General features: G+C 43.4%; 4 protein-coding genes across 4 annotated transcripts; 3 read left to right on the top strand and 1 right to left on the bottom strand.

Annotated features, from left to right (window-relative positions):
- Positions 1–2,548: 2,548 nt before the first annotated feature.
- On the bottom strand, positions 2,549–4,038 carry LOC149394949 (coumaroyl-CoA:anthocyanidin 3-O-glucoside-6''-O-coumaroyltransferase 2-like). The gene has a single exon (XM_089614162.1). It carries the CDS (start codon positions 4,036–4,038, stop codon positions 2,683–2,685), a length of 1,356 nt encoding a protein of 451 aa, XP_089470288.1. The 3' UTR covers positions 2,549–2,682.
- Positions 4,039–21,383: 17,345 nt separating this feature from the next.
- Positions 21,384–32,947, top strand: LOC149394948 (uncharacterized). The gene is made up of 5 exons (XM_089614160.1): positions 21,384–22,676; positions 22,782–22,862; positions 30,803–30,879; positions 30,958–31,292; positions 31,998–32,947. Exons 1-5 carry the CDS (start codon positions 21,384–21,386, stop codon positions 32,945–32,947), a joined length of 2,736 nt encoding a protein of 911 aa, XP_089470286.1.
- A 925-nt stretch (positions 32,948–33,872) lies between these two features.
- On the top strand, positions 33,873–35,421 carry LOC149394947 (protein CDI-like). The gene is made up of 2 exons (XM_089615457.1): positions 33,873–34,329; positions 34,828–35,421. Exons 1-2 carry the CDS (start codon positions 34,013–34,015, stop codon positions 35,216–35,218), a joined length of 708 nt encoding a protein of 235 aa, XP_089471583.1. The 5' UTR covers positions 33,873–34,012; the 3' UTR covers positions 35,219–35,421.
- Positions 35,422–53,022: 17,601 nt separating this feature from the next.
- Positions 53,023–54,586, top strand: LOC149394946 (protein FAR-RED IMPAIRED RESPONSE 1-like). The gene is made up of 2 exons (XM_089614159.1): positions 53,023–53,910; positions 54,374–54,586. The coding sequence occupies exons 1-2, from the start codon at positions 53,023–53,025 to the stop codon at positions 54,584–54,586; spliced, it is 1,101 nt and encodes a 366-aa protein (XP_089470285.1).
- Positions 54,587–72,089: the final 17,503 nt, after the last annotated feature.

Genomic DNA, 72,089 nt, shown 5'->3' with positions numbered 1-72,089 from the left:
ACATAGAATATATAAGGAAACCCTAATAAGAAATCAGATCCTACTTATCAAACAAGAATTTTGAACAAGAGTCACACCCAGTTCCGAGAACGAAGCTTTTATGGGGCATCTCTCGTAGAAAACGTTCCCCTCAATCCAAAAGAAATAATCCTTCCAATTTTTCTGGCTGGAAAGGAGACGAGTAACAACTCTAGACTGATCGTCATGGGCCCAAGCATAGTAATAACTGTGTTGCCCCGGAGCCGACTTAAGCGAATAATATTGAGAAAAATCCTCTAAAGTGACGGGGCGATTATAAACTTTCGCCCATAGCACAGCCATCCCCACAAAAATTTTATACACATTGGGGACGAGCTGAGTAGGAGAACATCCCAGGTCGGAGACAAACTGAGATATGAGAGGATGCATCGGCAATCCTCCGATCACATTCAAGATAGCCTTATTAAATGCTATCTTCCCGGCAGGGGGCTGATCAGTCTTCTCATCTTCTAAAGGGGCCGAGATGATGATCCCCTCCGCGATCTCGAATTCCTCCCACAAGTCTTGTATATATTTCTCGGTAACTCGAGAAGTCCAAATCTTGGCTGAAAACTGGCCTTCCTTCCGTTCAAAGACCAAAGCCTCATCTTCTTACTCCGGAAGATCTACCCCAAAAGTCCTCCCGCTCGGACCTGGAGCACCTTGAGAATGTCCCTCTTCTTGGACTTGCGAAAGAGAAGGGCTCATCGTGTCACGAGACTCCGACTCGCTTCCCCTCGAAGAAGCAGACGATGACGATACCTCCATGACCACGGTCTCCCTACACGACAGGAAAGACGAGTCAAAAACCCTTTCTTCGTTATCAACCCCCTCGGACTCAAGACTGGGATACACGCATGATTCATCATAAGCAATTACGGGACGGTCCCATCCGATCTCGGGGACATGATACCAAACGCGACTCTTGAGGAAAGGGAATTTGGACCCATCTGACAGGATAACATTATTGGGGTCAGGCTCCGATCGCCGAACAACACGGGGGTCGTAACTCAGATAGAGATGTGCAAGTCCTCCCATGTCCCTAAGGAAGTTGAGAAACTATGATCCCCAAGGTCCGAAGTGTCCGAATACAAGAAACAATATGAAGAAGAATACAGATCACAGGGTAACAACCATAGACAGGGAAAATATCATATTAATATCAAAGAAATCTTACCCGAAAGGTTGAAGGTCAGAAGATCCGGATAACAGACGAGGAAGATGGGGGCACAATCCGAATAGGCAGGTCAAGCCGAGAACGTGCCGAAAGTAAAATTTAGGAGGAAATGTGAAATGAATCCAAAAACTCGGGAAAAACCTTATATAAAGATAGAGCGAACGGCTTAGATTAAGCTTGCCAAAGAAGCCACTCGAATCTGACCGTCGAAGCAAAGCAACGTAACGATTCAACACAATCAAAACAAAATGACGCCGTACGTCACCTCGAACAAAAAAAGAATGTAGGGTTTGTACTCGGAAGACACCAAGACAAGCAGAGAAGCAAAGATGAACCCGGCCTCTTAAATCGCCGAAATAGTTCCTTACCATTTTTGCTAAAAATACTAAGTAACTGGAGGGCTGCTGTTACGAGATAATTTGGTCAAACACCGAGCAAGGTAGTCGGGCTCCCGAGCAGCATACAAAATCCAGCACCGAACTCAGGTAAAATAGACCTAAGAGTTAACCACTGAAAAGGAACGATCCGTTCATAAGATAAGAACGAAACCTACCGATCAGAACTTCGGAGAGAAGAGAAGACCGTAGGTCAAAGACTAGTCAAACCGAAAGAAAACATGTTTCAACTCCTAATAACGCGCACATCAGCGTAGTAACCGCCCACCACTGTAAGAGTAAGATGGCAGTTACCAAAAACGTGGGACTGATCATCCCACGCTCATAAGAATAACCGTCAAAAACCCACGACCACGTGGTGACGAGAGGGACCCCAGACGCATATAAATATGAGACTCGAAGACAAAGAGAGACACGAGAATTTTAGCCCCTTTTTTGCTTTCTTTTACTTAGAACCCTTTGTTAACATTGCGCTCTTACATTAGATTCGTCAGTGTTAGGAGAAAGTCTCACCTGCGTCATATCGGTACTCGGAGTCCCAGTATTCGGAGTCTGTGTATTTTCGTGAGATATTGTTGTACTAATTTTACAGGTCAACAAATTCTTTTACTGCGATTTCGAAAAATAAATAATCAATTTTACAGTTCTCATTGCCGATAACACTAATCCGTTTAAAAATATTCAATTTTGATTAATGAACCCCACTTGAATAATTACAAAGAAATAAGCCAATAAAAAAAAAGTATAGGATCTTTGTATTCTATTATATCCAACAATAAGTGAGCATTACTGAATCTTCAATAAGTTAGCGGATAATTGTATTTTAGCTTTCGTATTTTATTATATTTTAAGATATATTTTTTAAAATTGCCGCTAAATTAAGAAAAAACCTCTTATACCCACAACTATATATTTGGAGGAGGTAAAGGGTCATAATGAAGTCAAATGTGGTGTTGTGAACTTTTACACCGTAAGATTTGATAAATATAGCCTGGGCGTTTCAAAACATTCCTGGTTATCAAAACACTCGAGGCATGCTCTTGAGTGGATAAAAAAGAAGACTTGAACTGAGTAGTCAAAGCATGGAAATGATTATAAATGGTTGGGTGGATCGAAAGAAGACTGAGATGGGTTGAGACGTTGGTTGAATAAAAGAGTAAAATCCTCCATTTGTTTTGGTGGTAGGACGAGTGAGACCTCAATACCACCTTTGGCATCTCTACTCTCGGCAAGCCACACTGCGTTGATGGCATCGATCTCGACCTCCTCGACCTTGACCGGCCTCCCCCACCCAAAATCCCTTGAGTAGAGGTCCACCTTCGGAGACCCGACCACCATCACATGCCGACCCGACCCGATAATATCGCGCAAGTCCGACATCCACGTCCCGGCCCCACGCAGCATCCCATCGTTGTCCAGATTCTTGATCGAAACCCCAATCGCCGTTGCCGCGGCTACAAACCCCTCTTTTCCCAACAGCTGCGAGGCCGAGAGACGCGCGCAGCCGAATCCTGCGCAGTTTCCCGCGTAATTTGTGGGGACCGGGAAGGGCACTCGCGTAATTCCGCCGGGAAAGTATCCGAAATAGCGCATTTCTTCGTCTTGTAATTCGCTGACGTGGCGATCAAGCTCCGAGCTGACCAGACTCACCCAGAGCAGAGCGCACGTGAGGACGTAGAGATTCAAGTAGAGATCGCCTCGACGCTTGGCCGGTATCCAATTCTTGATTCGTTCCGCTTCCTCCGCGCTCAAGGTAAAGCTTGCTCTCACCATCGGCCCAACCATCTCGTAGTCTTTTACCAGCACGCTCGTCTTCCTCATCTCCCACCACTGATTGAGGAAAAGGGTGTGAAGATCTCGAGAGTCCACGATCACCGTCCGATCGTAACACAAAGACGACGAGAGCGAGAACTTATTGCGGTTTTCGTCGCACAGGTGAGACCAGTACTGCATGAAGTTGTTGAACGTTCTCAAATCGGCAGCCGCGTGGCGGAGCGCGAGCCCGAGGCAGAATCCTCGATCGCCGAAGAGCGTCGCTCGCACCGCCAGCAAGGCGTCCGCGTCCAGACCCGGGACGAGCTTCTTGAGCTCCGCGGCGTCACTGAGGGACCGCGAGTCGAAGTCGAAGCGGGCGTCGGAGCGGGCGACGGAGAAGGAGACGGAATCGTGGGCGGTGCAGACGATCGAGGGTTTGGCCGGGAAAGGAGGGACGTGGAGTTTGGCGGCGAGGTGGTGGAAGAGAGAGAGCGCGGCCGAGAGAGAGTGTTTGAGGCGTTGGATGAGAGCCTCTGTGTCTGAACCCGGAGAGAGTTTGTAGAAGAAGAGAGGGTTTGAAGGAGGGAAGAGAAGCCATGGAATGTCGAAGTATGTGAGAGGGAGTGATTGTGAACATGTCGTACCAGGGTTGCTCTTACTCACTTCACACTCTTCAATGACTTTCACAACCATTTTTTCTCTCTCTTTTTTTCTCTGTTTTTTTTTTTCTACTTTCCACATAAGTAGTAACCAATGTGACGAATCTTAATTATACACACTTTAAACTCCAAAAAGATGCGGGAATCTTGGTCCTCCCCTTAATTAAATTAAATATTGCCACCAACTAATTAAACGAATCTCGTGGACATTATACACGTCTATGCATATAATATTCATTTAGTTACAGCTAAAACTTGTTACAATTAAGATTAATTTAATAAAATCCCTCAAAAAAAAGTTTAATTTAATAAAATAAACAAAGTAGCCCTTAAAAAATATACATGAAAAAGTTACGATACAGGTCAATTTATAATGTATTTCTATTAGTTAAATATGCAAATACATCATGTTTAAGGTACTAAACATGAAAAATGCATGCTAGTCATCTGCTTAATAATTGAAGATTAGCCATCATCCATTAAAAATACACCAAAAAAGATGCTGATTCCTTTAACTGATCTCAAATTAAAATACTAGAATATATATATATATATATATATATATATATATATATATATATATATATTAAATGCATAGGATTTAAAAAACAAAACAAAAACCTAAAACGTACTTAATACTAGACTTTATTTCATTATGTTTTTTTTTTCTTTTTCTCTCTCACTCCAACAGTTAATTGTGGATGAAAAAGTTGACCCCATTTTCTTTGTTATTTTTTTCATTTTCCCGCTTCGACGGTCTATTTTTTCATTAATTTATAACTAAAATCTCTGTTTATAATTGTTTATGACACTTAGTATTACTATTATCAGTAGATGTTTGACGTAATCTGTTTATCTTTTTTTAAGTGACACTATTGACCAAGATTACAAGATACATTATAGTTGTACAAGTGTATGTGACATTATTATCCAATATTACATGAATTAGTACATGAGTATTAAGCTGAAAATGATAAATTTTCCACATGTACGAGAGCATACATTTCTATAGCCCAATGAGTTCGAATCCAAGACCTCTAAGCCTAGATATGTGTGAAATTATCACTAGATTAATCTAGTTACCATATTTGTTTATCTTTTTAATAATCACGTATAACATGTTCTCTCTCTTATATCTCGAAAGTAGTAATTTATGATAAATATATTTGACTTTATTTTCTTTAGTTTTATCATACTCTATTTATTTTATTTTTTCTTTCCTCAGTTCCTAACTAAACTAAAAGTTACCAACAATTTAACTAGGGTACTATACATATATATACAGTAGTCATTTAATTACAATTAAAACTTATTAAAATTAATCATAAACAAAGTCTTTAAAAATATATATAAAATACACATAAAAAAGTTAAAACATAAGTCAATTTATAATGTGTTCCTTTAAATATTCCCAAATAAATTATGTTTAGGTACTTTAACCAAGTGGTCATCATATTGAATCATAATTGTTAATGGTTGAAATAAAAGTTAATAAATGCCAAGTAGCCAAGTAGGCATTTATTAGCCAAACTATGGTTAATATACATGTAGCTAAAAGAGACCATTACTCCATTCAGCAGAATTCAACTTAAAGTCGTATTTAAATTTGATGTTGGATCTGGAAATCTCGTCTAAAAAATCTTAATAATAATAATAATAAGGGCAAACTAGCAACGTAGCCAAATTGAAACGTGGTTTTTGAGATCTAGCCAACGTTTGGTTAATTTTTAAATCTAGCCAATTTTTGAAATTTACGGGTACAAAATAACTGAAATACCCCTAAGTAATTGTAGTGCTTTCTTTTTAAAAGTAGTAGCCAACGTTTGTAGAAGACCAAATTCAAAAGTCAACTGTGGTAGTAAATCTCGGATCCAATTTTGTGCATTTAAAAAGATATCTATTTAAATGCGTATTAAAGGAAATGAAATGAAATCGGCTCTACCTGCACATATGTAAATTTACCATAATTAACAGAAATAAACAGAAATATTCAACAGAATTAATATTCATCCAAAATCAACTGCATCCTGCCATGAAAGCTTCACCATTATCAATCTCTCAACCTTTGACATTTTTGTTGCTCGACTTGTGATCAATTCAGCTCCGTTTCTATTTAAAAAATTTACTAAAATTAACATAAATAAACAGAGATATTCAACAGAATTAATATTCATCCAAAATCAACTGCATCCGGCCATGAAAGCTTCACCATTATCAATCTCTCAACCTTTGACATTTTTGTTGCTCGACTTATGATCAATTCAGCTCCGTTTCTATTTAAAAAATTTACTAAAATTAACATAAATAAACAGAGATATTCAACAGAATTAATATTCATCCAAAATCAACTGCATCCGGCCATGAAAGCTTCACCATTATCAATCTCTCAACCTTTGACATTTCTGTTGCTCGACTTATGATCAATTCAGCTCCGTTTCTATTTAAAAATTTTACTAAAATTAACATAAATAAACAGAGATTAAACCAAAATAAAACAGAAATTAAAGCCACCAGACGCGCGAAGGAGAATGAAGCGTCTAGCACCATGAACGGCGGCGAGCTGGTCCTCTTGGGCGAGAGAGGCACCCGACGCTGCAGATCCGGCCAATCCCCGTGCTCGCAAGCCAGCCTCGACGCTCGCCAAGGCCTCGCCCCCCACCGGCGCGCGGCTAGCGCGTTCGGACGCCCCAGATCCGAGCGGTCCCAGCACGCACAAGCCCGCCTCGACGCTCGCCAAGACCTCGCCCCCCACCGGCGCTATCGGTCCGAGCAATCCCGACGCCAGCGGACCAGATCCGACGCGGTCCGGCGAGGTCGTCATCTGGCGTTGCAGACCCGCGCGACTCAGGTGCCCACGCACCAGATCCAACGCCCGCTGGAGTCCCAGTCGGCACGCGCGACAGCCTGGACGTCGCCATGGAGGGAGGACGCCGGTCGGCTCCTTGGGGCGGCTCCGACGGTGAAGATAAAGGAACTAAAATCTTGTTCGACGGCGGCGAGCATGGGCTTCGTAATCTTCTGGAATTGCAGCATTGTTTTCGAGAGAGAGAGAGAGAGAGAGAGAGAGAGAGAGAGAGAGAATCATAATTGAACGTGTGCAAACGTTGGCTAGTCATTTTGAAATATGAAAGCCAAGAATACCGCTACAAAAATGGAAAGCCAAGAATTTAAGAAATATGAAAGCATTGAACGTGTGCAAACGTGGGCTAGTCATTTTGAATTGAAAGGAAGGCTAATATAGTAAATACAATCATACATAAATATGCCACGTCATCAAAATTGGCTAGATTCGAAAAATAAAGGAAACGTTGGCTAGTTTACAATTGCAACGTTTGATGTGGCTTAGATTGACTAATAATAATAATAATAATAATAATAATAATAATTGTTAGATTCTCTCTGACACATTTATATGTTTGGCAAAACAAATTTACAACAAGTGTTCAAGTTGAAGATTCAAAGAGTCGTTCAAGCGAGTCAGAGTTTTCGGGATACTTGTGTCTAATACCTCTCGCGCGAAAAAAAAGGAATCTAAATATTATGTTTTGTTATGATTTTTATGGACATCAAATCAGATTTGCTAGGAAAATCAGACTTAGTACTAGATTTCGCGAGAGATTAGAAAGTGTATCGTATAAAACTCACCTAGGGTTTAATTGCAAGCACTTAACTTTTCTGTTTGGCTAATTACACGCAGTCATATCTTTGTATTGATCGTCTCTCTACTCTGGAGATCATCATCGACAACGAACTCAAAGAATCTTGCAATAACCTTGTGTATCGTTGTATTAAGTGTATAAGAGTGTGTTTTGGCATTGACGTGCTTATCAATCTTCGAGAGAGGATTGGGTGAAAATAAGAGGGAATCTCAAATCTAAGGGGAGCTTAGGTTGCAAGAAATCCATTGGAGAGTCAAAGACTAATGAGTTTGCGAATGAGAGTTTTTCAAACTTAATATTCATGTACCTTTGACTATTTGAGTTTGTGGATTGCTTTTCACCCCGGACGTATCAGTCCCCTTGAGTAGGTGTTTTATCACCGAACAGGGTTACGAATTTTGTGTGTTCTTTTCTGCTTTTAGTTTAGTGTTTGATTGATTTGTTAATTAATGAATCCTGCTAAAATCAATTAGTTGTTTGACAAGTAGACCCAACAACTTAGTTGAACAACCATCTAACACCACGTTAAGTAATTTCAATTGGTATCAGAGCGGGTCACTCAATTCACTGAATATGATCTGACTTTATTACTAACATGTTTTGTTGTGTTAAGAACATGAAAGACACAGTATAGGTCGACCACCATTCTTGGAAGGTCCGAATCAATGAATATTGAAAGGCGCGAATGAAAGTTTTTCTGAAGGCGGTTGATGATGTAGCCTGGTTGGCAGTTGAAGAAGGATGGACGGCTCTTTCAGTTATCAACGTTGATGAAAAGACAACCACTCTTCTAGAGGATACGTGGTCAGAGAAGCAACACAGAGCAGCTAATGAAAATTCTAACTCTATGAACGCCATATTCTCTACCGTAGATTAGAACATATTCAAGCTGATATCAAACTGTGAGATCGCTAAGGAAGCTTGGAATATTTTGCGAGTGGCTCATGAAGGAACTGGCAAGGTTAGAACTCAACGACTTCGAATGCTTACTACCAGGTCAGAGAACATCATGATGAAAGAAGATGAAACAATTTCTGAATGCAGTGCTAGAATGTATGATATCTCTAATGAATCCTTTACATTGGGATAACCTATTGCTAATGCAAAACTAGTAAGCAAAATCTTGAAAACTCTTCCCCATCGATTTACCATGAAGGCTATGGAAGAAACTCACAGTTTGGAGGAGATGAGGCTTGACGAGTTGATGAGATCCTTGAAAACCTTCGAGATGAATCTCAAAGAGAATGAGCCAGAGAAGAATAACAAGGGTGTGGCCTTGAAAGCAGAAGCTCCCTTTGAGGCAGAAGAAGATCAAGACTTGACAGAACATATAGCTTTACTTGCCAAGAACTTTGGAAAATTCATGAGGAAGGTAAACCGAAGAAGCAAAGATCAAGCGAAAGACTCAACTCCAAACGTACAGAACAAGAGAGGCAACAACTTTAAGTGGAATAACAGATTAGGTGACAACAATCAAGACAATCGTGGAGATAGGTCTAAAGGAATCCAATGCAAAGAATGCAAAGAATTTGGTCATATCCAGGATGAGTGTGCTAATATTATAAAGAAGAATAAGTCTTGTGTTGCCTATTAGAGTTATGAAGATTCTGATAGCAGCAGACATGGTGAAGATACCTCAAATGAACTATCTTTTAATAATGTTAAAAACACATCCCATAAGTTGGTTGAACATCTTCCTGCACTACTACAAATATTATTTTCCGGTGCGGAAGACATTCAGGTGCGACTTTTCGCACCCAAAATTCACACCAAATGAGTCTTTCAGGTGCGACTTGTCACACCCAAAACTCAAACAAGCATATAAAAATTTTCGCTGATTTTTTTAAACTTTGGGTGCGACTTTTCGCACCCAAAAGTCCGTCAAAACTTTTGGGTGCGACTTAGTCGCACCCAATGCTTTATCAAAACTCTTAGGTGCGACTTAGTCGCACCTATAGTCTTAAAACATTTGAGCGGTCAACTTTCCCCCTCTTTTTTGTGAAATACTATTAGGTGCGACTTGTCGCACCCAAAAGTACTATTGGGTGCGACTTTCCGCACCCAAAAGTACAATTGGGTGCGAATTTTCGCACCCAATATCTTAAATTTTATCGCGGGCAAATTTTCCCCCTCTTTTTTTGAAATACTATTAGGTATGACTTTGTCGCACCCAAAGGTACTGACACGGATCATTGGGTGCGAAAATCCGCACCCAAATTCTAGGTCATGATATAAAATAAATCAACCAGAGCCTCTCTCTCTCTCTCCGAGTTCTCTCTTTTCCCATCTTCTCTTCTCTTGTCCGTGCGCGAGCTATGACCCCGAAGAAGCAAGGAGGCCGCGAGTTGGAGCGGAGTGACCGAGCTAAGCCCCCGCCGCCGCCGCCGGACCTCATGTGAGTTTCCTCTTCTTCTCTCTTTTTCTCTCTGTCTGACTCTCTCTCTAACTTTGTCTCCCTCTATTTCTTGTTGTAGGTCTGTAGACCTGGTTCGCCTCTCGCACCCCCGCCGTCGGCTCCGATCCGACCACCGAGCACCGGTCGAGAAGAAATCGCTGACCCCTCGTCCACACGACCCAGCCAACCACCGAGACTCACCACTGGACACGCGTGCGGACCGAGAAGGAAGAGGCCGAGAAGAAATGTGTTTTTGTGTGTATGTGTATGTGTGTGTGTGTGTGTGTGTGGTTCGGAAGCTGTGGAGCCGGTTGCAAGAGGAGCGGTGCGGAGCGGCGACGGAGATCCGATCCCTCTCGAAGAGAAGCACCTAAATGTCGCCATTTTTTTGGTGACTTTTTAGGTGCGGAAAGTCGCACCTAAATGTTGCACACGAAAGTCAAGACTTTTGGGTGCGACTTTTCGCACCCAAGACTTTTAGGTGCGGACTTTCGGGTGCGGAAAAGTCGCACCCAAAGTCGGACCTAATGATATCTTTGGGTGCAAAAATGGACTTTTGGGTGCGAAAAAAGTCGCACACAAAGGTCTTTTTGTACTAGTGCTGATGACTCGAGCAATGATGAAGAAACTGAAGTTACAGAATAGGACATCATCAAGAAGACAAGTAGGTCATAGTCATCGACAACAACAACAAACTAAATTAGAAGGTTGGTAATTTGAAGCTAGAGAATAACACCCTTGAGAAGAAGGTAGATGATCTAATTTTCTAACAAAACTAAGCTCATTGATTCTGTAGCTATGTTGGAGTAGCAAGTGAAAAGTGTCAAGCAAGCCTACTTGGAAGCCTCTAACGAATTGAGCGAACTGGAGAAAAATGTGAAGATGCTGAACTTCGGCACACAATCCTTGCATCTTAGAGAAGAAGTGAAACAACAGAGGGCTTGATTTTCGTGGTTAATCGTCACAGGGTCAGACAAAGTTGTGAAAGCTGGAGAGCACATAAGGAAAGAAGTGTTCAAGAAGATGTTCAAGCAACTTCAACAACATGTCACACTAATGACTAGCAGACAGAAGAAGAAGTGGGTATGTCATTATTGCAATAGAACTAGTCAAATAAGATGCTCCATGAAAGCAAAATAAGTTCAGAGTCTAACTAGACGTATAGCCGCTCTAAGCCGTTTTGTTTCCAAGGCAACAGACCGTTGCCGACCTTTCTTCCAGGACATCAAAGGAGGCGATAACTTTGATTGGAGTGACGAATGCGAGACTGCTCCAAACTCATGATAAGCAGACTATCGGCGGAACAAACCAAAGAACTATCCATGATAAAGGAGGGAGTTTCAAACCACTTCTCTAGATCCGCGTGACGCATCAACCGGCCTTCCCTTGGATTAGACCCCGATGTTCCTTTGACGGTGCTTAGAAGAACCCCCACGCCAGATATGGAACAGGCCCTGTCGATAACAAGATCACTTGGCTTGTCCACCTCAGGACCCACTAGTTCGCTCGCCTCAATCACTGCCTTTCTCGCTCCTGTATTCAAACCAGTAGAGTCAGCCACTAAATAAATGATCGAACCTGTGACACCTAGAAGCGAGTCTTCCACTATCTGAGAATCAATCGCAGCGTTTCGATTTGGGGACAAAAAAACCAACCATGATTGGTGGAAGTCACCAAAGATCCACTCTCACTATATTTCAAATTCTCAACCATGTCCACGTGAAAATAAGAATCTCTAGACGAGAAACAATTGAAATTCTCGTGGTTCTGTTCAAAGACAAAATTGGAGGTATCATCTAGAGTGAGATACTTTAGAAGGGACGAGTTTAAAAACCTAAGGGTGTCAAGCGGGGTTAGGGAACCGACATTTTCGGAAGAAGTGGACCCACCATTTGACTGGTGGTTGAGGTTCATGAATGGTGAAAGGAGAAGCAAAAAAGATGGCAGGAGACAGTGCATCAGCCATAAAAGATAAAAAAAGAAGCTCACAAATACATCGAAAAATTAAAAACGACGCTGAAATAACTCGAGTCCTATTAGGGGTTAATGTTATAGTGTCGGTTTCTACTGATAAAATGACACCCCTAACCCTAAAACAATAAGTAGGATACAATAGTAGCTCATTTTAAAGGCCTACATTTCAAGGATCCATTACAGCTTCTGGGACCCCGACGATCCACTTTGCGCTACGATGTCGAAAAGACTCTCTACGGTCTCTGGGATCCCGAAAAACTACTCCACAGTCTATGGGACCCCAACGAGTTACTCCTTGGTCTCTGAGACCCCGATGATCTACTCTGCGGTCTCTGGGACCCCGAAGAGCGACTCCACAGTCTCTGAGATCCCGACGAGCTACTATCACTACTACAAATTTGGTTTTCTGACGCGCATGACTATCCGGTGCGACTAGTTGCACCTGCATGTCGCATCTAAATGCCTTTCGGGTGCGACTAGTCGCACCTGAATGTCAACCCAAAGTGTACAAAATTTCGCTAAAATTATTTTTGTTTTTGACTATCGGGTGCGACTCGTCGCACCCGATAGTCAAAAAAATTATCCGGTGCGACAAAGTCACACCTGATAGTTTAAAATTTTAAGCGGGCCAATTCTCCCCCTCATTTTTCATTCCGGATTGACGTGGCATTCTGGGTTAAATTTTTTTTTAGATATTATCAGGTGCGACTAGTCGCACCTGATAGGTTACCAGGTGCAAGTAGTCGCATCTAATAGATCTGACGGGTGCGACAAAGTCGCACCTGATAAGTTAGGTTTTCTAAAAAAATAAAATCGTCTGAACTTCGTCTTCCTCATTTCATCACTCCGCCGATTTTAAAAACAAAACTCTCTCTCTCTGGAACTGCACCGCGTCTCTCTCTCTCTCTCTGTGCCACCTCCGCTGTGCTCTGCCCTTTCCACCCCCGCCGCTGCTTCTCTCTCTCTCTCTCTGCCTCATCTGCCTCACCATGAAAAGAGGAAAAAAAAAACAGAGCTTTCGCTCCTCCGCCAAGCCGCGCGCGTGCGACCATTGCCTCTCCTTCATCTTCTCTTCCCCTTCTTGCTTGCGCTCGGCCAGCAGCTCCTCCACCAAGCTGCGCGCGCGCCACCAGCCACAAGTAGAGGATCGGGACCTCCGCCGCGCTCCGCCGCCGCCAGCAGCTCCTCCACCAAACCGGTATTTCTCTCTCTCCCGCTCACTGAATTCGCTCCCTCTCTGCCTCGCTCTCTTTCTTAGTGTTTCTTTCCCTCTCTCACAGCCTCTATCGTCGTCCCGTGCCTCCGGACCTCGCCGTGCGCTCAGCCCCGGCCCCGATGTCGAGTTCATGTCCTCCGAGTCCCAGCCACCGAGCCGTTTTCCCTCCGAACCTCTGCCGACCCTTGTTCCCGCGGCCTTCCAATAGCCGGAACCTGCCCTGTTCGGCCGAGCCCAGTTCCTCTCCGACGCAGGGCCGCTATCCTTGTCTCCGGCGTGACCTTCCTTCTCCGAGAGTCCCGGCCAGGTTAGTATTTTTTTTCTGTTTAAGTATTATTAGTTTATATATTGTATGTAAATATATATTTTATAGATTTTATTGTATATGTGTAATTAGTATATTGTATGTTTAGTTTATATTTGTTAGGTATTAATTTGTATATGGTGTTAAGTAATTTTAATTAGATTAAGTTGATATGTGTTAGGAATTAATTTGTATATATATGTGTAGCTTAATTAGTATTAATTTGATAGTTTACATGTTTAGTAATTTTGTTAAGTTTAATAATTCCATTAGTTTAAGTTAAAAGTTTAAATTGATTGTAACTTAATTAGTATTAATATGATATCTTCAATTGTTTAATAATGTGATTAGTTTAGGTTAAAATTAAGTTTTCATTGTTTTTTGACATGTTTTGATATAGTTTGTGATATAGTATAGGTTAGTGTTTAGTTTAAATTTGTTTTGTTTTAATTAGTTTTGATTTATTGTAATTTATCAATTAGGAATTGTAATTAGTCTAATAATTACATGAATAGGTTGTTTAGTTTAAAATTATTTAATGAAATTGAAATTGTAATTGTAACATGCTACTTTAAAATTGATTAGTAATTGTAATTGATAATGTCACATGTTTAATAATTTGATTAGTTTATGTTAAAACTAAGTTTTATTTGTGTTTTGTGACATGTTTTGATGTTTTGTGACATGTTTAGTATAAAATGAAGTTTAGGTTAAAATTAAGTTAATGAATTTGTGATTAGTTTTAGTTGATTTAACATGAAATGAAATTGTAACTTTAAATAAGAAAAATAGTTTGTGAAATATTTTGATAGTTTGTGATATTTTGTTTATTTGGCCTTTTCATTTATAAAATGTTGTGACCGAACCACGGAGGTTCGGTTTAGGGCTCTAATTTGTAGGATAGTTCTGGATGGTTTCTATATGTTTTTAAATAATTTTGCAGGTTTTTGGTTTGTCAGTATAATAGGGGAAACTCTGCCGAAATTTCGGTAGAGTTTTGAATCAATTAGTCTAAAAACTCCCAACTTATTCAATCCGACTTCAAAATAACATACAATTCATAATCTCTCTTTCATTTTGTTCTCCATCGTCCTTTATCAATAACTCTTCACAACTTTCATTTTTCGCTCTCATTCAGCAAAATGTCCAATCCAAGTAGAGATTGGATCACGGAGAATAATCGGGTGACATTGCAGTACAAAACCGGTGTTAACGAGTTTATTCGCGCTGCAAGAAGATTCCCTAATGAAAATGACAAATATCGCTGTCCTTGCAAACCTTGCAACAACGTGAGATGGCACGACATCGGGGTTGTCAGGAATCATTTGCTGAACAAGGGGTTTACCCCAGGCTACACAAAATGGTATCATCACGGCGAGCTCGAGCGTGTCGTCCTTCCTCATGAAGAAGATTCCATCGGAGGAACAGATCAAAGAGGAATAGGAGGATTGCACGGTGCTGTGGAGGATATCAGGGATCACGAGGATTTCGACGATGCTACGGAGCCGACCCAGAGCGAGGTGCGTATAGAGGAGCAAGTGGAAAACCTTTTCGCCGAGTTGGAAGCGGAATTGTACCCAGGATGCAAAGAGTTTTCTTCTTTGTCCTTCTTGGTTTCGTTGATGCACCTCAAAGTCACGAACCATTGGATGAACAAGTCGTTCATAGAACTCTTGCAGCTCTTGAAGAAGTCTCATCCAGCTGGCAATCGAATTCCGGAGAAGCATTACGAGGCAAAGGCGAAGCTGAAGCGTTTTCGCATGGGATACGAGATGATCGATGCGTGTATTAACGACTGTGTCCTATTTCGAAAAGATCTCGCGGAAGCCGACGTGTGCCCAGTATGCAACGAGAGCAGATGGAAGCCAACTGGGAAAATGATACCGCGAAAGATTTTGCGATATTTTCCCCTGAAAGATAGATTGAAGCGGTTCTACGCGTCTCGACACACGTCGCTTCTGATGCAGTGGCACGAAAGAGATCGTGTTAGGGAAGTTGGTGTTCTACGACATCCTGCGGATGGTACAACGTGGAAAAACCTGGACGAGAGATACCCAGGATTTGCTGCAGAGCCTCGAAACGTGCAGCTTGGACTAGCTGCGGATGGATTCAATCCGTTCGGAGAAATGAGTCTATCGTATAGCATGTGGCCTGTGGTACTAACTGCGTACAACTTACCGCCTTGGTTGTGCATGAAGAAAGAGTACCTGATGCTGACGCTTTTGATCCCGGGGCCTCACTCACCAGGAAAGGACATGGACGTGTTCTTGCAGCCAGTTGTTGAAGAGCTGAAAGAACTGTGGGAGACCGGATTCCGCGTTCAAGATGGCACCAACGATGAAGTGTTTCGATTGCGTGCCGCGCTACTCTGGACGATAAACGATTTTCCGGCTCGATCCTATTTATCGGGATGGAGTGGCCAAGGGTATCTCGCTTGCCCGACGTGCAATCTTGACACGCCATCTTTGAAAGTCAGAAACAGGATCGTCTACTACGACCATCGTCGATTCTTGCGTACGCATCACCGATTGAGAAAAAGCACCGATCACTACAAGGATCGCCACGAGAAACGCAGTAAACCCGAGAAGTTGACTCCGCAAGACATACTCGCTCAGTTGGCTAGTGTGTCTTGCACGACAACTGGCAAACATGCTGGCTCCGTGGACAAAAAACGAAAGCGAGCCGAGTGCGAACTAAATTGGGCCAAGAAAAACATCTTTTACGAGTTGTCGTACTGGTCATTGAAGTAATGTTTTTAATAACAGTGAGCATTTGGATCTCTTGAGCGAATCTGGAGTTCGCGATATTGAAGCGGAGCATAGAAAGAGGTTCAAAATTTGGTTTGAGAAGAAGGTAATAACACAATATCAATGCAATTTTTTGATAAACGCACAAGTGCTAATCAATGCTTTCTTTCGTAACCAGATTTTTGATATGAAAGCTAGTGGTTCTGACGTGTCTGACGAGCTCTATTCGCTTTCTATCGGTTCCCTTCAAGTCGCTTATCAATATCCGAGCTGCTTTGTAAATGGCATGAAGTTCATCACTCGTCGTCGCGATAATCAACGAGTCACTCAAAATAGCGGTGTATGTGTGCTTGTGGATGATTTCACTTACTATGGTCGAATGGAAGATGCCATCGTCGTGAACTATAGGCATAACTGTATGGTTGTATTGTTCAAATGCATTTGGTACGGTGACAAGTATCATGCAAACTAACTAGTGCACAACGATAAGACTACTGGAGAAACGAGTTCTTATACTGCAAAACAGTGGTTTAAAGAGGAGCCATACGTACTCGCGACTCAAGTGAAACAAGTTTTTTACATTGAAGATCTTATTAAAGGCGGCGACTGGGAAATTGTCCAGGAATGCAATCATCGAGGGATTTGGGACATTCCTGAAGTTGACCCCTCCAACTCAGTCTCGATCCCATTGACTATAGAGTTGTCAAACATGGAGCGTTTGAATCATCGACACGAAACAGATGAAGCTGAGTTAGTGACTGTCGTTGACGATGATGAAGAAGACGATGAGGAAAATGAGAGACGGGTCGTTTTTGAGGGAGAAGATGTTGATGTCGATATAGAAGATGATATTAATATTATAGGGAGAAGATGGATACTGTTCTCGGGCAACGTCAAGATTGGTATGTTGGGATAGGTCCCTCGATCCCGAGATCCTCGTATCTCTTGGCTCAGCTCGTCATCAGGTTCTTCATCGAGGCGCGTTCCAGATCCAGTGGTTAGCGAGCTACAAGCAGCGTTGGCCGCACAACAGGTCGCAATGGAAGAGATGAGGCGTGAGCAACAAGCTCAGATGGAGGCATTTCAGCGACAGTTCTTTGCCTACACACAGCAGCATCCGTCTCCCATGCAGACATCCCCCGCAATGCTGCACCCTGGGATGACGCCGCCATCAGCTTCAGTGTCGAATGTTCAGACGCCGCCATCCGCTTCAATGCCGAATGTTCAGACACCGCCATCCGCTTCAATGCCGAATGCTCAGACGCCATATTCGGTAGAATTTCAGCGACATCGTTCGAGCGGCAGCGCACCAGGACGCCAAGGTGCACGAGGAAGATCTGGCAGAAGAAAAGGTCGTGCATTCAAGAATTGGAATCCTCCGAGTGAAAAAGGGAAACAAAAAGAATAGGTTGTAATTTTTTTACTTTACTGAACGTAAATTATCAAATTTTATGAATTTAATATTAGAATTTCTATTAAATTATTTATATAATTATTATATGAATCAACATATATATATATATAATAATTATTCTAATTAATATTATATAATCATTATTATTACAATTATTTAATTAATTTAACAAAAATATATTGATTCTAATAGAATCAATATGTATATGCTGATTCTATTAGAATCAGCATTCTAAAAAAAAACTAAAGATAGTCGCATATGATACTTTCGCGGGAAACGTATCAGATGCGACTGATTGTACTGTAACTCGCCAAAATATTAGGAGGGGAATTAGTATCAGATGCGACTGGTCGCATGTGATACTTTTCCCGCTTTAATATCTTATTTTGGAGTATATTTAGGTGCGACTTTTGGTGCGAGAAGTCGCACCTAATATGTCGCACCTGATAGTGATGACTTTCAGGTGCGACATGTCGCACCTAAAATCATCAAGTGCGGACTTTCAGATGCGACTTTGTCGCATCTAAAGTCGCACCTGATGACACTTTCAGGTGCGACTTTTGTACTTTCAGGTGCGACAAAAGTCGCACCTGATGCTATATTTTGTACTAGTGTATGTAGCCTCTGCAGTCTCCAGGACCTCAATGCATCACAGTTAGGCCGCCGGAACCCCCCACCTTCCTACTCCACTAAAAATCTGGAACCCTAGAAAGAGAGGTCAAGACTGAAGAAAAAATAATACTAAAAGCTCTCAAAGCGATCAGTACACTCAAAATACACAATCGAAAATCGAAGATAAGATAAGGAGGAGTCGAGGCCAACAAATAGAATGGAGAACAAACAAAGAGCCCGATGAGAACAATGAAGAGAAGACAAAGAATCTGACGAAAAGAAAAAAAAAAACCAACCTGAAAGACTCTCAAGATGATAGCAAACCTTCACCATCCTTTCAAAACTCGAGGAAAGGTGACCCCGACAATGCAAGATCGAGACACCTCGCAAGCTTGCACCCTGAAGAAGTGTGTCTCGTGAATATTATTCAATAAGTCGCCTTAACAATTGTTTTATATCAATATAAACCATTGTTCAACTCATATAATCTAAAATTAATACAAAGATTAAATTTAGCATATTCATCTGAAAAAAAAGGAGGAGCCGTGAATGAGAAAAATCAATTGAAAAACTCAAATAACTAATATGTTAGTACAAGCTGGAAAAATTAATCTATCAATACCATTTTTTTTTAATATTTATTAATAATTTCGGATAGTGATTGAGTTGTACACGGCGAAGAGCATTAAGCAATTAGTCGTATTGTCGTAAGCAGCGTTTGATTATTCAAGAATCTTTCACCTAACCCATGTTAATGAAAAGCAATATATCTGGTACTATATATGTATAATATCAAGGATCGGATTTGGAAGATCGATCGCCACACATATACAGTATACTAATCAGATTTGAAAAGATCCCATCTCATAATATAACGGGTCAGTTTTTAAAAGATTGCTCTCAAGTGTATATATAATAAGGTTAATGATGCTATTAGTTACAACTACTTTAGATACAAGTATATACTATATTGCTAGATTCGAAGTTCCAACTTCATAAAACAAAAACAAAGTTCCAACTTTGCTGAATGTGGTTAGTTAACAACCAATGTCTAAAGAGCTAGATTTGAAATCATATATATGATCAACGGGCGTAAATTCACGTTAGTTATGAAATATTCTAGGGATAGTCTAAACAAACTGTAACAACACACGCATCATACTCATTATGATGGTCACATTTACTATTGAACTACATTGTAAAGTGATATCGGACTTCAAGCGTATATTCTCAGGCTGACTCATTAATTTGGGATAAATATATTCTTCAATACTTATGTTTTGAGAGTCTAGGCATAATCAATGAAGAAAAGTATTTACATATAGGAAATTAGACTTTTTTGAAATAGAATTCATGTTCGCTAACCTAATAATTTATTATACATCAGTTAACTGCACTCGCTTTCCTAATAAGATTAACAACACAATCTCGTGTTACGGAATTAATGGCACTTAGGACTTATATTTAATACACCCTTCTTGTCACTAGAAAAACTTGGAGATCGGTATCCATATATTGACTATATAAGTGGATTGGATACACTGAATATATCAAGTAAATATAATTATAATAATATTAAGCGCTCTATTATCTCCAAGTGGGAATTGTTGTGTTGATGTAAATATTAAACTTAATTTGAAGTCAATAACCTATTACGAGAGCGTCTTGCGTTGTATGGGGCGTTACATAAGTTTGGAGTTCAATTTATGCGCGATACCACTTTATAATACAAAGATTTTGACTAGCACCCACTATACATATACTACTCTTAGAAGAAACATAATATTTTGAAGCGATATTTTCGCAATAGAAGTGTCAAGACACTTACAAGTCAGTCACTGTTGTACTTAACTTTGTGTCTTGAAAAAGTAAATATTTTGATATTAGAAGCGATAAAAATGTCGCTTCTAACGTCACTTTCACATTTGGTGAAATTTTGGGCGGTTTGTTTTTCCACTCAGTATTTCAGTCTTTAACGAAACGACATCGTTTTGACTGACCTAAAAAGTAGAACTGACTTATCGCTTCTATAATTAGGTCAGTCTATAAAAACTCACTTCTTCTTCTTTATCAAGCCACTCGAAAATTTTCCACTGATTATTTCTAAACTCTCTCTCTCTTTCTCCACGATTCTCCGACCAGCTCTCTCTCTCTCTCCATTTATTTCTCCAGCGATCCATTTATGTCATGCTCTCTCTCTCTCTCTCTCTCTCTCTCTCTCTCTCTCTCTCTCTCTCTCCTCTCTCTCTCTCTCTCTCTCCTACACCACCATGCGTCGCCACCACCACACTCTCTGCGACTCAGCCCTTCACCGCAGCTCCATGACCACCGTGCCTCCGCCACCACCCACCACCTCCCGCTAAGTATTTTTTCTCACTCTCACTCTCCATCCCGCTTTCTTTCCATCTCTCTAATAACCCTCTCCACCACCACCATGCCGCCACCACCACTGCTCGTCGCCACACCATCACGATCACCTTGCCTCCGCCACCACTTTGCGGGAGACTTTTCACATGACATTTTTGAAGATCTTGAAGCGACAATAGAGACAACTTATTGTCGCTTCTAAATTTTATATGCGAATTTAAAAGCGACAGATGTTTAGAAGCGAAGCATTATAAGTGTTTTTGTCGCTTCTAAAATAAAATAAAAGCGATTTTATTTTATCTTTTAACATGAGTTTTTAAATGCTTTTTTTTTCCAAGTGACCCTTATTAAGAAATTAGCTTTGTATTTGTAATCAGCGATGTAGTCAGCGTTGTTTTACGCTTTTGGCCTTACTTTTCTATTTGTAAGTGAGGGGTTTTTTGTCTTTACGGTATCTTTGTTACCGTTGCTCTTTATATATTTTTTTACTGTTTTCTTTTTTGGATCAATGAGAAATTCAAGTATTTTCTTATTTCTCTTCGTCTCTTTTCTCTGAAGCTAAATCCTCAAATCCCTAGCTTCCGATTCAGATCTTGAAATGGTATCAGAGCGACTTTTGCTTCTCTGAGACTGATCGGAAATCCTGTACATCTTCTTCCTTTCTCCTTGATTACTTTCGTGTTCTTCGACAATGTCGACTGAAGAATCAATGACCGAAGAGATATCGGCGATTAGAAATGCTGGGAAGAAAACTTCGAGCGATGAGATCATTGATCCCTATTTTCTGCATCATTCAGATTCTTCGGGGATGATCTTGGTTACTCAACCAATGAATGGTGAGAATTATCATTCTTGGAGCCGATCGATGAAAATGGCGCTCTCTATCAAGAACAAACTCGGATTCATCGATGGATCGATCGACAAGCCAGATGGATCGAATCTCAATCTTCTCAACGCCTGGCAAAGGAACAATAACATCGTCATATCTTGGATCCTCAATTGTTGTACCAAAGAAATCGCATCGAGCATTGTCATCAGCGATTCAGCAACTGATATCTGGAAGGATCTCCAAGAGAGATATGAGCAGAGAAATGGCCCTAGGATCTTTGAACTCAGGCAAGAGATCATGAATCTCGTCCAAGATCAGAATTCTGTTGGCGTATACTATATGAAACTCAAGACTCTCTGGGAGGAACTGAGCGTTTACAGACCACCATGTGTTTGTTCGTGCGGAGGATCAAAAGAATTACTCAAATTCATGCAAAATGAGTATGTTATGAAATTCCTGATGGGATTGAACGACTCTTTCAACACGGTTCGTGGCCAGATCCTTCTCCTTGATCCTCTACCGCCAATCAACAAGGTCTTTTCCATGGTATGCCAAGATGAGAAGCAAAGATCAGTGAGCTATAACAATCTGGCTCATCAAGATCAATCCAATTCTGTGTCTATGGCTCTCAATGATCAGAAGAAATTCAACAACAAGAAGGAGCGTCTCTATTGTACTCACTGCAAGATGACAAATCACACTATAGATAAGTGCTACAAGCTCCATGGATATCCTCCGGGATACAAACCCAAGGGAAAGAACCAGATGAACGTGGCTGCAAGTGGAACTGAAGGAAAGCAAGAATCAGGTGGAGGCACAATGGCAAATCTGACAAATGAACAGATCCACCAAATCATCAACATGCTCTCAAATCAGATTACCACTCCAGCACCACCAGAAGGTCACATTGACATCAACATGACGTCTTTCCATATAGGTTCTTGCTGTTTAAATAGAGGATCAAGTTGTATTGCTCACTCTAATCTCAATTGGATAGTTGATTCTGGAGCTACACGCCATGTTTGTGTGAATAGGATTCTTTTTTCTAGTATGAAAATGTTGAAGAATTCTACTGTTACTCTGCCTAATCACACAGTGATTCCAGTACATTATTATGGTGATGTTGTTATCAACATGAATCTGATGCTCAAAGATGTTTTGTTTATCCCTGATTTCAAATTTAATTTGATTTCAGTACATGCTTTGACATTGGATTCTGCTGTGATGGTGTCCTTTACATAAAATGCTTTTACTATACAGGATATGTTGAAGAGGAGGACGATTGGCAATGGTAAAGAACATGAAGGGCTTTTTGTGCTGACGAATGATCAAGCTACACATGTCAGCAATGTTACAGCTCAGACTTGGCACAATAGGCTCGGCCATCTCTCATACAAGAGATTGGAATCTCTAAAACCTAAGCTTTCTTACACTCCTTCTGATAAAAATCATCCTTGTGACATCTGCCCTTTGGCTAAACAACTTAGATTGCCCTTTACCTCTAACAATCATATGTCTGACAAGAACTTTGACCTTATCCACTGTGATGTGTGGGGTCCATATTCTGTGACCTCACATTCAGGCACTACAACAAATACGACAATTACCGACGATTTTTTTCGTCGGTAATAACCCAATAATCGTCGCTAAATCTATTTAGCGACGATTTTAGCGACGATTATTATCGTCGCTAAATGTCCGTGCCTAAATATATTTAGCGACGATTTATTCGTCGCTAAATATTTACCGACGATTTATTCGTCGCTAAATATTTACCGACGATATTAGCGACGATAATGTCGTCCCTAAATGTCGTGACGAGAAGTTTTTTTTTCATTTTGAAACAGGTAATTAGCGACGACAAAGTCGTCGCTAATTACTTCTGTGTAATAATATTTAGCGACGATTATTATTATTATTATTTTTTTTCGTCGTTAATTATTAATTTTTTATGGTTTTTTGTTTATGAAATTCTAAAATGAAAAATCAAATAAAAACTAAATTATATTATCCAAATCAACAAATATATAAAATCCGGTTACGTACGTTTTCGGTTATCGAGAAATATGTAAATAATAATCTACTATACACAAAATATCTAATAAAACACTAGTCGTGACGTTTGCTTTGTCGTCCCGGCGCTCGTTTTCCCCCTCCTCGACGTGAAACGCTCTTCTGCTGGCGCTGAAACTCTGCTGGCTGCGGCGGAACAACGTGTTGATCAGTAGACTGACTTGGTCCGCCGGGCGTCGTCTGCTGGCTGGAGTCGGGAGTCCTCTGCTGGCCGCCCGTCGGAGTGTGGACGCCGGGCGTCGGAGTGTGGACGCCGGCCGTCAGAGTCTGCTGGTTGTGGGATGACGGAGCCTGCTACGAACTCTGCGGAAATTGGGGCATGAACGAGCTAAGGTTGAGGCCGGGCACCTGACTCTGTATTGCCTCGGCGAACGCGGCGAGGGTCGATGTCAACACCTCCTTCTATATCCTGGTTGCGACGTGCCAGCCTCCGAACCGTAGACTTCGGCGACTTCAGCCGCCATCCGTGCTCCCTGTGGCACCAAACGTCCGACGCCGGTCAAGTGATCAGTCCGCGAACCCATAATATCGCGGATCGCCTGCTGCTCTAGGACGGAAATATCAACGTCCGCTCCTTGTTGCTCAGCCTCCGCTCGCAAAGTGTTGAACCTATCGACCAGTCGATCCTGATATAATTAACTAGTTAGTATATATTAATCGAAAAATAAGAAAAATAAATGTAAACTTACATAACGTGCGGAGGCTTCAGGAGTCAGCCATTCGGACTTGTCGGACTGATGTTGGCACTTGTAGTTCGCAAACAAGCTCTCGAAAGCGCCTGTCTCGGCGCTCTTCTGCATGCATGTAAACAAAACTTCAAGTGTTAGATAATTTTAACTATTTGATGTATCATATAAACATAAAACTTACGTTCTTCATGCGGTGGGTCGAGAACCCAATCGTCCCCTGTCGAGTCTTCGTCTTCTTCTTCGCGCGATTCGCCTTGTTCTTCGCTTGTATGGCCTGTAATATAAGTAAACGTACAAGTAAATAACAAATCGTTTAATAAAAGGGTAAACACATATTTAACGTAAATGATTTGATTACCTTAAACTCATCGCTCGTATATCGTTGTATCAGCGTCTCCCATTCGGTGTCGAGCTTAACGGTCCTCGGTTTCAGCGACCACACCACATGTATGCTGCTCTTGCAGTCAATGTCGAACCATGACCGCAAGGTATGCCTCCAATCGCGAAGACGAGTCTTCGCGTCTCGAATGATTGCCGCATCGACAATCGCCTTCTTCTTCCCGGTTGCATCACCATCGACTCGAATGTCGTACTTGTCTCAAATCACTGCTCGGATCTCGGCCTCCTTCGCCGGCCCCACGTTCGCATTCGTCCACCTTGGGACCGTAGGCGAGATCTTGTCTCGGACGACCAACCCGAGCGTGTTCGCGAACATCGCGAGATCCGGATCCATCTCGCGCTCTGGCTGCAAGAACGACTGAAACTCCTCGTTATAAATAACGACTTCCTTCACCCCGGGGCGCCGTGCATGCTCAGATCAAAGCCCGACCGTCGGCCCACGCACGGCCGGTTCGATATCCTCCTCTTCTTCTTCGACGCCATCACGTACGGGCGCCGACTGGCAATAATTCGGGAGACGGGCTAAGAAGTCATCCCCGCCTCCGCTGCCTCCAGCTCCTGTAGCCGCAGCCATCTGAAATTCAAAACAAAATTTATTTAGTTATGCATTCGTAATGATTTAAATCAGTTAATTTAGTAAGTAAATGAAAAACGTTATATACTATCAATCATCGTCGTCTGACGAATTATCATCTTCTATCAAATCTTCGTCCTCAGTTTCTTCGTCATCGATAAACTCTTCTTCTTCAATATTTTCCAACAAGTTCACTGCGTCGTTGCTCACGGGCTCTGGTATCGCAGACTGATGACGGGTCGACAGTGAATCTAAATCTGACGGTTCTACTGACAATTTAACTGAAGACGAAGATTGACCAAGAATGAGGTCAATATCAGGAAGATCCCACACATTTCGATGATTACACTCTTCGACGATTCGCCAATCAAGACCATTCAAGTTATCTTCTAAGTAGAAAACTTGTTTCGCCTGAGTTGCCAAAATAAATGGCTCGTCTTTGTACCATTATTTTGCCACATACACGCTTGTCAAGTTATTGTCGTTGCGTGTCCTTTTCCTCGGATCTTGGTCACCGAACCAACGACATTGAAATAAGACGACACGACAATTGTTCTGATACGTCAAGACAATGACGTTTTCTACTTGACCGTAAAAGTCGTGACCTCCTTCACTTGGTACACATACCCCGCTATTCTGAGTCATTCTTCTGCTATCACGTTGACGGGAGATAAATTTAACTATGTTCACCACACAACACGGATACGTCTGTTGTGCGAAATGTGGTCCCAATGCCAATGCATATAATTCGGAGGATACGGATAATCCGTCTTGGCTCATGCGAAATACCTACATACAACCATTAACGAGTCGGTTAGTGTCGAAGCGAGTTTAATCATATTCTTTGAGTTAATTAGTCAAATACCTTTTCCCAAAATCATTTTGGGAACTCAAGTCGATGCGCTTTTTCAACATCTGGCCGACCTTCTAATTCCATGAGACCTATGTGTTCACTGAAATAAAATTCATGTTCATTTAAAACATCTCTTCGTATAAATAATTCAAGTTAATTTATTTCACTCATTTACCTCATGAAATCGTCAATTTCGGGACAATTTCGTAAAATGTACCAGTCAGCGAGCAATCGTATATTCTCATCTAAGCGTATCGTGGTCATCTTCCCGTAAGGCCGACAACTTGATGACTGAAATACCGATAACTCCCGTTCGACACCTTCGAATTTAGACACGACGTCTGTTCGTTGGGGCATGTTGAAACGATTCTCAACGCCTTCTAGATACCTTGAGCAGAATGTCAATGCTTCGTCTATAACATAGGCTTCGGCAATTGAACCCTCTGGTCTAGCTCGATTACGCACAAAGTTCTTGAGTGTTCCAAGGTATCTCTCAAATGGATACATCCACCGCATATGAACTGGACCTCCGTTAATTGCCTCCTCCGGTAGATGCATTACCAAATGAACCATGATTGTGAAGAAATCAGGCGGGAAAATTCATTCCAGCTTACACAATATAAGCTTCACATCCTCCTGCGCCTTCTCAATGTCTGAAATTACCAGCGTTCTAGAGCAAATAAGTCTGAAGAAGTTGCAGAGCTCTATTATGGCATCTCGAATGGTTCGATCCAGAAAAGGACGAATAGCAGGAGCCAATAAGCGCTGCATAATCACGTGACAATCGTGAGACTTCAAATCCGTCAACCTCCCATCCGCTGTAACATTCTTCTTCAAATTCCCCGCAAAACCATCGGGAAAGCTGACAGATCTCAAGAACTCAGTAAACCGCTTCCGTTTTGAAGGTGTCAGAGTGTATGACGACGGCGGTTTCATCCATCTATCTCCTTCTTGGTACAAATGAAGCTCGTGCCTTATGTTCCAGTCCGCCAAAGTCAACCGCGCCTTATCTGTGTCTTTCATCTTCCCCTCGATGTTCAGCAAGGTACCCACAAGATTGTCGCATACATTCTTTTCTATATGCATTACATCGAGGTTATGCTTCAGCCTAAGACTCGACCAATACGGCAACTCGAAGAAAATACTTTTCTTTGTCCAATTCAGCTCACTCGCATCGCGCTTTCGTTTCTTCCCGCCGAAGTCAGGGTGCTTCCCCGGGGTTGCATCTCCCACTAATCGCAATTGTCGAAGTATATCGCTCGCTGATTTTCTCACTGGTGGTGGTCATTTCTCATTTCGTACCTTGTACAGTTTGCTCTTCCTCATCGGGTGTAACAACGGCAAGAATCGACGATGATCGCAGTAAACAATCTTGTTTCGAGCCTTGAAAGATGGTGTGTCGTTGTTACACGTCGGACAAGCAAGGTACCCTTGACCACTCCATCCCGACAAACTGCTTCTCGCTGGAAAATCATTCACCATCCATAGAAGTACGGAAAACAACCTGAATAGCTCACCGGTCGAACCATCTCTCAACACAACACCGGTTTCTCACAATTCCTTCAACTCATCAATCAGCGGTTGTAAGAAAACGTCCATGTCTTTTCCCGGCGCACTACGACCTGGTATAAGCAATGTTAACATCAATTATGATGTTTTCATGCACAACCACGGAGGTAAATTGTACGCAGTCAAAACTACCAGCCACATACTGTACGATGAACTCATGTCACCAAATGGGTTGAAACCATCGGCGGCAAGTCCAAGTCGGACGTTCCTCGGTTCTGCTGCAAACATGGGATATTTTCGGTTGATCTTCTTCCACGTTGCTCCGTCTGCAGGATGTCGCAGTACACCATCCTCCTTAATACGTTCATTCTCGTGCCACTGCATCTCTAGAGCTGTGTGCCGACTCGCGTACAGTCGCTTAAGTCGATCTTTCAGTGGAAAGTAGCGCAACACTTTATGCGCTACTTTTTTTCCACCGTCTTTCTTCAGCCACCGGCTCTCATTACAAACTGGACACTCGTCTATATTGGCGTTGTCCTTCCAAAACAACGCGCAATCATGTTTGCAGACGTGAATCGACTCGTAACCCATACCAAATCGACGCAATTTCGCCTTTGCTTCGTAGTGTGACTCTGGAATCTTGTTGCCGATCGGATGAGACTTTTTCAGTACTTTCAGTAGCTGATCAAACGACTTATTTGTCCACTTGTTCATCACTTTCAAATGCATCAACGTGACAACAAAGGAGAGTGACGAATACTCCGTACAACCCGGCCATAATTCTGTGTTCAGGTCGCTGAAAAGGTCATCGAACTGTCCACTCTGGTATTCTGCATTCGGGTCAATACTGTCATCGTCATCGTCTACGTCGTTGTGATCTAAGATATCGTGTACAACATCAAACATCCCACCTCCTCCTCTGTAATCCGTCTGATACTGTATTACATCATCTTCTTCCTCCCGTGAAAGTTCCACCTCGTGTAATTCCTCTTAAATCCTCTGATAAAGAGATGATTCTCTATATCAGGAATTGTTTGCATCAATACGTTGTTACACCTCTTACATGGACACTTAACACGTCCTTCGATGTTTACGTGTTGTCGGGCCATTGTCATGAACTCTGTCATGCCAGCCGCAAACTCAACGCTTAAACGTTGGTCCTCGATTATCCAATTCCTATTTGGATAACTCATTTTACCTATAGATTGAACATTTCAAAATTTAGTAGTTTTCGGATTTTATATTATAATTTTACGATCCTACCAAAATTTCGGCAGAACCTCCCCTATAAACTTAAAAACCCGGCATCAAGCCTTTAACTTTAAAACCTGCATAGAAACATCCTAAAACTAACAATAAATCCAACCTCAGTGGTTCGATTATTAAAATTCATAATCCATATCAACTAATTAATTTCACATTTTTAATCATTTGTAAAAAGAATTAAATACAATTCCATTTAATTTACATAAACTAAGTAATTGTTTTTACATGTTTTTACATAATTTTACCTAATATAAATATTTATAACTAATTTAAATATTTATACCTAATATTAAAATTTATAACTAATTTAAATATTTGTGTAAACTAATTAATATAAATAACTAATTTAAACTAATTAATTCTATAAACTAATTTAAATTACCTAATATAAATATTTATAACTAATTTAAATTTATACCTAATTTAAACTAATTAGTTCTATAAATATAAATATTTATACTAAATTATGTAAATATAACTAATTAATTCATTTACATTTATAACTAATTAATTCATTTATATTTATAACTAATATATAAATAAAGTTATATATATAAATAACTAATATATATAACTAATATATTAATTATATAAATAACTAATATATATATATATATATATATATATATATATATATAAAGTTATAAAAAAAAAACTTACCGTGACAGCAAACGGCGCGCGCGCGGGAAGCGGGGAAGAGCAGCGCTGCCGGACCGGGGCGGACGGACGAGGACGAGGACGGCGTCGGTGGTGGAGCGGCGGCGGAGGAGCTGCAGACATGAGAGAGAAATTAGGAGAGAGATGTGAGGAGAGAGAGAGAAGTGAGGAGGGAGAGACTTACCGGGGAGGCACACGGCGTCGACTGCGTTGGCGGCACACGGCGGAAGAGGTGCACGGCGGAGGAGGAGAAACCAGAGAAAAATGGGGATTTTAGGGTTTGGGAGTGAATGAGGGAACTGGGTCGTGATCTGGTATTTAAAGACATTTAGCGACGATAAAATCGTCGCTAATTGATTACAAATCGTCGCTAAATCAACTTAATTGAACCTGGCATTTAGCGACGATTTAGTCGTCGCTAATAGTAAATTTCACATCTTTAGCGACGACCAAATCGTCGCTAAATCATTTCGTTTTAATTAAATGGGAGGGATTCTTCCCTCTTTAAAATTCGTTAAAATTCGAAATCAATTAGCGACGATTAAATCGTCGCTAAATGAATTCACAAATAATTAGCGACGATAAAATCGTCGCTAATTATATTCCCACGAACTTAGCGACGACAAAAACAAATTAGCGACGATAAATTCGTCGCTAATTATCTTTGCCGCCAAACTTCAATATTTTTGGCACCAAACAATTAGCGACGATATTATCGTCGCTAAAAGGGTGATTAGCGACGATTTATTAGCGACGAGTTCATCGTCGCTAAAAGTGGTATTTCTTGTAGTGAGGATATAGATTCTTTCTTACTCTTGTTGATGATTGTAGTAGGTTTTGTTGGGTTTATCTCATGAGAAATAAAGCAGATGTTCATCTTTTGATTCCTAAGTTTTGTGCTATGGTCAAAAATCAATTTTCCTGCACTATAAAACAATTTAGATTCGATAATGCCAAGGAATTAGTTTTTGCATATTTTTTCTCCAAGCATGGCATTCTACACCAGTACTCTTGTGTAGAAACTCCTCAGCAAAACTCGGTGATGGAGCGCAAGCATCAACATATTCTCAATGTGTCAAGAGCTTTATATTTCCAGGCACAAATTCCAATTGAATACTGGTCAGAGTGTATTCTGACAGCAGTGTATCTGATTAACAGGACACCAACCCCTTTAATTTCCAATAAATGTCCCTTTAACATTTTATTTGGAAAAGATGTTGATTATAACTTCAGCTGTCTAGTTTTTGCATCCACTTTGCAGGGACATAGAACTAAGTTCATGCCAAGAGCAAGGAAGTGTGTCTTTATTGGGTACCCACCTGGGATCAAGGGATATCGGTTACTTGATTTACAATCTAGAGAAATATTTGTATCTCGTCATGTTATTTTTCATGAGCTTGTTTTTCCTTTTCACAGTGAAAAAGTGAAAAACATGATCATTGACCCCTTTCCAAAACACAGTGAAAAAGTGAAAAACATGATCATTGACCCCTTTCCAAACATAGTTTTACCTATGCCTGCTATCATTGAGCATCCTAACGATGACTATGTGTTTGTCAAGCATAGTGAAGAACAGGTACCACAACCAACTTTTGAAAATACTGGTGCTTCCATTGACAACACCAACACTGAGCAAGTGGATATGAGTCAAGATACTCAACCTTGTGAGCACATAAGGAGATCAGACAGGCCAAGAATGCCTCCCACTAAGCTCAAAGACTACCATTGTAGTATTGTTAGAGCAATACCAGGTGTTAAAGCTCCTTCTCCTCATCATATTTCAAATGTTTGTAGTTATGATTCTTTATCACATAACTTTCAGAATTATGTTCTTTCCATCTCAAATAACTATGAACCCCAATATTATCACCAAGCTTGTAAGCACAAACATTGGCAACAAGCAATGTCAGAAGAGCTAAAGGCTATGGAAGACAACCATACCTGGTCTATTGTCCCACTACCACAATCAAAGAAGAGCATTGGATGCCGATGGATTTACACAAACAAATATAACTCTAATGGGACACTGTCAAGACATAAAGCCAGATTAGTGGCTAAAGGGTATAATCAAAGAGAGGGAGTAGATTTCATTGATACCTTCTCACCTGTCGCTAAGCTTACCACTGTCAAAGTCTTATTAGCTTTAGCTGCTTCACAAAATTGAATTTTGGCTCAGTTAGATATTAACAATGCTTTTCTGAATGGTGACTTATTTGAGGAAGTCTATATGGACTTACCTATGGGTTACGAGAAATAGGGGGAGCAACAACATGGTGAAGGGAAGCTTGTGTGCAAGTTGCACAAATCGATATACGGCTTGAAACAAGCGTCTCGACAGTGGAACATCACCTTCACACATGCCATATGTGGCTCCGGTTTTAAACAGTCTAAGTCAGATTATTCATTGTTTACACGTGGTTCTGCAAATGATTTTGTCCTTATCTTGCTTTATGTAGATGATATAATTGTTGCAGGACCAAATCAAAAGGTCATAGACTCAGAAAAGACCTATCTTCAATCCAAGTTTAAACTTAAAGATCTAGGTCCCTTAAAGTTTTTCCTTGGATTGGAGATAGCCAGGTCTTCTACTGGTATTGTTGTAAATCAAAGACAATATGCCTTGCAAATTCTAGAAGATTATGGCTTTCTAGACTCTAAACCTGTTCCTACACCCATGAGTCCAAATATGGTTTTGAATTCCAAAGATGGTGTTCCTTTGGAAGATATAACTCATTATAGAAGCTTGATTGGTCGTTTGTTATATTTGACCATTACTCGTCCAGATATTTCTTTTACAGTGAATTCATTGAGTCAATTTTTACAGGCACCTCGTGATATTCACTTGCAGGCTGCACATAGACTCTTGAGATATATCAAAAGCTCACCTGGACAAGGATTATTCTACTCTTCATCTTCATCTACACAGTTGAAGGGCTTCACAGATGCTGATTGGGGAACGTGCACAGACACAAGACGTTCCAGAACCGGTTTTTGCGTGTTCATTGGAGATAGCCTGGTGGCATGGAAGTCCAAGAAGCAGAGCACGGTGTCAAGGTCATCTGCAGAAGCCGAGTACATGGCATTAGCCTTTGCCACCAGTGAAATGCTTTGGTTGCAGCAACTGCTACGTGATCTTCATGTTACACAAGGAGGTCCTACAGTTTTGTTCTGTGATAACCAAGCAGCGGTATACATTGCCACTAATCCGGTTTTCCATGAACGCACCAAGCATATAGAGATTGATCTCTATTTTGTGCGTGATCATGTGCAACGTGGAGAAGTGAAGTTGTTACCTATTCGTTCTCAGCATCAGCTTGCAGATGCATTTACGAAGCCACTCTCAGCCCCAGCCTTGCGTTCTATTATGTCCAAGCTTGCACTCAATGACATTTTTCGTCCAGCTTGAGGGGGAGTATTAAGAAATTAGCTTTGTATTTGTAATCAGCGATGTAGTCAGAGTTGTTTTAGTTTTGTTGTTTTACGCTTTTGCCCTTACTTTTCTATTTGTAAGTGAGGGAATTTTTGTCTTTACGGTATCTTTGTTACCGTTGCTCTTTATATATTTTTGTATTATTTTCTTTTCTAGATCAATGAGAAATTCAAGTATTTTCTTCTTTCTCTTCGTCTCTTTTCTCTGAAGCTAAATCCTCAAATCCCTAGCTTCTGATTCAGATCTTGAAAACCCAGAGACTACGTTTCTAGGACCGTCTAAAATTACTCGTTTGCACGAGCATTTTAAAACACACATTGAGAGGCGTTAATACATTGTGAGATACATAAAACACTTGGGAGGATTATTAAATAGCAGGGACAAGTGATAGAAAGAAGACGTAGACCACAGTTGGATGAACCTCCGTAAAATTTTATTTTTGTTTTGTTATTATTTCGTAGTTAATTTTCACATTCGGTTATTTGCAGGATAAGAATCGCAATATCTTAAAAAGTACCTACTAGGTACTATGTCACACTAGGTAGTAGTACTACCTACTGTCTAATTGAAATTGTACTACTACCTAGTGTCTAATTGAAATTGTTTTCTTAAATTAGAAGTCATGCAATTTGTCCTTTTCATTTTAAATAGTATATATTCACCATATTCCATTAAGATTCTCTTTGCCAGCCTAAAAGTCGAAATTAGATTCTAAGTATGTCACTCTCTTATGAGGGAAAAAAAAAGATTATGTCACTCTCTCTCTCTCTCTCTCTCTCTCTCTCTCTCTCTCTCTCTCTCTCTCTCTCTCTCTCTCTCTCTCTCTCTCTCTCTCGTTTCTTTTTTTGTTTCTAGTAAGCTTGGGTACGATTCCCTTCATTTATTAATAATGCCGCAGTCTGGTCCAAAATATTGCCTGACGTTCACTTTTTTGTATAAATACGAGAAGAAAACTCGGAATATTTACATCTGAATTCATTTGAAAGGGAAAAAAACTACGAACTTCAAATCAGACTCATAGATCAGCTCTTCGTGATTACAATGCCAGCTCCAGCAGAGAAGCCGTTCAGGATCTTCGTCGGGTACGACTCCCGCGAAGACCTCGCGTACGAGGTTTGTCGGCACTCGATCCTGAAGCGGTCGACGATCCCGGTCGAAATCATTGCAATGAAGCAGCCTGAACTGAGGAAGAACGGTCTGTACTGGCGCGAGAGAGGGGAGACCGAGAGCACAGAATTCTCTTTCACTCGCTTCCTCACTCCACACCTCGCCGATTACAAAGGCTGGGCTGTGTTCGTGGATTGCGATTTCCTCTACCTTGCCGACGTCAAGGAGCTCCGTGATCTGATCGACGATAGGTACAGTGTCGGAGCTAATTCAGGCCTACCCTAATTTATTTTAATTCAAAAATTTACAAATTAGTCCCTCCCAAATTTATTTTTTCATATTAACCACCCTAATTTAAATTTTTAGCTCCGTTCCACAAAATTAATTTGTACACTTTTGTTTTATTTTTTTTTAAGTTTACAAGTTAGTCCGTTCGCACTTTGTTTTTGCATGTTAGGTTTCTGGCTCAATTCCCGTATAGGTACAGTGACTGAGCTAATTCACACCTACCCCTCGAAAAATATTTTTATATTTTCTTCAAGTTTTTTATTTTTTAACTTAAAAGTTTACAAATTAATCTCTCCCAAATTTATTTTTGAATATTAACCACCTTAATATAAATTTTTGGCTCCGTCCGAGACTTCAAGCCTATGGGGCATAAACCCCCTCAAAATTAATTTCTAAACTTTTGATTTAATTTTTTAGAAGTTTACAAGTTAATCCTTTCCGAACTTTGTTTTTGCATATAGGTACGCGGTGATGTGCGTCCACCACGATTACACTCCCAAGGAAGCCACGAAGATGGACGGCGCGGTTCAGACTGTGTATCCCCGAAAGAACTGGTCGTCCATGGTGCTCTACAATTGTGACCATCCCAAGAACCAAGTTTTGACACCGGAGATCGTGAACACTGAGTCCGGTGCGTTTCTCCACCGCTTCCAGTGGCTCGACGACTCGGAGATCGGCTCGGTCCCTTTTGTCTGGAACTTCCTCGAGGGACACGACAAGGCAGTGGACGGCGAGTTGCCCAAGGCCGTACACTACACTCGCGGAGGGCCCTGGTTCGAGGCAACGAAGCACTGCGACTTCGCCGACCTTTGGTTGGCTGAAATGGAGGAATACTTGAAATCCAAAAACTGAGCTCGCAAGCCTTTGATGAAACATGTATATGTGTCGACATCAATTGTTTTTTGTATCCCAATAAGTCTTTTGTATAAGAAAGCGTCTTGTTTTATATTCGATTGTGTTGCTTTTATCGATAAACGGTGGTTGTCTTTGATCTCATGTATTAATCGATTTTGTTAATCATCAAAATTGTAATAAAAAAAGTTCTGTTTTGTTTTTCACATACAAACTTTTATATACTTACGAATATTTAGTACATATATATATATATATATATATATATATATATGTTGTCGCACGAAAATGAACAACGATTGTATACCTCGGGCGGTTCGATTCAAGGCCGGACCAAGTGATCGCACCCGGGCCAAAAATGTGAACTCGAAAGTCTCGAGCTAGGCTTTCTCCGATCAACTCGCCTCCCGGAAGAGGGAATGGGTGAGGAGGAGGAGTGACCGTGCCTTATGTGTCGGCTGCCTACGTACCCGTGTGAATAGGGATCAGGTCGGAACGTAGTTCAAGGCGTATGTTACGCAGTGTAAGGCGCGGAGCCTGAGGGAGAAGCGTACTCGACGAAGGAGACAGTGTGCGGAGGAGTCCTCGGCGACGTCTCAGAACTTCGGAGATCGCGGGCGCGAGAGAGAATGTGTGTTTTCTCTCTTTTGGAGATGTGGAAGACTCTAAGTCAAGAGTTCCTTGTCGTGGCGGAGATTTCGGACGCGTACGCGATTCCCAGTCGGAAATGGTGGACGCGTCTAGTGTGCTAGACGCGTAGGCGATTTTCAGTCGAAAATCGTTAGAGCACTCGTGGGCTCGAGATTAATCGTTCGATCGAGAGAGGCGGCACTCAGGAGTCCCACGGAGTGCTTCGGAATCTCTGAGAACGAGAAATCGAGGAGAATCCGCTTCAGGCCAAGGATGGCATCCAGAGAAGCAGAGAAAAGTCTCAAGTTCCTTGAGAATGAATGGGATGGCTTTCCCCTCAATGAGGGGGTGTATTTATAGGTGTTTGAGGGCCTTAAGAGGCTTCTTTTTTGTCCATGTGGGACTAGGGGGCGTTCAACTTCGAGTGGAGGCGCACGGCGCGCGCCGTGCGGCGCGGTCGTGTCTTGGCGTGGCACGCGGCTTGCTGTGCATGGCTGGCCGGCGCGGCGTGCCGCGCGGGCGGTTTCCTTGAGGGGTGCGTGGTGCACGACTCGTCTCGTCGGACTCTTTTGGGCCTTAGCGGTCTTCGGATATCACGCTTGTTATGCGAAATATGAATGTCTATACTCGAGGAGAACGACTCGAGGCTCGACTCGAGGAGCGACCCGAGGCTCGACTCGAGGAACTACTTGAGGCTCGACTCGAGGAGCGAGGCTCGACTCGAGGAGCGAGGCTCGACTCGAAGAGAATGACTCGAGGCTCGACTCGAGGAGCGACTCGAGGCTCGACTCGAGGAGCGAGGCTCGACTCGAGGAGAACGACTCGAGGCTCGACTTGAGGAGAATGGCTTATCTCAAGGAGCGAGGCTGGACTCGAGGAGAATTACTCAACTTAAGGAGCGAGGCTCGACTTGAGGTGCTGAGAGTTTGGCACGAGGGCCTGCCAGTCGACTCGTGACGGAAGGCTTGCCACTCTTCAGGACCTTTAGCCTGGCCATTGGTCCTTTGAGCGGTGTGTCTTCTCGGCGATCCGGGATTTCCGAAAACGACCGACAAATTAGCCCCCAAGTTCATTGCTCGGGTGGTGAACTTTTAGTTGTTTCCGCCGGGTGTTTGAGGAAAATTTATTTCCCAGAGCCTCGCCGTTGCGAAGCGTTTGTAATTATAAAGAATATTCTCACAATTGCATGTGCTTTCTCTCGCTTTTCTGTCTCTCTCAACATGATGGTGTGATCAACATGTGGAGGAGGATCCAAGCGGATGGGAGGCGTAGCTCAACATGGGCGAGGCGGACGCATTTGCATCCGTCGCTCTAGCCCCGGAGCAACGGGGACATGCGCGCGCAAGTAGGGCATGCGTGTGTGCAGGGGCGTTCTGGCGTGTCGCGGCTTGGTGATCTTTTGGCGAAGTCATGCCCAAGTCTTTTTTCGATGGCGTTTTGTTTGATGTTATTTTCAAGCGGAGTTCGTGGGAATCGATGGCGACTAGCAGGGTGATGATTATGTAATCGTGACCTATTAGGGGAAGATCATGGCGTCCATCTTGGCCAGCTTGGAAGGCGACTGCACTTTTGCGTTTCGCAAAGGCGTGCTCATTCCGAGGTCTCAAAGACGGAGGTTGATGCTGCAGGCCGATGCTTCGAGAAGGCGGAGTGGTACCTGGTGGAAGGCTCTGCCGCACCGGAGGGCTTTGACTGCTCGGGGATCAGTGTTCAAAGTTCGATCACGTATCAAGCATAAGTCGGTCTCACGGGGCATCCGCCCTTCCAACTTTGGTGACGCTTCTCCGTCTGCATTCAGAAGATCGGCCCTTATTCCCCATATGTGAGTACGAGTCTCTGTTGAGGCCTTTGGATCAGTGTCACTCTGATTCGGGCTGACTTTTTTGTCAATGCCGGAGTAGATAATCTCTGCTGAAGACATGAAGGGACATCGTAATGGGTAGCGATGTAGACTTCTTCTGTCAGGGCGTTTTTTACGCCTAGAGGGTAAGTTTCCCTCTGTTTGTTTGTTTGTTTTGTTTTGCAATAGTCTCGCTTTGGCTAGCCTGTTCTTCGAATCGTTACAGGTGACTCGACCCGAGGAGCGAGACTCGACTCGAGGAGAGTGACTTGATTCGAGGAGCAAGGCTCGAATCGAGGAGAACAACTTGACTCGAGGAGCAAGACTCGAATCGAGGAGAACAACATGACTCGAAGAGCAAGACTCACCTCGAGGAGAGCGATTTGACTAGAGGAACAAGGCTCGACTCGAGGAGACTGGCTCGACACGAGGAGCAAGACTCGACTCGAGGAGTGAGGCTCGACTCGAGGAGAATGACTCGACTCGAGGAGCAAGACTCGACTCGAGGAGTAAGGCTCGACTCGAGGAGAATGACTCGACTCGAGGAGCAAGACTTGACTCGAGGAGAATGACTCGACTCAAGGAGCAAGACTCGACTCGAGGAGGGTGACTCGACCCGAGGAGCGAGGCTCGACTCGAGCAGAATGACCCGACTCGAGCAGCAAGACTCGACTCGAAGAGGGTGACTCGACCCGAGGAGCGAGGCTCGACTCGAGAAGAATGACTCGATTCGAGGAGCAAGACTCGACTCGAGGAGAATGACTCGACTCGAGGAGCATGGCTCGACTCGAGGAGAGTGACTCGACTCGAGGAGCAAGGCTCGACTCGAGGAGAATGACTCGACTCGAGGAGCAAGATTCAACTCGAGGAGGGTGAATCGACTCGAGGAGCGGGCTCGACTCGAGGAGAATGACTCGACCCAAGGAGCGAAGTGTTGTCGGTCGTTTTCGGAAAACCCGGAACACCGAGAAGACACGCCGCTCAAAGGGCCGATGGTCAGGCCGGAGGTCTTGAAGAATGGAAAGCCTTTTTTCATGAGTCGACTTGCAAGTCCTCGTGCCATACGATCGCGCTCCTCGAGTCGAGCCTCGAGTCGTCCTCCTCGAGTCGAGCCTCGAGTCGTCCTCCTCGAGTTGCTCCTCAAATCGAGTCACTCTCGTCAAGTAGAAACCTTCATATTTTGCATGACAAGCGTGGTATCCGAAGACCACTAAGGCCCGCAAGAGTCCGACGAGATGGGCCATGCACCGCACGCGCAGCCGCGCCGGCCAGCAACGCACAGCAAGCCGTGCGCCTCGCCGGAAAGGCCGCGCGCCGCGCCAAGACAAGCCCGCGCCGTGCGCCCCCTGCGCCGCGCATCCCGCGCCGCATGTCCCGCGCCGCGTGCCCTTGCGCCGCTCATCCCGCGCCGCGCCTGATGACCCGCGCGCCGCGCCCTCTGCGCCGCGCGTTTTACGCCACACGCGCCGTGCGCCTCCACTTGACGGTGCGCGCACCCCTAGTCCCACATGGACGAAAAAGGGACCTTCTAAGGCCCTCAAACACCTATAAATACCCTTCTCATTGAGGGGAAATCAATCCCATTTATTCTCAAGGAACTTGAGACTTCTCTCTGCTTCTCTAGATGCCATCCTTGGCCTGAAGCGGATTCTCCTCGATTTCTCGTTCTCAGAGGTTCTGAAGCACTCTCGGGGACTTCCCGGACGTTGCTCCCTCTGACCGAACGCCCTCCAGTGCTCAAGCACGCTCCTAGGGTTCTCGACTAGAGTCCCCCTATGCGTCTAACACGCTAGATGCGCACGCGATCTCCGAAGTTATGAGACGTCGCCGAGGACTCCTCCGCGCACCGTTTCCTTGGTCGAGTATGCCTCTCCACCAAGGCTCCGCACCTCACACTGCGTTATATACGCCTGAACTACGTTCTGACCTGATCCCACGCACGGGTACGTAGGCAGCCGACAGCCAAGGCACGGTCAATCCTCCTCCTCACCCCCTACCTCTCCCAAGAGGCGGGTTGATCAAAGAAAACCTAGCTCGAGACTTTCGAGTTCACACTCTTGGCCCGGTTGCGATCACTTGGTCCGGCCTTGGATCGAACCGCCCGAGGTTTTCAGTAGTTGTTCATTTTCGTGCGACAACATTTTGGCGCTAGAAGGAGGGGACTTCCCGACCTGTTCAGCCCGAAATCCCTTCTGTTCATTTTCTTCTTTTCTTCTACAAACTCAACTTTCTCGAACTTGAGAAAAGATGAGTAGCCAACCACCCGTACGTTCTGAGGGCGTTAACAACCCCGATAACGTCGCTGGGACCAAAAAATATTTCTTGCGCTCCCGAGCGCATGGTGACGAAGAGTCGCTCAACGAAGAGAGCTCGATCCGCTCACCATCTCCATCTCCAGATAGCAGTGACGACCGCATCATGGAGTTAGAGGAGAATATCCGCCAACTAAAGGCGAAGAACGCGAGGTACCACAACCGACTGGTTGCGAAGCAACCCGCACATGACACAATGACCCCCAACAGGGATCCTGAGAACCTCAACGAGGAAAGCCGTGACCGCGAACCTGATTACGAGGGTACTGGCGATTCGGAGGATATCGAGACTTCTCTCACGAAGAACGGGGAACACCCCGCCGTGTTTGAAGCCGGTCCTTCGAATCCCCTACCCCAGACAGGCAACGCGCCGGCTGCTTCTCAAGAGACAAATTCCCGACGTTCGGCCCTCGACCGACTAGGTCAAGGGGGGAATGTTTCAGAGAGTCGGGGCACGCGGAGAGCGCGCCGTCGTAGACGAAGCCTGCGCCTCCGTACGACGAGCTCTGATCTTAGGGACCATCTCACTGCTCGACGCATCGAGCGTGGCGATGACCTAAGAGAGTGACTAAGCTCTCGGCCAAACATCTCCGCAGCAGCCCCAACTAACGGGAACCGCCGCACGGGTCAAGGGTCAAATGAAAGACGACAGGTGACTCCTCCCGAACAGGGAGTTACTCCAACTACCGGTCTCGATGTGATCACAATGATCCACAATCTTCGAAATGAAGTACGAGATCTCCGAGAACATGGAATAGGCGGAAGTGCCTATAGGGTTGTTGAGGAGAGTTCCTCACCTTTCACGGCTCAGATATTGGCCGAGGTATGCACGGGAAATTTCAAACTCCCGAACCTCGCTCCCTATGATGGAAAAGCAGATCCTGCTTACCATATCCAGCACTATGAAACCTGGATGACGATGCAGGGTGTCTCTCCTGGTGGCATCCACTCGTTCAAAGACCAGAAGGACATGTTCCTAGCACGGTTTGCTACATCTATGGTCCAAAAGAAGACCAAGATGTACCTGTGGTCAATCAGGCAAGAGAATGGCGAGTCTCTTAGATGATACCTCGCCCGATTCACTGAAGAATCGAATAAGGTCGACCGCTTTGACGACAAAGACGCAATCACTGCCATCATCGAAGGCTTGCGCACAAGTGACTTCCTTAAGTCCATCGTCGGCCGTGTCCCTTCTACCATGGCCGAGTTAATGACTCGAGCCAAGACCTTCATGGGAGTCGAAGATTACCTCGATGGCCGTAAGGGCAATAATCAAAGCCCTCACCATCGAGACGAGCCTAGCAACGAGGAAGGCAACTCCCGTAAAAGGCGAAACAGAGGGGGTCATACTTCTAATAGCCGACCTCCGATGCCCCAAAAGCCACGACTTGCAGAAGACTTTAAGGGCTACTCGTCGTTCACGCCATTGAACACGACGCCGGATCAAATCCTAGCTTTGGCACGTGACAAATTCACGCCCCCGGCTCCAATGAGCAAAGATCCCGCGACTCGTGATCGTTCTAAATATTACGAGTTCTATCAGGAATACGGTCATTTGACCTCGGAATGCTACAACCTTAAAAGGCAAATCGAGGCTTTGATCCAACGGGGTGAGCTGAAAGAGTTCGTGTTACGCATGATCAGCGCTGCGGGCCCCACCACAAACAGATCACAATTTGGTAATGGAGGAGGAACATCCGCTTCTGCCGACCGAACCACGGCTACTGCCAATGCCAATCCGCAACTCCACGTTGTAACCACCATACTGGGTGGCCCACAAGATGGAGATTCAGCCCGACAATGGAAAAAATTCCTAAGGGCCGTAGCTCAAGAAGACGCGGCTATGCACGTCAACCTCACCTATGAAGAACCTCCGTCCGTGCCTCACAAGATGATGTACTTCACCAACGAAGAGGCCAAGCGAGTTGTGCATCCGCATAATGACGCAATTGTGCTCAAAGCCCAAGTGGCAAATAACTTGGTGAAAAGAGTTCTCATCGATAACGACAGTGCTGCGGACATAATTTTCAAGTCCACCTTAGAGCGCATGAAGCTCGGGGGGCTACGCCCAACTCCGACCCAAACGCCTCTATTCGGGTTCACTGGGGAGAGAGTCATGACCGAAGGCATCATCGATCTACCGGTCACCTTCGGAACTCCCGGAGGCATTAAAGTCGTTCACATGGTCCCGTTCCTAGTGGTAGATCAAGAGTCGCCCTACAATGTAATCATTGGGCGACCCACGCTGAACCGACTAAGGGCTATTACTTCTACATACCACCTACTGGTAAAGTTCCCTACCAAGGATGGAATCGGCATCATGGCTGGAGATAAATCCCAAGCCAGAATATGCTACATCCAAGGAATCGATGGAAAAACCGCTAGCAAGATGGTTAACACGATCTCCCAGCTTAGAGATAGCGTCGAGTCGACCAAGGTCCTCCACGAAATCCACGAAGCCATCTGCATGACACCCGAGTGCAAGGTGCCGACGTCCTCATCCCAAACAGGGAGGGACCCCACAAAGTCTGCCAAGTCATACATGACGGGACATACTACACGGACGAGACACCGATCCGTCGCCTGTGGAATACGGAACACTTGAGAAAGTACTACCATTAGCCAGCGCTCCCCCCATTTTATTTCTTTGCTTTCCAACATTCAATAAGGCCTACGAGCCAATCTTTTAGGATTTCAAATTTTTGCAATATTAATAAAGTTCGAGGTTTTTCTTTCAAAATCCACTTTTCCAAAGATTTTCGGTCATCAAAATACGATCGCAAACCCAAGAACTCGGGGGGCTAGTGACATAGGCAAGGGCAAGTGCACTCAAAATCCTCAAGAAAGTACGCTCCACAAAAAGAAAGTACGCTCCACAAAAAGAAAGTAAGCTACACCAAATTAAAACACCCGAACACAAACGGGAACTAGCGTTCAATTAAGACGCCTCCGTGGCGCGCCATAAGTCATCCATGAGGTGCAGGCTAAAGACGCCTCCGCGGCATGCCATAAGTCATCCATGAGGTGTAGGCTAAAGACACCTCCGCGGCACGCCATAAGTCATCCAAGAGATGCAGGCTAAAGACGCCTCCGCGGCGTGCCATAAGACATCCCAGAGATGCAGGCTAAAGACGCCTCCGCGGTGCGCCGTAAGACATCCCAGAGATTCAGGCTAAGGCGCCTCCACGACGCGCCATAAGACATCCCAGAGATGCAGGCTAAAGACGCCTCCGCGGTGCGCCGTAAGACATCCCAGAGATGCAGGCTAAGACGCCTCTGCGGTGCGCCATAAGACATCCCAGAGATGAAGGCTAAAGACGCCTCCGCGGCGCGTTGTAAGACATCCCAGAGATGCAGGCTAAGATGCCTCCGCGGCGCGCCATAAGACATCCCAGAGATGCAGGCTAAAGATGCCTCTGTGGCGCGCCGTAAGACATCCCAGAGATGCAGGCTAAGACGCCTCCGCGGCGCGCCATAAGACATCCCAGAGATGCAGGCTAAGACGCCTCCGCGGCGCGCCGTAAGACATCCCCGCGATGCAGGCTAAGACGCCTCCGCGGCGCGCAATAAGACATCCCACAGATGCAGGCTAAGACGCCTCCGCGGCGCGCGGTAAGACATCCCCGAGATGCAGGCTAAGATGCCTCCGCGGCGCGCCGTAAGACATCCTAGAGATGCAGGCTAAAGTCGTCCCTCGTGACGCACCAAAGACGCCTACATGGCGCACCAAAGACGCTTACATGGCGCACCAAAGCCGTCCGTCGCGATGCACCAAAGACGCCTACATGGCGTACCTAAGACGCCTACATGGCGCAACAAAGCCGTCCCTCGCGACGCACCAAAGACACCTACATGGCGCACCTAAGACGCCTACATGGCGCACCAAAGCCGTCCCTCGCGACGCACTTAAGACGCCTACATGGCGCACCTAAGACACCTACATGGCGCACGTGAGACGCCTACATGGCGCAACCAAGTCGTCCCTCGCGACGCACCTAAGACGCCTACATGGCGTATCTAGGCCATCCCTCGCGACCTGCCTAGACGGCTAAACGACGCACAGAACCGTCTCTCACGACGCGCTCTGAGTCGCAACAAGGCGTTGCGTACGATGACTAATTGCAGCGCACTTGGAGCCGCCACAAGGCACACTTGAACCGCCATACAAGGCGTAGGTCCTGCCATCTTCGCCACCGCCAACTGAGCACGATCACACTCGCCTTTGGAGACTCCCCATTCCACGCAAGCTAATTGAAGCTGCTCGCAAAGACTCGTGAACTCCGCCTCCGAGCAAGAACTTCGCTCGGCCTGAGCTAGCTGAGACTTCGCTCAAGCATGCTCCTCCTAGAAGAGTCCCAGGCGACGAGTGAGGTCATGTAAAATCTTCTCGAGCCAAACCTTGCTCCTCGAGTCGAATCATTCTCCTCGAGTCGAGCCTCACTCCTCGAGTCGAGTCATTCTCCTCGAAGTCGAGCCTCGAATCATTCTCCTCGAGTCGAGCCTGACTCCTCGAGTCGAGTCATTCTCCTTAGGTTGAATCGTGTTCCTCGAGTCGAGCCCCGCTCCTCGAGTCGAGTCATTCTCCTCAAGTCGAGCTTCGCTCCTCGAGTCAAATCACTGTCCTCGAATCGAGCCTTGCTCCCCGAGTCAAATCATTCTCCTCAAGTCGAGCTTCGCCCCCCGAGTCGAGTCATTCTCCTCAAGTCAAGCCTTGCTCCTCGAGTCGAGTGATTCTCCTCGAGTCGAGCCTCGCTCCTCGAGTCGAGTCATTTTCCTCAAGTCGAGCCTTGCTCCTCGAGTCGAGCCATTCCCCTCGAGTCGAGTTCCGCTCCTCGAGCAAACACTTGGAGTGACCTGAAGAACAAGTCAGCCATAGTAGAGACCCGCGATCGCGTCTGGGGAATAAGGGCCGATCTTCCGAACTCAGACAAAGAAGCGTCACCAGGGTGGGAATGGCGGATGCCCCGTGAGACCGACTTATGCTTGATGCGGGGTCAAACTTTTAGCGTTGATCCCCGAGCAGTCGAAGCCCTCCGGTGTGGAAGAGCCTTCCACCAGGTGCCACTCCGTCTTCTCGAAGCATCGGCCCGCAACATCAACCTCCGTCTTTGAGACCTCGGAATGAGCACGCCTTTTCGAAACGCAAAAGTGCAGTCGCCTTCCAAGCTGGCCGAGACGGATGCCATGATCTTCCCCTAACATGTTGCAATTAGAAAATAATTACCATGCTAATCACCATCAAGTTGCATGGACTCCGGGTCGAAGATATCATCAAACAAAAGGCCATCGAAGTAAGACTTGGACGTGACTTCGCCAAAAGATCAACAAGCCGCGACACGCCGGTATGCCTCTGCACAAGTGCGTGCCCTACATGCATGCGCATGTCCCCGTTGCTCCGGGGCTAGAGCGATGGATGCAATCGCGTCCACCTCACCCACGTTGAGCTATGCCTCGTATCCGCTTGGACCCTCCTCCACGTGTTGATTACACGATCGTGTTGAGAGAGGCGGAAAAGCAAGAGAGCATACTTGCAATTGCAAGAATATTCTCTATAATCACAAAAGCTTCGCGACGGCGAAGCCCTGGGAAATAAATTTTCCTCAAACACCCGGCGGAAATAACTAAAAGTTCATCACCCGGGGCCTCCCGAGCGATAAACTTGGGGGGTTAATGTTGTCGGTCGTTTTCGAAAAACCCGGAACACTGAGAAGACACGCTGCTCAAAGGGCCGATGGTCAGGCCGGAGGTCCTGAAGAATGGAAAGCCTTCTGTCATGAGTCAACTTGCAAGTCCTCGTGCCATACGATCGCGCTCCTCGAGTCGAGCCTCGAGTCGTCCTCCTCGAGTCGAGCCTCGTGTCGTCCTCCTCGAGTCGAGCCTCGAGTTGCTCCTCAAATCGAGTCACTCTCGTCAAGTAGAAACCTTCATATTTTACATGACAAGCGTGGTATCCAAAGACCACTAAGGCCTGCAAGAGTCCGACGAGACGGGCCATGCACCGCGCGCGCAGCCGCGCCGGCCAGCAACGCACAGCTAGCCGCGCGCCGCGCCAAAACAAGCCCGCGCCGCACAACCCGTGCCGTGCGCCGCTTATCCCGCGTCGTGCCTGATGACCCGCGTGCTGCGCCCCCTGCGCTGCGCGCCGCGCGTTTTACGCCGCGCTATGTGTGCCGCGCGCGCCATGCGCCTCCACTTGACGGCGCGCGCGCCCCTAGTCCCACATGGACGAAAAATGGACCTTCTAAGGCCTTCAAACACCTATAAATACCCTTCTCATTGAGGGGAAATCAATCCCATTCATTCTCAAGGAACTTGAGACTTCTCTCTGCTTCTCTAGATGCCATCCTTGGCCTGAAGCGGATTCTCCTCGATTTCTCGTTCTCAGAGGTTCTGAAGCACTCTCGGGGACTTCCCGGACGTTGCTCCCTCTGACCGAACGCCCACCAGTGCTCAAGCACGCTCCTAGGGTTCTCGACTAGAGTCCCCCTACGCGTCTAACACGCTAGACACGCACGCGATCTCCGAAGTTCTGAGACGTCACCGAGGACTCCTCCGCGCACCGTTTCCTTGGTCGAGTACGCCTCTCCACCAAGGCTCCGCGCCTCACACAGCGTTATATACCCCTGAACTACGTTCTGACCTGATCCCACGCACGGGTACGTAGGCAGCCGACAGCCAAGGCACGATCACTCCTCCTCCTCACCCCCTACCTCTCCCGAGAGGCGGGTTGATCGAAGAAAACCTAGCTTAAGACTTTCGAGTTCACACTCTTGGCCCGGGTGCGATCACTTGGTCCGGCCTTGGATCGAACCGCCCGAGGTTTTCAATAGTTGTTCATTTTCGTGCGACAACACGAGGCTCGACTCGAGGAGAATGACTCGACTCGAGGAGCAAGGCTCGACTCGAGGAGAGTGACTCGACTCGAGGAGCAAGGCTCGACTCGAGGAGAGTGACTCGACTCGAGGAGCAAGGCTCGACTCGAGGAGAATGACTTGACTTGAGGAGCAAGACTCGACTCAAGGAGGGTGAATCGACCCGAGGAGCGAGGCTCGACTCGAGGAGAATGACTCGACTCGAGGAGCAAGGCTCAACTTAAGGAGGATGACTTGACTCGAGGAGCAAGGCTCGGCTCGAGAAGATTCTACATGACCTCACTCGTCGCCTGGGACTCTTCCAGGAGGAGCTTGCTCGAGCGAAGTCTCAGCTAGCTCAGGCCGAGCGAAGTTCTTGCTCAGAGGCGGAGTTCGCGAGTCTTTGTGAGCAACTTCAATTAGCTCCCGTGGAATGGGGAGTCTCCCAAGGCGAGTGTGATCGTGCTCAATTGGTGGTGGCGAAGATGGCAGGACCTACGCCTTGTATGGCGGTTCAGGTGCGCCTTGTGGCGGCTTCAAGTGTATTGCGATTAGTCATCACATGTAACGCCTTGTGGCGACTCAGAGCGCGTCGTGAGAGACGGTCATGTGCATTGTTTAGGCGTCTCAGGCACGTCGCGAGGGATGGCCTAGATGTGCCATGTAGGCTTCCTAGGTGTGCCGTATATGCATTTTAGATGTGCCATGTAAGCATCTTGAGTGCGCCATGTAGGCGTCTTAGGTGCGTCGCGAGGGACGACTTGGTTGCGCCACGTAGGCGTCTTACGTGCGCCATGTAGGCGTCGTAGGTGCGTTACGAGGGACGACTTTGTTGCGCCATGTAGGCATCTTACATGCGCCATGTAGGCGTCTTAGGTGCGTCGCAAGGGACGACTTGGTTGGGCCATGTAGGCGTCTTACGTGCGTCACGTAGGCGTCTTAGCCTGCATCTCTGGGATGTCTTATGGCGCGCCGCGGAGGCGTCTTCAGCCTGCATCTCTGAGATGTATTATGGCGCGCCGCAGATGTGTCTTCAGCCTGTATGTCTGGGATGTCTTATGGCGCGCCGCGGAGGCGTCTTCAGCCTACATCTCTGGGATGTCTTATGGCGCGCTGCGGAGGCGTCTTCAGCTTGCATCTCTGGGATGTCTTATGTCGCGCCGCGGAGGCGTCTTCAGCCTGCATCTCTGAGATGTCTTATGGCGCGCTGCGGAGGCGTCTTCAGCCTGCATCTCTGGGATGTCTTATGGCGCGCCACGGAGGCGTCTTCAGCCTGCATCTCTGGGATGTCTTATGGCGCGCCGCGGAGGCATCTTCAGCCTGCATCTCTGGGATGTCTTATGGCGCGCCGCGTAGGCGTCTTTAGCCTGTATCTCATGGATGTCTTATGGCGCGCCGCGGAGGCGTCTTTAGCCTGCATCTCTTGGATGTCTTATGGCGCGCCTCGGAGGCGTCTTTGGTGAACGCTCGTTTCGTTTATGTTCGGGTGTTTTTTTTTGGTGGAGCGTACTTTCTCTAGGTGGAGCGTACTTTCTTGAGGATTTTTAGTGTACTTACCATTGCCTATGTCACTAGCCCCCCAGGTTTTTGGGTTTACAATCGTATTTTGATGACCGAAAATCTTTGAAAAAGTTTATTTTGAAAGAAAAACCTCGAACTTTATTAATATTGCAAAAATTTGAAATCCTAAAACATTGGCTCGTAGGCCTTATTGAATGTTGGAAAGCAAAGAAATAAAACGGGGGGTAGCGCTGGCTATTGGTAGTATTGTCTCAAGTGTTCCGCATTCCACAGGCGACGGATCGGTGTCTCGTCCGTGTATTTGATGTAGTATGTCTCGTCATGTGTGACTTGGCAGACTTTTTGGGGTCCGTCCCTGTTTGGGATGAGGACGTCGGCACCTTGCACTTGGGTCTCGTGCAGATGTCTTCGTGGACTTCGCGGAGGACCTAGGTCGACTCGACGTTATCTCTTATTTTGGAGATCGTGTTAACCGTCTTTCTAGCGGTTTTTCCATCGATTCCTTGGATGTAGCATATTCTGGCTTTGGATTGATCTCGAGCCATGATGCCGATTCCATCCTTGGTAGGGAACTTCACCAGTAGGTGGTATGTAGAAGTAATAGCCCTTAGTCGGTTCAGCGTATGTCGTTCAATGATGACATTATATGGCGACTCCTGATCAACCACTAGGAATGAGACCATGTGAACAACTTCAATGCCTCCGGGAGTTCCGAAGGTGATCGGCAGATCGATGATGCCTTCGGTCATGACTTTCTCCCCAGTGAATCCGAATAGAGGCGCCTTTAGGTCGGAGTTGGGCGTAGCCCCCCGAGCTTCATGCGCTCTAAGGTGGACTTGAAAATTATGTCCGCAGCACTGCCGTTGTCAATGAGAACTCTTTTCACCAAGTTATTAGCCACTTGGGCTTTGAGCACTATCGCGTCATTGTGCGGATGCACAACTCGCTTGGCCTCTTCGTTGGTGAAGTACACCATCTCGTGAGGCACGGACGGAGGTTCTTCATAGGTGAGGTTGACGTGCATAGCAGCGTCTCCTTGAGCTACGGCCCTTAGGAATTTTTTCCGTTGTCGGGCTGAATCTCCATCTTGTGGGCCACCCAGTATGGTGGTTACAACGTGGAGTTGTGGATTGGCATCGGCAGTAGCCGTGGTTCGGTCGGCAGAAGCGGCTGTTCCTCCTCCCTTGCCAGACTGTGGTCTGTTTGTGGTGGGGCCCACAGTGCTGATCATGCGCAACACGAACTCTTTCAACTCACCCCGTTGGATCAATGCCCCGATCTGCCTTTTAAGACTATAGCATTCGGAGGTCGAGTGATCGTATTCCTGATGGAACTCGCAATATTTAGATCGATCGCGAGTCGCGGGATCTTTGCTCATTGGAGCCGGGGGAGTGAATTGGAGGGCCTTAAAAGGCTTTATTTTCGTCCATGTGGGACTAGGGGGCGTTCACCCTTCGAGTGGAGGCGCACGGCGCGCGGTGCGTGGCGCGCAGGTCACCGGGCGCGGCGCTGGATGCGCGACGCATGGGGCGCATGGCGTGGGCGTGTCTTGGCGTGGCGCGCGGCCTGCCTGGCGCGGCGCACGGCTTGCTGTGCGTGGCTGGCTGGCCGGCGCGGCGTGCCGCGCGCGCGATTTTCTTGAGGGGTGCGTGGTGCACGGCCCGTCTTGTCGGACTCTTGTGGGCCTTAGCGGTCTTCGTATATCACGCTTATTATGCGAAATATAAAGGTCTATACTCGAGGAGAACGACTCGAGGAGGGACCGGAGGCTCGACTCGAGGAACTACTCGAGGCTCGACTCAAGGAACAACTCGAGGATAATGACTCGATGCTCAACTCGAGGAGCGACTCGAGGCTCGACTCGAGGAGCGAGGCTTGACTCGAGGAGAACGACTCGAGGCTCGACTCGAGGAGAATGGCTTATCTCAAGGAGCGAGGCTCGACTCGAGGAGAATTACTCAAATCAAGGAGCGAGGCTCGACTTGAGGAGCTGAGAGTTTGGCACGAGGGCCTGCCAGTCGACTCGTGACGGAAGGCTTGCCGCTCTTCAGGACCTCCGGCCTGACCATCGGTCTTTTGAGCGGTGTGTCTTCTCGGCGATCCGGGTTTTCCGAAAACGACCGACAACAATATATATATATATATATATATATATATATATATATATATATATATGTATAATATGTTTTTTTTCATCATATTTTCTTTTATAAATTTTCGTTGGTGATAAATATTTCAGTAATTGTTTTTATTTGTAAATTGATCGCAGTATTTCAAATAACCATAAAACATCTATTATTTTAATTACGTGCAATTTTTCATATCCTAGAAAAGGGAAACGGCCGTTTATAGTAGTCATTTCAATGATTTGGATCAAAATATAAGTTAGCTTTTTTTTTGGACACTTTTAGTAGTGTTTTGAGGAGAGATAATAGTTTGATACCCGGTTTACCCTTTAATTTGTAATTTTGTTCATTCTAGCCCCCAAACCAAAACTTGCTCAATAAGACTTCTCATACGGTCTTGTTTATTGTGCCATGCACAGCTCTCTCTCTCCTCTCTTTTATCTCTGCGTGTGAAGGACGTTTCATCTCCCTTTCATCATCCTCCACGAGTTGCGTGTCTATGAAGTGAAGCTTAGCTCTCCAGCCACCTCGTCCTCGTCTAAAAGTAAGTTTCTTTCTTTCATCGTCGTCGTCTTCTTCTCTCCTCTCTTTTTGTTTCTGGGCTTTCGTTCATCCTCGTCGGGTTTTTGAGTTTCTGGGTTTTGGATTCATGTTTGTTCCACGACATCATCGTGCATCTTAAAAGAAAGCTTCTTTTTCGTCGTTCATCTTTGTTTTCGTGCGTTTGTTTGTCTGGGTTTTAGGTCTGTGTCGTTCTGGGTTTGTTCGTGCCATTACCCGTCGTTTCTGTGTTGTTTGTTGCTGGGTTTGTTTGTGTGTTGTTCTTCATTGTTTTGGACGTTTGAGTTTTTTCGCGTTCTTGAATTGTACAGACAGACATCTCCACAGTCTATGAAATTATAGACTGTAGACATATAGTAATTGTAGACATATAGGTCTACAACTTCAATAATTATAGACATATAGGTCTACAACTTCCGTTGTTGTAGACATATTAGTCTACAACAGCTGAAGGTGTAGACCTGTATGTCTACAATTACAATAATTGTAGACAGTATATCTACAATTGGTGTAATTGTAGATATACATTTCTACAAATATTCTCATTGTAGACATTTAACTTTTTTCATACATGATAATAACAAAATCATATATGCGCTTTTCCTATGCACGAATGTCAGAAATATATATATATATATATTTATGAAGCACAGTGGTACATGGGTCGAACCCACAGTATACGTCGAGGGAGGAAATTTGGGTATTATGGTGTCATCTTCGGTGAACTACCATAATCTGATGCAGATGTTGTTCGCGGAGATTAGCCTTTCCCAATCAACTCACAGAATCGGTTTGAAGTACTTGATTGATGGTGCATTTAAACCTGTTGAGATTAAAGACAACGGTCAATTGAAAGCTTATTTGTATTTGAGGAAAACGATACCTGACGTCGGAAGATTTCATATGATTTTGGAAATATCTAAAGAGCCACAGGAAGGGCATGAGGTAGCAAGGGATAGCCTAGTTTCTCCAGGATTTAGATAAACTCCTAACATGGTTCAGCCAACACAGGGACTTGAGGAAATGAATACTTTCTACGATGCAACGCAAGAACGTAGAGAATCCCCTCATCCACCACCTAGACAGACTCCCCCTACTCCGCCTCCTCCACGTAGAGAGTCCCATCCTCCGCCTCCTCCACGTAGAGAGTCCCCTCCTTCGCCTTCTCCACCTAGAGAGACTCCTCCTACTCCACGTAGAGAGTCTCCTAATCCGCCTCCTCCACGTAGAGAGTCCCCTCCTCCGCCTCCTCCACGTAGGCAGTCCGCTCATCCTCATCCTCCTCATCCAAGTAGCGATGAGCAAGTGCTGTATATCAATTCCCCTGTGACACTCAAGCTTCATGGATTGTACGCTAGCAAATTGGTCTTGCAAAAATAATTGAGTTTGTATGCCATTAACAAACACTGTACGTTTCGGACAAAGTATTCGTCTAAAGAATGTCTCCATGTAGTTTGTCCGAGAGAGCATTGTAAATGGAGTGTTCAAGCAGTTAGAATTCCCAGCACTCTAATTTTTAGGATTAAAAGGTAATTATTAGGTTGCAATAATAGAATAATTGTTGGTATACATGTCTACAAACTACTCCAACTGTAGACATGGAAGTCTACAGTTTACATAAACTGTAGACTTGCAAGTCTATAATTGACAAGAATTGTAGATATTATAAGTACACAGTTACTGCAACTATAGACATCTATCTCTACAATTGTTGTTAATTGTAGACTTATAAGTCTACAGTTTATGAGAGTTTTTATTTCAATTATACATATAAATCGAAAGTAATTTTGAATTTTGAATTTTCTTATTCAGGTTTGAGAGTGAACATATTTGTCCTATAAATGAAAGACAATGATATCATCCTCAAGACACATCCAAAGTAGTGGGAGAGGTTGTGAAGCACAAGTGCATAGATCTGACGTTTGGATTGTGTAAACCAAAAGAGATTATTAATTACAAGCAAATGGATTACGGAGTTCGTATGTCTTACAAAAAAGCTTGGTGGTCGAGAAGAAAAGCTCTAAAGTCCCTTTACGGCACTGAAGCAGAGTCATACGCGTTCCTACCTAAGTGGATGTACATGATCGAGACTAAAAATCCAAGTTCTCTCTTTGACCTTGTCACTACGGGGTCGGATAATCAGTTTGTTAGCTTCTTCATGTCACTTAGCCCATGGAGGAGGGGTTGGAAGTATTGCAGACCTATTATCATTGTCTATGCTACTTTCTTGAAGAACTTTTACAAAGGAACTTTGTATACAGCGTGTGCCATGGACGGAAATGAACAAATATTTCCACTCGCCTTCTTTCATGGTTCTAATGAATCTAATGAGACTTGGATTTACTTCTTGAGAAAGTTGAAGGTTGCTATTGGGGATAGGGAGCATACGGTAATTGTATCTGATAGGCACCAAGGAATAGTTAATGCAGTCAAGGAAGTGTATCCAACCCGTGAACACGGTTTTTGCGTACATCATTTGCTTGGTAACTTGAAGACCACATTCAAAGGGAGCATAACAAAGCAAGCGAAGTGGAAATTTTACGCTGCAGCTAAGGCGTACACTCAGCCGGAATTTGAGAAGTACATGTGTATGTTGGACTCTGAAAATCCAGAAATAAGCCCATACCTGGAAAAGGAGGTTGGGTATCAAAGGTGGGCCCAATCTTGTTTTCGTGAAAACATGTACAATATCATGACAAACAACAACGCGGAATCATTGAATGCATTCAATGTTAAGCCTAGAGAGTTTCCTATTTCGAAGTTGTTCGACTGGTTGCGGCAAAGAAATCTAGGATGCTATCACGAACGTAGAGAGTTGGCAACATACTATGCTGCAGCTTGTGGAATGCCGGTGTGTTGATCTTTTTTATTTTATTTCGTACTATGTTCTAACTGTAGACATACGTTATCTACAATTGTGATAATTGTAGACATTTATGTCTACAATTAGTAGTGATTGTAGACATTGATGTCTACAATTTGTATAAAATTGTAGACATTGATGTCTACAATGACATTGATGTCTACAGTTTGTATACAGTTGAAGGCCTTGAAGTCTACAGTTACAAGTACTTATAGACAACTACGTCTATAGTTTTCGCCATATGTCTACACGTACATGACTTACTCTTATTATTCTTCTACTCTAAGTGAGACCATCATCATTCCTCGAGTTTGAAGTAGGTGACAGAGATGGGAACACGTGGGCTGTGAATTTACACGAAAAAACATGCTCGTGCTGGGAATTTCAACTTGACAGTTTCATATGTGCTCATGGTATTGTTGTGTGTGGACATCGTAACCTTTCGGTTCAGGGCTATATTTTTCCTTACTATAGTGCAGAGTACTTGAGGGCAAGTTATGCAGGTGTCCACCATCCCCATGGTAATATTCAGACGTGGACTATTCCCCCTGAGGTCGCGAATTTTGTAATTCAGCCTCCGACACACAGAGAATGTGTCGCCGGTAGATCGAAGAAGAGACGTATACCTTCTCAAGGGGAAGAGCCTATTCGTAGGAAGTGTTAGCGATGTGGAGAAGTTGGTCACAATCGGACTATATGCAACAGTCCAGTTCCTTTGTCCGAGAGGAATGGATGAATTATTTTCGGATTTTCAGAGTCCAACATACACGTGTACTTCTCAAATTTCGGCTGATTGTACACCTTTGAATGTGTATTTAATATATTTTTGGAACTTGAAGTGTATTTCCTCTGTTTTGGAGTTTGAATGACGACTTATATGATAGAAGTATGTCTTTTTTACGCCTTGCATGCATTACATGATAGAAGTTGTTCAAATTGTAGACTTCATTGTCTACCAGTTGTGGTGATTGAAGACATTTATGTCTACAATTGTAGTGATTGTAGACATTAAATATCTACAATCAGTTCAAATTGTAGATATATATATATCTACAATCATAGACATCACTTTACACATCTGTAGACAGCCATAACAAAACAAAAGCTACCAGTTGTGGTGATTGTAGACATTAATGTCTACAATTGTTGTGATTGTAGACATTAAATGTCTACAATCAGTTCAAATTGTAGATATATATATTTACAATCACTACAACTGTAGACATCACTGTACACATCTTTAGACACGGCCATAACAAAACAAAAGCTACCAGTTGTGGTGATTGTAGACATTAATGTCTACAATTGTTGTGATTGTAGACATTAAATGTCTACAATCAGTTCAAATTGTAGATATATATGTCTACAATCACTACAACTATAGACATCACTGTACACATCTTTAGATACGGTCATAACAAAACAAAAGCTACCAGTTGTGGTGATTGTAGACATTTATGTCTACAATTGTAGTGATTGTAGACATTAAATGTCTAATTGTAGACATTAAATGTCTAAAATTAGTTCAAATTGTAGATATATATGTCTACAATCACTACAACCGTAGACATCACTGTAAACATCTTTAGACACGGCCAAAACAAAACAAAAGCATACCAAAACCATATAGCCATAACAAAACAAACCATACCAAAATATATAGCAGTTTTTAGGCATGCAAGCTTCAAATTGTCATACAAAGCCATACAAAAATATAAAACATAGTTTGAAAAGTAACTTCATAGTTTGAGGTTGAGTTCATGTAAACATAAAAATCATAGTCCAAAGATGTCGGAAACTCGACGTCAGATCCGTAGCCGGTCGCAAGTTTCACCGTCCCATGACGGTATAAATCTATCGTGAGCTTCCGCCTAAACATATTCATGAGGGATGCGTCTAAACCAGACATGTGTACGTCGTGGATCAAGTACTCAACTGCCTTGATCACGAACATCCCATAATCCCCGCTGCAAATATATATGTTAGTATAGTATAAAAAAAATATGAAATACACAAGAATTCTAGCGAAGGGCATTACCTATTCTCTTGTTGTGGCATAGCATCATGGTCCTCAACGCTGAACACCGCCGAGCTTGTGTATTCGATGCCCAATCCGTTGAAAGCATTAATCGAACACAAAACAATCGGGATGATTTTAGCGAGTCTGAGCAGGTGGGTCCTCACGGATTTGTGGCTCCTTTTGCTCTTGAACATGGAGTCGTAGACTATTAGCTTCCGTAACTTTGAATGAACTACCACAAGGACCTAATGGGACAACTTCTTGATACAACAAGGCATGTAGATATAATGAACATCCACCCACGGCCATGAATGGAGTTGACACTCAATATCAGCAATAATGTAGTCCGAGATGCAGGTTTCCTTCTTCCAGTTAAATTCATCCTTGTCGTTGCACGCTTTCCATTTGTCATACGCCTCATCGGCATAACTATAAAAAACACGTCCATTATGGTGAACTTCTGTGTCATTTGACCATACTTCCGCTTCTTGTTCAAGTAGTACATGGCAATGTCGATATGCTACAAAAAAAAATTAGAAGTCTACAATTATACTACAATCCAGCAAATTGTAGACATATAAGTCTACAATTACATAACTGTACACATATGTCACACTATAATTACACTCACCTCGTCACTCAGCCATGCCGCCGGTGTCTAGAGGGTATAAAATAAGGTTTTGCTCGTGACGACCTGTACGTTAAAGTTCCAATTTCCCGGCAAGCACTCACCCTCCTTCTTGTAAACTGCGGCACCGAGCGGCAAAGATTTATAATTTCTCCGAAACCCAACCCCAATCCAATTTTCCATGATTGTAGTCTCTTCATCGGTTGGCACAATGAAAATACCAGATAGTGGGATCTTTGCAGGTCATTTTTGATCTTTCGTGAACTTAACGTATGGTCGTGACATCGAAATCGGTGTAAACCTGTCCAAATAAAACAAATAACTATGTCAACAATCTATCTACACTGTTCTAAACCGTAAACATACATGTCTACAATTTCATGGATGTCTACAATTTCGTGAACGTCTACAATTTCATGGATGTCTACAATTTATGTATAAATGACTACAATTTGTGTATAAATATACCTTTTTGGAGGTAGTCTACTTCTCGGTTTTTGAGGTGAGTCGACAATGAGAATTTGTTTCTCTTTCGACGTCTTTGCGGCACACAACTCATCCTCAATTTGAGGTGAATCCTCAATGATAATATGTTGTTCTCTCAACTTCTTTGCCGATCCCAACTCATCCTCGATTTGAGGTGAGTCCTCAATGACAATATGTTGTTCTGTCAACTTCTTTGCGGCATACAACTCTTCCTCAATTTGCGCTCTAGTTTTGCCTTCTGGAACTGTACCATAGAACCATGGTTGGCTGTCATCCCATGCCTCTTCCTCAAGTAGTTTTTCTTGACGGTCCAACCTTTCTCTTTTTTTTTTTATTCCGTTTCGGAAAAACACGGAAGGACATACTCTTCTTGACCAAATTGGTCTTCTTTCTTCTCTTCATTCGTCTCTTCTTTATTATCTTCTTCTTTCTTCTTCGGATCCTTCTCCTCTTCTTTCTTCTCTGGATCCTTCTCATCTTCTTTCTTCTAGTCCCCGGTGTTCTCTCCAGGACTGTCTCCGGCGTTATCTTCGGGGTTGTCCCTGTTGTTCCCGGCAGTGTCTCTGTCATTCTCTTCGGGCTTGTCCCCGTCGGGCTTGTCCCCGTCGTTGTTGTCGGGCTTGTCCCCTCTTCGTCATCTTTCTTTTCCTCTTCCTTTTCCTATTTTCTCTATACAAACAATCAACAAGTTCGAACAATCTACAATATCAGTTATTGTCTACTTGAAATCCATTCTACAATTGCAGTAATTGTGTACTTATAAGTCTACAATTGCAGTAATTATAGACTTATAAGTCTACAATTACTGAAATTGTATACTTATAAGTCTACAATTGCTGAAACTGTATACTTCTAAGTCTACAGTTTCAGTATTAAAGTCTAGCAATTGTAGAAAGTGTAAACATATAGGTCAACAATTTAAATTAGTTTAAACATGTCTACAATTTCAGTCAGTAATTTATCTTGTTTTTTTCTTCTTCTTCTTCTGTCTCCGATTCATCATCAGAGTCAGTTTCATATTCACTCTCAGTTTTAATTTTTTTTCAACGACCGTTTCCTTCACTGGTGCGGCATCTGGCTTGTTGTCTGGCTTTCCATCACCATCGGACTCGATCTCGGACGCGGTTTCACTTTCTATCCTCGTCTCTGGTTCACTTTGTGCTTCCTTGTTGTTGTTCTTCTCCGGCTGTGGATCAATCTTCGCTGAGAGAACTTTGACAATTCCCCTAATTTCGTTCTTGAAAACTTCATTGGCGGCCTTAAACCCTGTCCATTCAGCCTTTAACTGAAGGATTGAATCCTCCAACTATAAGAGCTTAAGTTGGGTCTGTATGGTTAGAAAATGGACAATATATCAAAACGATGTATACATTGACGTCTACAATTCAACTGATTGTAGACAATTATGTCTACAATTGGTGAATGTAGACATTTGTTGGAAATGATCTAGGGTAAAGAAAAGATTTAACGCTTCGAGCAAGCGGAAGAATTTAAAAAATTTTCTTTAAAACAAGTTTTACTAACCTAGACAAAGAGCAAGTACATATAAACTAAAACTATTAATGAGCATAACATATTTACTAACCTTTTGAGAAGCTTGAATGTTAAGAAGCCTTTGGAAGGTTGAAACGATCGTCTCCCCTCGCAGCACGTCTCTCTTCTTTCCTCGGGAACTCGAGCAACGACGAAAGTTTCTATCACAATAATCACTCGAGAAAGAAAGGAATTAGTGTGTGGGCACTTTTAAACACGATGACTCGAGAACAAGTCTCAAAGTCGAAGAGCTAAACCATAGGTCAAATGTGAACCTATGTGCCAAAACAAAAATGAAAGAAAACTAGAGAGAGAGAGAGAGAGAGAGAGAGAGAGGATGGGTGGCCACAAATTCTAGAGAGAGAGTCTCTCAATCTCTAACTTATGTGGGATGAGAAAACAATGAGAATGAGAGCCATATTTATAGGAGAATTGTTGGCCTTAGAAAGAGAAGTTTCCTCTTTTTTTCCAAGCATTCATGAGCAATCCCTTATTGCGCATTTTCTCCCATATGCGCACAACATGTCTCATTCCCTTAAGGGATTTGTTTCCTCTTCTTTGGCCGTGTGTCCCATTCCACCTAGAGGAATATTTGTATCCTCTTTTTCTTTTGGCAAGTATCTTTATACTTCAAGGCAAAAAATAATCTCTTTCACACTAGGGTATGCACGAAATTTACTCTTTCTTTTCCTTGGGTTGGACGTGCAAGGCTTCTAGAAGGAGCTTCTAGATTTTTCTTCATTTGTCTAAAGTGGCTACTCTTGGCTTCATGTAAGAGATTTCTCTATAACTACAATATGAGTTTTAAAAAATTATGCTTTTAATAACTTATTAAAAACGTAGTATTGGTAAATATAGTTTTTGATAAATAATATGGCATGATATGTATTAAAATGAATAAAATCTTAGGTTGGATAATGGTTCTCTTGCTAAGCATGTGGAAGCTCACCCCTTTTTCTTTTAAGTCCACTCCATGTGTTTGAAAATAAAAGATAACGTCTTTTCTCACGAGGACTTAGATGACGCGGCTTCCGGCGAGGAGTAGTCTCTTTTTTATTTCTTTGTTTATTTAGATTGTGGCGCCTCTTGTTTTCCGTCTTTGGATTTTGCTTTTCCTATTATTAATACTTAACCAATTTTTTATTATTATTATCAGATCTCATCTGCCTTTCTTTGCTATGCCTATCTTTTTGGATAGTAAGTCTTTAGGTGTCTTGTTTAGGCGGGACTTTTAAGTGGTCCTTATTGCTACACGACTTGCTCATGAGTCTCTGGGCGGTGGAGTTTTTCACCACTGACTCTAGGATTTTCTCACCCTTATGATCTTTTGGTCTTTTCGAGTGCCGAGGTAGTTTCTCGGTACTGTTTTGTGAGCTGGGTTACTTTTCCGCATTGTCTTTGACTGTCTTTTGACGTTGTCTTGTGACTTGTTGGTTCATTAGTGAATCTTTTAGTGCCTTTTTGGCGAGTCTGCCTTACGTGTGTAAGTTTTGAATGTGTTTACGTATTTGGCGTAGAATGTTTTACGTTTTTGGTGAACGTAGTGCATGGTTCCCTATGCCTCCCGGTCCTTTATGAAGAAATATTGGCTTAGTGAAAGACTACTTTTGCGGGAATGTGAAACTTTGTATTTCATTTATGCTGTTGGCCTTCTTGAACATTATGTATTTCTGGAAAATAGACAAATTTTGGATTTTCTAGGGACCTGACATTGGTTCATCAGGATGTTGGTGTAATCTTGTGAAGCTTTTACCCCACTTTCTCTTGATTGCTTTGAGTTTAGGCCAAAAATCCGACCTGTTCTAGCAGGACATGGTAGTGGGTTGGCCTCGAATCTTATCATCTCGGCGTGTGCCTCGACTTCTGAGTAAAGAATATGTCTCGGAGGAGCACTGATCGTGAACAGGCTCTTTTGGCGATTTAGAGTTGAGGCATTGTCGACCAAGAGTGAGCGTGGTGCATCTTATGGGGAGACAACCTCGATGGTCAATAGGCTCTTCTCTCCGGGGGTGGAAGCATTGTTTGCCATCTCTTCCTGCTAGCGTCGTGCCTTTTCTCTTTTTACTTTGTACGGGCGCCTAGTGGTTTTGGCGGAGACCACTTCTTCTACTAGCTCATTTGTTCCCACAACATAGCATGCTTGGGATATCTTATGGGTTCCCTTAAGAACGCCGATGCCTCTTCGATCAGAAATTTGACTAGCAGGTGGCAGGTAGACCTGAAAGCCCATAGTTTGTTAAGCGTTGGATGCCCAATGATCACGTTGTCGAGAGGGCTTGTTTAATACCAAGAATTCAACCACGTAGATCAATTTTGGCCCATTCTCTAACCCCGAACGTGACCGGGAGCTCAATTTTCTCCTTGATATACATCTATTCTTTAGAGAAACCGAAGAGGGGTGTGTAGATAAGAGATGTCCCAGCTCTTCCCAGGGTCATTTTGTCGAAGGCTTCTCTGTAAATGATGTAAACAGAGATGTCGTTGTTGATCAAGACTTGCTTTATGATAGTTTAAGATTTGGAATGGCACCACGATTGCATCGCTGGGGAGTGTAAACCCCTTTAGGCCTCGTCCTTCATGAAGTGGATGGCCTTGTGTAGGTTAGTAGGCTCGTCATAGTCAAGGGCTACGAAGTTCACGTAGTGATCGTACTCTAATTTTAGAATTTGTCGAGTGTACTTCTTGCTCTTGTTGTTGGAGTCCCCAATTTGTGGCCCGCCGAATATTGTGCTGACGACATTCAGTGTCGTCGTGTTGTTTCTCAAATTATCACTATCGATGCTGACATTGAGGATCCCTTTAGATGCTTGGCCTTTTGCAAGCCACCTCTTATTCTTCGACCTCTTCGAGCCGTCGACCATTCGAAGAGAAAATTCCTTCAAATCTCATTCCCTGATCAAAGGGCCTCTATCTGCCTCTTGAGTTGATATCATTCAAAGATGATGTGGACGAGATCTTGATGAAATCACATAACTTGGATTGGTCTCGGTGTTGTCAATGGTGCCCACAAGAAGAGTAGTAGTGTCTATTTATGTACATTTGATGTAATATAGTCTCATGAAGACTCTTGCTTGTAATTGCTTATTCATTAATAAAAGTTGAAACGTTCATTCATTCTTCATTGTCTGTTTGAAGCTTTATGATAAAACCCTAGTCTTTAGTCCACAAACAAACTTAACAACTTATGAAGAGACAAATGTAGATTTGCATGAACAAACTCTTCATAGTTTGCTTAAAACAATATATCCACAATCTAAGGATCAAATGACTATTGATCTCAATACGACTGTTAGGAGAATCTATGATGTCTGGTTATGGAACATTGAGAGTTGGAGACTCTATAGTTCTTCTAGGTATCTTCTGAAGGTATTGAATTGACCAGTGCATTTCTAGAGGCAAAATAAGAACAAACCATTTAACCTCTTATGTCTCAACGTCACTACGTATGAATTGCATCATGCTTACCACAATCCTGAAATGACACATGCCATTTCATAGCTTACGTATTCTCATTTGAGAATTTCAGAGTTCGGATTCACTATGTGATTCTTAACAGGACCTATTGGTGAATTACTAAGTTATGAAGATGTCATGAGTAACTTTGTGAAGTTCTCATAGATATGGAATTCATGTACAACATTGCTGAAATGCAATGTATATCACCTCATGCTTTGTTCCTTGGAATGTGAATAAATGAACTGGCAAGTGTCAAAATTTGAGTCCTGATTCTTTTGGATGAAATAATGTGACTTGTTAGCTCCTCGTCAATACATTGTTTCTAACTTATTCACAAGCGACAAATGAGTTGAGGAAATAACAACTAGAAGGGTAAAATGGTAATTTTGTAAATCCCGACCAGTTGATGATATTCATGACATGAAGGGTAAACATAGATAATATTCAATTGATCCACTCATCACGATTAGGTTGAATTCTTGAGTAGAAAATAAATTCATTTGAACCGAGAGATTCTCAGTGTCAACTCTTTAGTGGAGTCAGTTGACGTTAAGCTAAACTTGGAAAAGGTCTGTGAACTTTTGTGTCCAAGCATTTTAGCTCAAGCTTTGTTCATTTGGTTCCATGAGGTCACTGTCACAAATCATATCGAGTAGGAATAGTTAAACTAGAAGCTAAGTCAAAACAAGAACGAGACAAGTTTTACGAAAATTGTCTAAAGGGTATTTTTGTCTTTTTGGACATAGCATGAAATGAATGTCAATAAATTTTTTTGACATTGTCATTTGATGACAAATAAATCACTCGGCCATAACAAGTTTATTGGGCCTTGTGGAATGATTTCATTTCATAGAATTTTACTTGAAAATTCTTAATGGGCCTTTCTTATGTTGTCATGAACAAATGAAGAAACATCTAGAAGCTCCTTCTAGATGCTCTTGGCCGCCCAACCCAAAAGAAAAAGAGAGATTATTTTGTGCATTAATGTATGAAGATACTCGCCAAAAGAAAAAGAGGAAACAAATTTCTTCCATAAGGAAAGAGAGAATTCGGTCAACAAGCAAGGATGGAACAAAAGAGGAAACAAATCCAAGGCTTCTAGAAGGAAGCTTGGCCGTGTGACTCTAAGGGAAGGAGAGCAAATTTCGCTCATGAATATGTGATATTCCATAGAAGAGGAAACTACCTTATTGAAGGTAATCCCTCTCCTATAAATAGAGGCCTCATTCTCATTGTTTATCAATTCCAAAGTTTTAGAGATTGAGAGCTTCTCTCTCTAGAATATTGGCCGCCCCTCTCTCTCTCTCTAGTTATTTTTCGTTTTTGTTTTGGCACCTAGGTCCACATTTGACCTAGTGTTTTAGCTCTTCGACTCTAAGACTTGTTCTTGAGTCGTCGTATTTAAAAGTGCCCACACACTAATTCCTTTCTTTCTCGAGTGATTATTGTGATAGAAACTTTCGTGGTCGCTCGAGTTCCCGAGGGAAGAAGAGAGACGTGCTGTGAGGGGAGACGAACGTTTCAACCTTACTAAGGCTTCTCAACGTTCAAGCTTCTCAAAAGGTTAGTAAATATATTATGCTCATTAATAGTTTTAATTTATATGTACTTGCTCTTTGCCTAGGTTAGTAAAAATTGTTTTTACTTGTTTGAAAGAAAATTTTTAAATTCCGCCGCTTGCTCGAAGCGTTAAATGTTTTCTTAACCCTAGATCAATTCCAATACTCGGCCGGTTGGGTCTTTCTTGAAGGGGGCATGAGGCGTGAACTTTTCTCGTGCGAGTATGAGTATTCTGTTCGGCGAGACTTTGAGGGGAGTGAAGTCCGAGTAATTTGGGAAGGTGTCCACTAGCGGTTGCGGTGGTCTTCCTTGTTGGTTCTCTCCTTTTCCCCTCATTTTTGGGAGGCATGGTTCTCGCGTTCGAACTCACGTCTCTTGCGGGATCTTCCTTCGCTTGCCTTTCATGTTGAGATAGTTTTCAACGCCCATGTATTTTACCCCTCAAGCCATGAGCTCAAATAGTGTCTTTCGGGGTCTGCCGCGATAGACTTCAGAAAATCACCGGTTTGTAATCCCTCAGTGATGGCGCTGATAGCGGTGATGGCATCCTTGTCATTAAACCAATCGACTTTGTTGAAATACTATGTGAATACAAGGTGTTTCCTGACGGATTCCATACTCCCTTGATTTAGGGAGAGGAGACAAGTTGGAACCGAGTGAGGAACCATCTCTTGAGTTCCTCGAACGAGTAAATTTTTCCCCTTATGAGACCTTCAAACCATTCATAGCCAGCTCATGTGAAGTTTATGCTGAAGGCTTGGCAATCATGACCATTGTTGGCCAATGACCATCTAGGTATGATACTGCTGGATGTGGTCAACATGACCACCTGTCCCATTGTAGCAGATGGAGGGCAAAGTGAATTTGGCCTAGTTCTCCTTCGTGATGATGTTTCCATCATCTCTTTGATATTAGGGGTTGTCATATGAAATTTCTGAAGTTATCTGACCTCATTTTGCAGTCTCAGGATCATTGTTGCGTACTCCAGTGCCCCTTGCGACGGGGTCGGTAATCTTCGCTCTTTTGACGGCTAGTTGAGCGGGTTAAGATTGTTGGTCACCCCATTTTGGATGGTGTGTTAAGCACATTTAGTTGTTGCCTCAGGTTCGTGCCCTGGGGCATGGGCCTAAGACTATTTCTTCGTGCAGGTTCGGCGAATCATCGAACCTTAAGGCTGTCGGTCGTATCTTCCGCCTCGGGGCCAAGTTGCTCGAAGACACTGCGTCAAGAGTGGTTGGTGATCGAACCATCTGAACGGCCTTGAAAAGGGACGGTGCTTCTCGTACTACTGGTACGAGAATTAAACTAACCCTCACGAGGAGTGGAGGCTGGTGGATTTCCTCCATTTTGTGCCCCTTGGGCAACAGAGAATTCTTTAGGACAGAGGCCCTCGGGGGCATTGTCTTGCCGATAAAGGAAGTCGTAGAGGAGAGGATTGTTGTCGTGGAGTCGTAAAAACATCCCCATTAGCTAGTTCATTTGTCCCTCAACCAAGGCCGCTCTCTCATCGTAGGAGTCAGCTGTGGTGGGGGCAAGGAGTTCACTTCGAGACCCATCTCGCTTTCCTCCACTTAGTTATTGTTGGGCTCCCTATTAGTGACAAGGGCATCGTTTATTTTTCTCGAGCAGGCTCGAGTGTGGGAGGCTTGGGTGTGTGTAGAGGTGCCTCATCTAGAGGCGTTGCGGGATCGTGCCATGAAGAGGTTTGGAGTCTTGGTATGAATCTAGAGGTGTGGATTGGTGAGAGCACTTAACTGTTTACGGTCCTCCTTTTTCTAGCGCCAAAATATCAACGCTTGGTTTCGGGACAACACTAGTGAGGCGTTCACGACTCAATCAAAGGCCGTACCCTATAGTTGCACGTAGGCTGGTGTCGCCAAATGTCGGAGATCTGTCGGTGATTATCATCCATATAACTATACGGAAAATTAATTACACTAACAAGAGCTAATTAATATTGATTATATAACAAGATCTAGATTTACTTTAATTAATATAAACATGAGAGCATATCAAGCAACCAAAATTTAACCATAGAAATTTTTTTCAGAAAAGCTTACGGGTTTTGGATGTGCTACTGAATGCTCCAAAATGAGTCCGTCTTATTACATATCTCCTTCTTCAAGTTTTCTCTACTCGATCAGACCTCTGGATACTATCGTGATGATGGACTTGATGATGACACCTTAGACTTCCGAAATGTAATCTCCGAGACGAATAAGAAAGATGTGGGCACACTCTGAATTTCACTAGATCTGAAACTTTGGTGTTTCAGATCTCACTCTTATTTTTCTAAGAATGGAATAACAAAATTTCGAAGGGAGATAGATAGGCAAAATTCGTCTACTTTTAATAGTGATGATGAACAAAATTTTGCTTGAACAATTGATTGATTTTTGTTTTCTCATGAACCCATATTGATAGTAGTAGAAGGAGATATTCTGGAACCTTCCAGAATATATTATTCTCATTTATTATGTTCACACTATGTATTTACATTAATGGATTTAATCTAAGCCCTTGAATCAGATCTTATGAATCCTACTTTTTCTCTCATCCATCATATCATAATCTTGGATATTCTATTTCATGTTTAAATAGAGAAAATTTATGAGAGAATAAAGAAGAATATATTATTTCCTTTTTAAATATATTCTCTCTAAATATTCATGAGAGAGAATAAATGACAATATCTTATATCCTTTTAAATTATTCTCTCTCACCATAATTTAAACAATTAAAGAGAAAATATTGATATTTACAAAATACTTTGTGGCACACGGCAAAGGAAAAAAATGCAAATAGCATTATGCTATTATACAAATTCGAAATTTCCATTAGTCAAGACCCAATTGCTTAAAACCCAATTAATTATTTATTTACTTGGTCCGACGATAAACAAATAACTAATTAATTAATTATTTACTTGATCAAACAATAAATAATTAATTCTAACATAAATAATTATTTAATTATGCAAATATCCATATTTCATAATTCATGCTATCAATACCTTTTACAGCTTGTGAGATTGTGATAATGAGAAGCATTATTATTAGAGAGTTCTTATCCACTTTTATCAAAGCGGAATTAGTGACTATGAACCTAGTAATAGAAGCTTAACAAATCTGATGAAAAAGACGAAATAGTCCTTTCTCCTTTTCCATTGATTGTTTAATCTTTGTCAAATACTCCACTATGTAGGCCAAGTCTGAACCCTCTTTTATACTAGAGTTATATTTACTCATCGTGACGAGTGTCCACAGATATAGTCAGTTCGTGATCAAGATCCTCCAAGTTCAACCCATATCGAGAAAGGTCAATTATTCTGTTATACCTTTCTTGATACTGTTGCTTCCCCAGCGAAAGATTATACCAAACGTTACTTACTTTGGATGTGCGCGCAATCTATCGGTTCTGGAATCAATGCTTAGGTTAATGAATATTTACCTTCTTTCAGGAAGGCTGAATTCCGTATCTATGAATCATTTTCCGCTCAGATCATATTCCGGATTCCCAAAACATAAGTTTAATCAACGTCTCAGTAGCCTTTAACGAAGGAGTCAAAGAACCGGGCAATATGACCTAGAACTCCATGATCACTTCAGGATTTAGATCAACTCTCATTGTGATCATCATAAGCGACCCCGACTAGTATGTCGTAACGGTACTTAAACGACACATCTACAACCAAAATCTTTCCAGGTCGTACACTTACCAAAAGTGCAGAATGCTCCCACTAAGTGATCAACCACCACTCGTGTTCCACATACATGATTTTATATTCAGCTATCCAGGCATGAATCAACACATCGACTACGTTTTAGTTCGCCGCCCGAACTCGGATGCCTAGCATGCGATTCAGTTTAATACGGGAGACTACAGAGTGATGAATGTTTGATAAATCTTTTATAAGAAATAAACGCTTTCAATTCAAATAGAGAATAAATGTCGAACTTTATTTTATTAATAATTTCAGCGAGAATTACAAATAAAATCTTATCGTGGGCAAGAGTTCCTAACAAGATTACTAACCACTTTGGGCAGTCGGTAGCGCTCATGTTCAAATCTTTTGAGAAACAGTGAAGTAGATGGGCACAGAAGGTTTCCCTTCTTCATGCTTTCCGACGCTTAACGTTAGTATTGGTGTAATATTTACGTTATGGAGAAAACATCCTCGTTAGCTCAAAAGTGTACAAAGTTGTCTAGATAAATTATGAGCGTTCTCAGGTTACGAATGACTTACAGAATGAGGAGAAAGAGCCTATATTTATAGGAATATAGGCTGAAATCGTGTTTGACAAAATTTTCGAGGCCTTGAGCGAAACCCTTCTAGCGAGGTCTCGCACGAGACCACTAGGCCTCGTCGTGGGTAGACAAGACTGGGAGAGGGGTCACCTGTATATGGGCGGGTCTCGCCATTGGTCAGCGAGGCGGGCCCTATAATCTTTGGGGCCTTCGAGGCCTTCCCTTAGGTGGAGCCTTGACATGGCTCATGGGACCTGGCTCTGAAGGCCAGGCCTCTATCGTAGCCCCGCGCGACCTGCCCTTTGTGTTGGGTCTCGCTTGTTGCTCGCGGGGCAAGCCTCAGATGACTGGGTTTCACTCGTAGCTTATGGGATCTGCTCTTTATGCATGGTGAAGCCTGAGGCTTGCAGGATGTGCCTAAGGATGCTAGGTCTCGCCTTCTCTGGACATGGCCTCTCTAGATCCCGCGTGAATCTTGTCGGAGATTGGTTCTGTGGCGGCAAGGAAAAATTTCATTCGTCGTATTTTGTCGTGTTTTATCATTTATGAGGATCGGATTTTTATTCTATAACACATAGATGAATGATTAATAAAACAAAAAGAAGAAGTCTTACTCTCTCTTACTCCAGGCTCTTATCCATAACAAAATAAAAATCTCATAACTAGAGCAAGGCACAAAGAGACAAAAAATAAAAGAGCCTTCTCTTCTTCCTCTACACAAGCAACCACAGCAAAAAAGGAAAAGGAGAAGAAAGGCTTATATGCTCCATTAAATACACAAAATCACAGAGATAAACACACTCACCGACATAAGAAAAAAATGTTTATCAACTTCTTCCCAGGGCCATACGTGTGACTGCAGATATCCCCGGCATACATCTCCGACATCTCCAAGACGAAGAGTCTATCGCCGAAGGTTCACAAGCCAAATATTTTGCCGATGCAGAATATCTCCCACTGAAGACTCCCTGTCAAAGATTCCACAGAAGAAGGTCTCCGCGCCACTGACCTAGATGCAGACTCGGTTGAGGCCGCGAGCCCTGCCTCGTGCCAATGATGCGACCTTGTGTCGGCGACTCCGATTCTTCCAACTGATGACATTGTGTCCGGAAACTCTCGTGCCACTAACCGTGTGCCAGAGACTCCCATGCCACCGACCTCGTGCAACCGCCTCGAACTATGTGGTCTCAACCAACCGCCGTCGACTCATGCGTGTCGCAAACTCCACGTGACCAAGAGCCACAGTGAAATAAACAGCCAAAAATTTCTCCAGCTTTTTTCGTCACGCTCGAACACAAGAAAGAATATATATATATATATATATATATAAATATATATACATATATAACATATGAATATATACATATGTGCATTGAAATATACAGCCTGCACATAAAATAGATAAATAAAAATAGAGACATTGCATATATTTATATATATATATATATATACACACACACACACACACACATTAAAAGGAACAACCTCGTCGGGAGCGTCCCGGCTGAAGGAACAAGATCTTGCCGACGGCTAGGACCTACACGCCATCTATTGAGATCAGGAACCTCGGGACCGAGTCTACGAAGGATCCCTTGGCGAGACGCTGATTATTCTTGACAGGGCTCCCGATGAAACTCTCGGAGAGACAACAAAACCCGTCAGCGAGGCAAAAAATCTCCCACGGCGTAAAGGCGCCCTGACTAAGCCCCTCAGTGAGACGGAAAAGCTCATGCGATGCAAAGACGTCCCATACAAAGTTCCTACGGTGAGACACTGAGACCCTCGACAAACCTCTCGGTGAGATGGTGAAGCCCTTAGCGTCCCTGACGGAGCCTCAATGAGAAGCCAAATTACTAGGCGTCCCTGATGGACTTCCACGGTAATATGGTGAAGCCATCAGTGTCCCGACGGACGAGCGAATGGCATAGCCCTCGGCAAAGTGGAGAACCATTTGACCCTCTGGAAAAATCACGTTGGCGAGACAAAAAGTTCCCAGGGTTTGAATGCGACCCAAAGATTTTGACGATTTTGTATGTTGTGCAAAACCATATTTTCCATTTTTGACGAGTTTTGAACTTTTTATTAGATTTAAGGGTGAAAATACCTCTAAAAATCACCCAAAACCTTATATGTGTTAAAAGATGTGGAGCCTAAAATACTAGGAGTGAAAAAAATCCCACATAGGAAAGGGAGAGAAACTTTGTTAACTCTAAGAGTATATAAATAGGGGCCCATAGTGTGTATTCTATTCATCCCAAAAACAAGAAACACTTATATACTGTAAACACCTCTCTATTGGGTTTATAGTGATTTTGCAGCGGCAAAGTGGATGTAGCTTTCGCATTGAAAGTGAACCACTATAATTTCTTGTGTCATTTCTTTGCTATTTATTTATTACGTTTTCTGTTTATATTAGGGGTTTCGACTAAGAAAACTCAACAAGTGGTATCAGAGCTTCTAGGTTTGCAGTTTCTTTAATTTCTTAGTATGCTCTGTTGTTGCGGCTGAGTCCGACCTTCCACATCATAATAGAATTATTGAAACAGAGTGCGGCTTGTGGAGAGCGCGACTTGGTCACTAGTTGCGCATAAGAAGCGGCAGAGAAGACGTTGAGAGGCGAAGAAGGCACGGTGCAGGGGATCGGGAAGTTCGATGGGTCGAACTACACATTCTGAAGTATGCAGATCGAGGATTATCTGTTGGCAGAAAGCTTCTGTTGGAATTGATCTAGGGTTAAAAAAAATTTAACGCGTCGAGCAAGCGGCGGAATTTAAAAATTTTCTTTAAAACAAGTAAAACGATTTTACTAACTTAGACAAAGAGCAAGTACATATAAATTAAAACTACTAATGAGCAATAAATGTTAACTAATCTTTTTAGAAGCTTAAACGTTGAGAAGCCTTTGGAAGGTTGAAACGTTCGTCTCCCCTCGCAGCACGTCCCTCTTCTTTCCACGGTAACTCGAGCAACCACGAAAGTTTCTATCACAAGAATCACTCGAGAAAGAAGGAATTAGTGAGTGGGCAATTCTAAACACGACGACTCGAGAACAAGTCTCAAAGTCGAAGAGCTAAAACACTAGGGAAAATGTGGACCTAGGTGCCAAAACAAAAACGAAAGAAAACTTAGAGAGAGAGAGGGAGGAGATGGGTGGCCAAGTCTAGAGAGAGAGTCTCTCAATCTCTAAAACTTTGGAAATGAATGAAATGAGAAGAATGAGACCTCTATTTATAGTTGAGGTTTTACCTTCAACAAGGTAGTTTCCTCTTCTATAGAATATCACATATTAATGAGCAAAATTGCCTCTTTCTCTTTCTCATTTGGGCGGCCAAGAGAGCTTCTAGAAGGCTTGGATTTGTTTCCTCTTTTGCTCCCTTGCCTTGCTTGGCCGATTTCCCTCTTTCATCATATAGGAAATTTGTTTCCTCTTTTTCTTTTGGCAAGTATCTTCATACATTAATGCACAAAATAAACTGTCTTTCACACTAGGGTTGGACGTGCAACACATCTAGAAAAGGCTTCTAGATTTTTCTTCGTTTGTTCATGACAACATAAGAAAAGCCCATTAAGAATTTTCAATAAAATTCTATGAAATGAAATTATTCCATAAGGCCCAAATAATTTATTATGGCCGAGTGATTTAACCCATCATATGACCATGTCACAAATTTTATTGACATTCATTTCATCCTATGTCCAAAAGGACAAAAATACCCTTTTGACAATTTTCGTAAAACTTGTCTCGTTCTTGTTTTGACTTAGCTTCTAGTTTAACTATTCCTACGAGGGCTAACAAGTCACATTGTTTCATCCAAAAGAGTCAGGACTCAATTTGGACACTGGCCAGTTCATTTATTCACATTCCAAGGAACAAAGCGTGAGGTGATATACATTGCATTTCAGCAATGTTGTACATGAATTCCATATCTATGAGAACTTCACAAAGTTACTCATGACATCTTCACAAGTTAGTACTTCACCAATAGGCCCTGTTCAGAATCACATAGTGAGTCCGAACTCTGACTTTCTCAAATGAGAATACATAAGCTGTGAAATAGAATGTCTCATTTCAGGATTGAGGTAAGCATGATGCAATTCATACGTAGTGACTTCGAGACATAAGAGGTTAAATGGTTTGTTCTTATTTTGTCTCTAGAAGTGCACTGGTCAATTCAGTACCTTCAGAAGATACCTAGAAGAACTATAGAGTCTCCAACTCTCAATGTCCCATAACCA

This window comes from Urtica dioica, chromosome 5 (genome assembly GCF_054948205.1).
Source record: "Urtica dioica subsp. dioica isolate 48M chromosome 5, U.dioica_male_clone48M_v1_H2, whole genome shotgun sequence".
Lineage (NCBI taxonomy): Eukaryota > Viridiplantae > Streptophyta > Magnoliopsida > Rosales > Urticaceae > Urtica > Urtica dioica.
The sequence above is the reverse complement of the archived record's forward strand: the minus strand, read 5'-3'. Positions and strand labels throughout refer to the sequence as shown.

Bases quoted from the DNA above. Each gene is read 5' to 3' on its own strand.
- LOC149394949 (XM_089614162.1), bottom strand. From the start codon at position 4,038: ATGGTTGTGAAAGTCATTGAAGAGTGTGAAGTGAGTAAGAGCAACCCT.
- LOC149394946 (XM_089614159.1), top strand. From the start codon at position 53,023: ATGGATTACGGAGTTCGTATGTCTTACAAAAAAGCTTGGTGGTCGAGA. The intron at 53,911-54,373 runs GTGTGTTGATCT...CTTTCGGTTCAG, and splicing joins CTGCAGCTTGTGGAATGCCG to GGCTATATTTTTCCTTACTA.
- LOC149394948 (XM_089614160.1), top strand. From the start codon at position 21,384: ATGTCGACTGAAGAATCAATGACCGAAGAGATATCGGCGATTAGAAAT. The intron at 22,863-30,802 runs GTCAGCAATGTT...TCCACTTTGCAG, and splicing joins CGAATGATCAAGCTACACAT to GGACATAGAACTAAGTTCAT. The intron at 30,880-30,957 runs GTTACTTGATTT...TCCTTTTCACAG, and splicing joins CCTGGGATCAAGGGATATCG to TGAAAAAGTGAAAAACATGA.
- LOC149394947 (XM_089615457.1), top strand. From the start codon at position 34,013: ATGCCAGCTCCAGCAGAGAAGCCGTTCAGGATCTTCGTCGGGTACGAC. The intron at 34,330-34,827 runs GTACAGTGTCGG...TTTTGCATATAG, and splicing joins CGTGATCTGATCGACGATAG to GTACGCGGTGATGTGCGTCC.